This window comes from Megascapheus bottae, chromosome 1, assembly GCF_031878675.1.
Source record: "Megascapheus bottae isolate mThoBot1 chromosome 1, mThoBot2.hap1, whole genome shotgun sequence".
Lineage (NCBI taxonomy): Eukaryota > Metazoa > Chordata > Mammalia > Rodentia > Geomyidae > Megascapheus > Megascapheus bottae.
The window spans coordinates 10,892,364-10,964,452 of record NC_143509.1 but is presented as its reverse complement, the minus strand read 5'-3'; the positions used below and the strand labels follow the sequence as shown (position 1 = coordinate 10,964,452).

The 72,089-nt window shown below is 40.8% G+C and overlaps 2 protein-coding genes and 2 pseudogenes across 2 annotated transcripts; 2 read left to right on the top strand and 2 right to left on the bottom strand.

Moving 5' to 3' along the window:
- The first annotated feature begins 24,685 nt into the window (after nt 1-24,685).
- Nucleotides 24,686-25,627, top strand: LOC150068398 (olfactory receptor 7E24-like). Its single transcript, XM_090327972.1, has one exon. It carries the CDS (start codon nt 24,770-24,772, stop codon nt 25,625-25,627), a length of 858 nt encoding a protein of 285 aa, XP_090184098.1. The 5' UTR covers nt 24,686-24,769.
- A 12,044-nt stretch (nt 25,628-37,671) lies between these two features.
- LOC150068397 (calbindin pseudogene) lies at nt 37,672-47,486 on the top strand (annotated as a pseudogene).
- Nucleotides 47,487-47,497: 11 nt separating this feature from the next.
- Nucleotides 47,498-48,328, bottom strand: LOC150068396 (olfactory receptor 7E24-like). Its single transcript, XM_090327849.1, has one exon. The coding sequence runs from the start codon at nt 48,326-48,328 to the stop codon at nt 47,498-47,500; it is 831 nt and encodes a 276-aa protein (XP_090183975.1).
- A 22,343-nt stretch (nt 48,329-70,671) lies between these two features.
- Nucleotides 70,672-71,670, bottom strand: LOC150068395 (putative gustatory receptor PTE01 pseudogene; annotated as a pseudogene).
- Nucleotides 71,671-72,089: the final 419 nt, after the last annotated feature.

Here is a 72,089-nt window from a genome sequence, read left to right as displayed (position 1 = left end):
TATTTGGGTACCCAAAGTTTTGCACATTGTATACTTAATAAAAACGTAACTCCATAGTTATAAAATATATGATGGGATATATATCCTAGAAAAAATGTTGTATTATATAGATTGATATGGACCTATAACTTACAAACCCCCTGCTTAATTTTAATTATTTTTTTAAAATCTATGTGCCAGTGATTGTATATAGAGAATTCCTTTTTGAATATTTGTTCATAAAAATGACATTTGAAATATGATGTAAAAATCAATGTTAATAGAAACTTTAATTAAAGAAGAACAAAAACTAAGAAATTATGTCATGCTTCTTTCCTGTTCAATTGCAGTGTGATGGTGAAATAACCATTAGAATAGTATGCATCAAAAAATAGCAGCAGAGGACTTTTTTCTTCCCTCCTTCCACATCTGTTGTTTCTCCCAGAGAGAGACTCTTTAAAAAGCACAAGGTAGTCATAAGAATTTGGCAGGGTGGAAGTGTGCATGACTAGCATTCATGACGATACAGGTACTATTCTTTGGTTTCACATACTAAGAAAAAGCAGGAAGTGGTGCAGGGACTCAAAGTATACTGTTAGCCTGCAGAAGAACCTCAAGGAAAGTGGTAGGTGTTGAGTTTCAGCCTCCAGTGTCGCCAAAAAAGAAAAAAAAACAACCATCCACAGACCACCCTAAATTCTGGACAGAAATGATGGCTCAGAGATTCCTAAATACTTAACAAATCAGAAAGTGCCAACACATACCAGGTGATGAAGGACAGTGAGAATTACGTTCCATAAGCCCGCACTTCCTTTCAACTGAACAGAAGGTACAAAATGAAGACATAAAACACCCATAAACCCTGGAGATAGGAGGGAGGGCTAGGAGGTAGGTGTTTGTTGCCCACAACTGTGGGCAAAAATCACACGATTGTTTCAATAGATGCGGAAAAGGCATTTGACAAGATCCAACACCCCTTTATGTTCAAAGCTCTGGAGAAACTAGGAATCCATGGAACATTCCTCAATGTAATAAAGGCTGTGTATGAGAAACCTACTGCTAGTATTACACTTAATGGTGAAAATCTAAAGCCATTCCTTCTAAAATCAGGAACGAGACAAGGATGCCCACTCTCTCCACTCCTGTTTAACATAGTACTAGAATTCCTAGCCAGTGCAATAAGGCAAGAAGCAAGCATAAAGGGGATCCAAGTAGGGAAAGAGAAAATAAAACTATCCCTCTTTGCAGATGACATGATTCTGTATTTAAAGAATCCTATAGACTCTACTCCCAAGCTCCTTGAGGTGATCCAAAGCTGTGGAAGAGTAGCAGGCTATAAAATCAACCCTCAAAAATCAACTGCCTTCGTTTATGCCAACAGTGAGAGGAATGAGGCAATAATCAGGAAAGAAACTCCTTTCACAATAGCCTCAAAGAAAATAAAGTAACTAGGAATTAGCTTAACTAAGAATGTAAAGGACCTTTTTGACGAAAACTTTAAAACCCTAAAAAAGGAAATTAAAGCAGAACTAAGGAAATGGAAAAACCTCCCATGCTCCTGGATTGGAAGAATCAACATTGTGAAAATGACAATCTTGCCAAGAGCTATCTACAAATTCAATGCAATACCCATCAAAATCCCAATATCATTCTTTAAAGAAATAGAAGAGGCAATCCAAAAATTCATATGGAATAATAAAAGACCCCATATAGCAAAAACACTTCTTAGGAGAAAAAACAGCGCTGGAGGAATTTCAATTCCAAACTTTAGACTCCATTACAGAGCTATAATCCTCAGAACAGCTTGGTACTGGCACAGGAACAGGCCTGAAGACCAATGGAATAGAACTGAGGACCCAGATATTAAACCACAGACCTATGGCCACCTAATCTTTGACAAGGGAGCCAAAAAAATAGAATGGAAGAAAGACAGCCTCTTCAACAAGTTGTGCTGGCAGAACTGGTTAAGCACCTGCAGAAAACTAAAGCTGGATCCTTCTTTGTCACCTTGCACTAGAATTAACTCCAAATGGATCAAAGACCTCGAGGTAAAAGCTGACACACTGAAATAGGAATAGGAGATACACTATGCCTCCTTGGCACAGGTCGAAATTTTCTTAATAAGGACCAAGAATCACAACAAATCAGAGAAAGGCTGGATAAGTGGGACTGCATTAAACTGCAGAGCTTTTGTATGGCAAAGGACATAGCTAGTAAACTAATCAGGAAGCCTACAGAGTGGAAGAAGATCTTCACCAACCAAACAACGGACAAAGGCCTCATATCTAAAATATATCAACAACTCAAAAAATTGAATCACTCCAAAACTAACCTCCAAAGTAACAACCATCCCATTAAAAAATGGGCCAAAGACTTAAAGAGAGTCTTCTCTGAAGAAGAAACAAAAATGGCCTATAGACACATGAAGAAATGCTCAACATCTCTGGTCATAAAAGAAATGCAAATCAAAACAACTCTAAGATTCCACCTCACTCCAGATAGAATGGCCAGGATCAGGAAAACGAATGACAACAGATGCTGGAGGGGATATGGCCAGGAGGGATCACTACTACACTGTTGGTGGGAGTGCAAACTCGTCCAACCACTATGGAAAGCAGTGTGGCAGTGCCTCAAAAGGCTAAACATAGAACTGCCCTATGACCCAGCAATTCCACTACTTGGCATTTACCCAACCATCCAGAAACAAGGACATACTAAAACCACTAGCACAACAATGTTCATTACAGCACTATTCACCATAGCAAAGATATGGAACCAACCTAGATGTCCCTCAGTTGATGAGTGGATCAACAAGTTGTGGTATATGTACACAATGGAATTATATGCTGCTGTCAGAAGAATGGCATCGCCCCATTTGTTAGGAAATGGAAAGACTTAGAAAAAATCATATTAAGTGAAGTAAGCCCGACTCAAAGGAACTTAGGCTCAATGGTTTCCCTCATTCGTCATAATCAGTAGAAACCTTGGGCTCTACTAGCAGAGATTTGCAATAGAGCAAAATCTTGATACATAAGGACATATAATGTGAAGCTAATTGAAAGGACCTCCAGGATATTGAAACAAAAGCCATATAATGAATGATTCTTGTCCTTAATGTACTATGTTGTCTCTCATCTCCTTTGCTGTCCCTTGGTTATCTCATATTGGTACAGTATCTCACTTTGTTATCTGATATATTGAATTTATTTGTATTTGGATATTTGGAATTTGATAGGGAAGGGGGGAAAACCAAGACGGGTGGTGGGTGTTGGGGGGGAGGGAAACGGGTACCAAGACATGTGAAAGGGTAACAATGTATGTGAATTAATACACCTTCTATCTGGAAAATATCATGTAACCCTTTTACTAATTACAATAAAAAAAGAGAAAAAAAGGAAACAATCACTCATTATATGGCTTCTTTTCCTATATCCTGGAGGTACTTTCAATTAACGTCATAATATATGGCCTTATGTGTCTAGGTTTTGCTCTGTTGTAAATCTCTGCCAGGAGATCCCAAGGTTTCTACTGATTATTTCTCATCTCTTTTGCTATCCCTTGGTTATCTCACATTGTTACAGTATTTTACCTTGTTATCTAATATATTGTATGTATGGTTAGTTAGTTATTTGACATCAGATAGGGAATAGGGCAAAAAAGATGAGGGGTGGAAGTGGGGGGAGTGAAATGGGGACCCAGACATGAAATAGGGTATAAATGTTTGTGAAGTAATGCACCTTCTATCTGGTGAATATAATGTAAACCTTCTTTTATTTACAATGAAAATATATGAAAAAGTAAACAAAACTTTTTTCCAGTTACTCAACCTAAATGCCTCAAGTGGGAGAGCAGTGTCCTTGAGAATAAGAGGCTCAGGGACAGTGCAAAGGCCCCCAGTTTAAGCTGCACAGCTTTCTCTCTTCAGAATGGATTGTGCAGGGCTGAGAGCATGCTTAGGTGGTAGAGTGCTTTCCTAGCATGCACAAAGCTCTGGGTTTGATTCTTTGATACCACATTGAGAGAAAAAGGAAGAAGTAGCTATGTCTCAAGTGGTAGAGCACTAGCCTTGAGAAAGCCCAAGGACAGTGCCCCAACGCTCAGTTCAGGCTCCAGGATTGGTAAAGAAGAAAAGGCAAGAAAAGAAATGGGAAAAGAATCTCACAGAATGTATTCTGTATAGGTGGACATGGAGGATTTCCAGCTGCAGGATCATATGGTGTTGGAGATTTGATGAGATGCCAGAGTACAGGCTGATGACATGCTCTCCTACCATCATAGAACCTGATTTGCAGAACTCACAATTAGAAAAATTAATCTAAAGCTTACAAATCCAAATCAAGTCACTAACATCGATGAGAGGTAAAAAAAATGTCCCAAACAATAGATTTTATATTTGTCCTCTGGAAAGCAAAGCTTTCCAAGTTCAAGGCCTAGATGACAGCATCAAGAATATGGCTAATTGGGGCCAGGAATTTGCCCTGGTGATGGACTGTATGCCTAGCATACATGAAGATCTGGATTTGATTCCTAAGTAGAAAAAAAATTTGGAAGTGGTGCTGTGTCTCAAGTGGCCTTGAGCTCTAGCCTTGACAAAGCCCAAGGACAGTGTCCAGACCCTGTGTTTATGATCCAGGACTGGCAAAAAATGTGGCTAATTATAGCATATAGAGGAATGCAATTCCAAGGTGTAAGACTTTTGAGTAGTCCCCAGACAATTTAACAACAGAAATATTCTGAATATCACTGTCTTGAGTGGGGTTCCATTAGGAGGTATGAGAATGAATGGAAACAAGGAGTCATTGGAGAATGCAGTCATGATAATTCATGTTCATGTGTGTAAAAATGAAATTTGGATCTCAATGTGCACATTGGTGAAAGGGTAGGTGGAAGAGAAGCATGATGGAAGAGATGAATCTGATGAGGATACTTTGTACAAGTGTATGGACTTGCTAATGTGAAATGTGTTTCTACAAGGAAGTTAAGAGAGAAAGTGTTAAAGAGAAAAAGTAGCTTAGTCAAATTGTTAAATGATATAGTCTATCACTATCATCAGTAACTTCTTTGAAATACAAACTATAGTAAATCTGTTTCAGTTAAGTATGTGTGGAGAGGCAAGCACACAAATGATATCAGCACACATTCTTCTCCCGATAATTTAAAAATACATTTTACATTATTGATCTTATATCATATTATTTGTCTCAAACATATTCTCTAAATCAATAAACCTTCTGTAATGTAAAATAGCTTATGGACTCATTTTCCTACCCAGTCACAAATAATAATCATTTATTGGTTTCTATGATGAAAATCAGGTTTAGCTGTGTGCCTATTGTTCACACAGAATAGCCAAGAGACTCAGGAACAGAGACCTGAGAATTTCAGTTTCAAAGCCATCAAGGCTGGAAAGTCCATCAGAATTTGAGCTCCTATTAAAGATACATACACACAAACACACACACACAGACAAACACAGACACACACACACACACACACACACACACACACACACACACACAAACCCAGAAGTGCAGTTATACATCAAGTAGTAGAAGAATAGTCCTGAGCAAAAAAGCTCAGGAACAGTGTCCATACCCTGAGTTCCAGCACCAGCACTGCTTCAAACAAACTAACAAAAAAACAAGGAAACCTCAAAAATAACACCCATCTTACTTTTGTTAGTCAGGATCTAGAGGCTCACCCCTGAAATCTGGGGATCTGGCCCGTCCTGTTCTTTAACAAGCACTAGATCCTAGCCGGTGGGGTGGCTCAAGCCATTAACTGTATCTACTCGAGTGGATAAGATCTGTGGATTAAGGTCCAAAACCAGCCTGGGCACGAAAGGACTTGAGACTTTTATCTCAAAATTACCTCTAGAAAATGTCAAGTGGGGCTTTGGTCAAAGGTGGGCTTGGACTTGATCTAAAGAGCTCAGGGAACGCACTCACGCTGAGTTTATCCCCTTGAACCAAAAAAAAAATCCCTGGAACCTATGTATAAAATAACTAAAAACAACGTGTTGGTCGTAAATCATTTGCCAAGAAATGAGAAAGCCCCAAGTTCAAACACCAGTGCTACCAAAACCAAAATAATCTGTTTTTCTCCAATTTTAGTGAGGTAAAATATCAATGACAGAAATGTCATATATCAACCACTGTAAAATTCAGTTGGAATATCATCTCCAGGAATGTTTCATCTTTGCAAACTAAAATTTTATGCATTTAAAACAGTTGAATCCTTACTCATGAATATCCTTGACATAGCCAGGAATTTTCTCTAGTGCTCCTGTGTCATCAATTATACTGATGAAACCAGACAAATACAAAGAATGTTCAGAGACAGGTAGGGATACACAGGAATTTGGGTTAAATTTTCTTCCAATGCAAAACCATATTACAGATGGATTCCCTACCTCCTGGTGTCAGCTCCTCATTTGAACAGCCTGATCAGGACACTTTTGAGGTCCCTGTTACTCTGGCTGTACATGAAGGTATTCAGGAAAGGAGTGAACACTGTGTACATCACTGAGGACAGCACTGCCCCTGGAAGAATGTGACACAGCTGATTCAACATAAACACCCAATGCTGTCCCAAAGAATAAACACACCACTGACAGATGAGAGCCACAGTTGGAGAAGGCTTTGTTCTTCCCTCCTGATGATGGAATTCTCAGCACTGAAGAAATAATTTCATAGTAAGAGAGAAGGATTCCAAAGATTGGAGGAAATCCATCAATGAGAGCAACAACATATTTGAAGACATCATTTGAGAGTGTGTCTCTACAGGATAGATCCAGGATTTGAGAAGGGTCACAGAAGAAATTTGGGATTTCCAATTCCTTCAAATCGGTCATCCTCAATGCCATCCACACATGCAGCTGTCCTTCCAAGAAGCTGACAACAAGTGACTGCAGAACCAAGGAGACACAGAGATGAGGGTTCATGATGAGAGGGTAATTCAGGGGGTTACAGATGGCCACAAAGCGGTCATAGGCCATCACAGTAAGAAGCAGAACATCCATACAGCAAAAAAAGTAGAAGAGGCACATTTTGTGAGGCAGCCTACACAGGAGATGGCTCTGCTGTGACTCTGCAGGTTCACGAGCATCTTCGGCACGGTGGTGGAGATGAAGCAGATGTCATCTAAGGAGAGGATGGAGGGGAAGAAGTACATGGGGGTGTGGAGGTGGGGGTCAGAGCTGACAGCCAGGATGATAAGCAGATTTCCCATCACAGTGATCAGGTACATGGACAGGAAGAGCCAAAAGAGCATGGGTTGTAATTTTGGATCCTCTGAGATTCTCAAGAGAAGGAAATCTGTAATGTGGATTAGATTTTGTGCTTCTTTATCACCTGGACATCTGCTCACAAAAACAAAAATGTCTTGATACAAAGGAAAACAAATATCCAGGTATTTTCAGCTGTAAATATTTGAAACTCAAATATTTACAAGTTTGAACCATGTACCACCTATGAAGTACCGTATTGTAGGGTTTGTGAATTGTGGCAATGATTTACTTCTAGAATTTTCTCACTCTGTGATGGCTGTTCCTGTATTCTGGGTACATGTCTGCGCAGTGACACACAGCTGTGTTGGAAAGCCGAGAACGTAAAGGCTGGCTAGAGGAAGATCACCTGACAGTACAGCCCACCCTTTTCGTAGTGTGGGGGAGCAGGTTCCAGGGAAGCAGAAGGGATCTAAGAGTTTTACGTTTATGATACATGTCTCTGAGTAGGGGCCTATTTTTTGGAGCCAGAGCCCTGCCCTAGGTTTTTGGAAGGCCATCCACTGACAGGGTGGGAGAGTGGGATTTTATGTGTAGATTGAGATTCTGGGTTGTAAACTGGGCTGGAGGATTTCAGGAAGATTTCCCTGGGGGAAGGGCCAGCAGTAGTTCAAGCCACTAGAGCAATATTGAGTTAGGAGAACAAAGCAGTTTCCCATCCATTAGTGCAGTGAATATTTTTATCTCACTTAAAAGAAAATCTAATCCCATGGACAGTCACTCCTTATTCATCTATATTCTTTCATCAAGCAGGCAGGAATTTACTTCTGATTCCTCTGGACTTGCCTCTTTTGGCATTATGGCATTTGTAGGAAAATGGGCAGGCCTGGAAATGTGATATTGAGTGAAATAAGTCAGGCTTAGAGAAACAAAAGGTATTTGTCCTCTAAACCATAGAAATTAAATCTCAGTTTTCAGGATATATGAATACACATTGGTTCATGTACAGCAATGCACACACAAATTGAGTAAAGTGTGGCGGGAAAGGATTCTGATAGAACAACTCCTCTCTATAGTTTAACCACATGAATAGGAGGAAGCTGAAACAGCCTGCTCCTTAAAAATATACAGTGTTCCATGGGCAGGTAGCTTACACTTCTAATCCTAACTATTCCAGAGGCTGAGGTCTGAGATTTACAGGTGGAAGCCAGTCTGTGGCAGGGAATTCTAGGAATATCTTGCTTTCAATTAACTAGCAAAAAGCAGGAAGTTAGGAGGAGGCAAAATGAAAGGATCTCCAGGAACTTAGGAAAGTGGTTTGAACCATTTATATGCTGCTACATTTGGTGACCAACAAATGAGAATGAATAGCACAGTAGGTATAGAATTCTCCATTACATATATTGGTACCCCTAACTTTCAACCCCTACCTGCAAATTCACTGACATACACTTTCCAGACTCCTTGTGTGTAAGGTTTTACAAGTGCATCCTCACCACCTGTGATGCCCAAACCATCCTACCTATTTTCATGCTGCAGAGAAACATTCCTTCAGCACCCATCCTGCCCTACTCTATGGTTTAAGCTGCTTCCCTCTTCAGCTATGGCCCAGGTAGACAGATCTAAGCACCCCAGATCTGGTGCCCAGCATAAGTCCAGCCTCTGTCCTCAGGAAAGAGATGAAGACACAGAAGGAGCAGAGACGGTGTTGATGAGGAGACAGATATAGGACCAGTGTCCTGGAGACAGGAAAGTGATGGTTCATCCTTGGCTCATACATGGCCTTGAAGGGTTAATACCGACAGGTCACAATTAACCAAATTGTGTGTATTAATAGGCCAAGTCTCTGGACATTTCCAACACAGGGACGGCAGAATCATGAAAACAATACATGACATGTGGCCAGGAGTGTGACATAGAGTAGTGTCCTCACCTATTATGCACAGAGCCCTAAATACGATTCCCTTGAAAGTCATAAACTAAAAAAAAAACAGAAGTTGTGCTGTGACTCAAGTGGAAGAATAGTGTCACTGACAAAAATGTGTTCAAGGACAATGCCCAGGCCCTGAGCTCAAGCCCCTGGACTGGCAAAAAAAGAATAGGATTTTAAGTAGTTGTGCACTGGTTTCTTCATTACCATATTAATATTAATTTGTTGTACCAAGAGGTTACAGTTCAACATATCAGTTTGTGAGTATAATGTATTTTGGTTGTTGACATCCTTTCTGTCTCCCCAACTGTCCCAACTTCAACAATATCTTCAATATTCTATTTTTTACAAAAGATAAACATTTTAATTACATTAAAGTACTTGTCCAAGGAGTTTCCACTCAATAAAACAGTTGATGAACACAATGCATCTTGATCCTTATCAACACTTTCATTCTCATTCATTCTACCCAAACTCCCCTCCCTTAAATTGTCTTCATTTTGAAGGGTATGTATAAAATCTTTAATAACATTTCTCCCCTTCTGTCTTCATTCTTCCACAATCCTCTTTCTTACCCTCTAGATTTCCATTACCCCATTTTCTGATACTCAGAAACATCATGATACATTCTTCATTTTGTACAAATAAATAGGGGGTTTTCTTAAGACATATGTCACTGTCCTTCTACTATAATATGAATATGTGCTCTCAAGTTTGACCTTAATATGGGGGAGAAGTCAAAGCTTTGTGTTGTATGATTTCTCGTTGTGAAATGGAAAGAAGCAGATGGGTCATTAAAAAATTCGGAGCGAGGAGAGAGTGAAGGCACGAGTAGGGGAAGGTGACAGTTTTGGAGAAGTGACATTGATGAAGATATATAATATTCATAAACTGCTTTGGTAACTGTCAAATCCTTAGTACAACTACTCAAAATAATAATAATAATAATAATAATAATAATAATAATAATAGGGATAAAAGAACTTGTCAGTGGCGGAAGATGGCGGCGGTTCAGTGTGAGTCTTTCTGTGCTCTCTCCAAGATACCAGTTCTAGAATCATAGGGGAAAGTTTATACCCAAAGATCAACATTAAGTAAGCTTTAGCACCACAGCCATATCAGGCAGAGAGGAAAAAGGCAGCAAATTGAAGCAAGAAGACAGTGTGGAGCGCCGCCAGCGGCTCGGAGCCACCATGGAGACAAAGCCTTTCTCGTGAACCTGAGCGCACAGATCTTCTTGGCAGCACAGACCAGTGTCAGACAGAGCCAGACAGAGCCTACGCGAGCCCAGAGCTATCAACCAGCCGTGTCGCGCAAGTGCCAGCGTCACGGAACCAGAAAACCCATCAATTTTGAGAACCTCCATAGAAAAACATTGGGAAGGGATCCTCTTTTCCACCAGCCTAGAACAGCGCCATCGTGACTGCTGGCAAAGACCAAGCCAAAACAACTGTAGTCTGAGAAGTGGTGCTGACAGCGCCATCATTCAAAAGGGCAAATGTATTCCCAGAGGCAGCTTGGCTGGATGCCTGTTCCACAGAGGTTTTCACAATTTGATGGGTTTTCTGGTTTCATGAAGCTGACAGGTCCGTGACAGGCTGGGTGACCACTCTAGCCTTGGGCAGGCTTGGTCTGGCTCTTTGTGGAACCAGCAGGTCTGAGCCGCCGAGAAGCACTGTCTGCTCAGTTTCAGGAGAAAGGTTTTGTCTTCACAGTGGCTCCAAGCAGCTCGCTCTGCTCCATGCTGTCTTCTTATTCCAGTTTTCTGCCTTTTTCTCTCCTTCTTAGATCTCTGTGGTGCTAAAGGTAACTTAGGATCGATCTTGCGGTATGAACTTTCCCCTATGATGCCAGAACTGGTATCTTGGAGACAGCACAGAAAGACTCAACAGTGAACCGCCGCCATATTCTGCCAACGACAAGTTCTTTTATCCCTATTATTATTATTTTTAAGTAGTTGTACTAAGGATTTGACAGTTGCCAAAGCAGTTTTTGAATATAATACATCTTGATCAAAGTCACTCCTCCCATATTATCACCTTCCCCTACTCACCCCTTCACTCACTCTTCATGATTTTGTGGGATATACATTGGATGCGTGTCTGCATTCTCCCTATCTCCTTCTCCTCATCTATCCCTAGACTCCACCCAAACCCAGTCACTATCCACTGCCTGATGTTAATTTCTCTGAACCTAGATTTTGCCTTTCTATCGAAATACACCACCTAATGTATTTACGAAGGAGTTTGTGAGCTAAATGTACCTTCCACATACAAGGGAAAACATGGATCCTGTATCTCTCTGAGTCTAACTTACTTCCTTTAACATAATTTTTTTCCAGGATTTTCCAGTTCTTTCCCAGTGATAAAATACTATCCTCACCAATGGATGACTAGAAATTTACTATGTCTAGATACAACATTTCTTGGCTCCATTGACCCAATGAGTTTGCTCTAGGCTGATTCCATCCATGTCTGTTAAACTACCAACAGCAGAATCCTCACATCCTGCATATGGTTTGTTTTTTCTTTTCCATAGTGCTGTCCTCCCATATGGCTCCCCAGTTCCTCATTTTAATGGGGAATCTGTACCCCTAAGAATCCTCACATCTGTAAGGCCTCTGTGCATTTGTTGCTTTATGTTTGTGATCTTCAGGATCGTTCCACGGGGTGCAAGTTCAATGCATTCCCCATACATGTGCTATAGTGAATCCTGGGACTCTTCTACATCATATGGGACCATCCTAATCCATTGAAGAAATGTCGCATGGGGACCCAGCTGGGCTGGGGCTATTGCACTTCAGGGATGAAGGGCTGAACTTTGAATGTTAGGTAGAATTGGAGACACAAGCTCAGAGCTGGTGATTAGTTAGATTTTTGGTGTGTTTGGTCCAAGTCTCTGTGGACATACTGTTGTTAACAGATGAAGAAGAGAAAGGAGAACTCAAACCTGCTTCTTAGTGAAGAAAGAATATTTACAGAAGGGACTTGTCCTCCTCCTTTAGGAAGAATGAGCTTCCATCATTTGTGAAGAAATAAATTTCGAGGACAAAATTCAAATAAAGTCAAGCCAGACCCAGAGATGCTAAGGATGCATATTTTCTCTCATATGTGGTAGTTAGATCTAATTTATAATTATATAATGATATTCATGTGGGGTAATTTGCAAAGGTACCCTATTTGTACCCTAAAGTGTGCTATGTTCAGGGAGGGGGTTAAATGGTGTCATTCCTTAGAAAACTCACTCTCAGTCCACAAGAATGAATGCCAGGAAGCTGGAACGTCTTGAAGGCTTAGAGCAATGAAATTTATAAAACTAATGTGAGGAAAATAGAGAAATTAAGGTCTAGAGATGAAGATGTCAAACACATTTCATAGCTATGTTCCCAAGACAAGGGAAAACCAATGTATCAACTGAAATATGATATATATAGGATAGAGTTTAAATGGTGCAACTCATTAGAACTCCCAGAATACCGGCCAACAAAATGATAATCAGAAAATAGCATACTGGATATAGTATGATGCTAAATGAAAGGGCCTCTAGAATGTAGAAGCAAAAGCTATGACTGTTTGTCATAATCAGTAGAAAGCTTGGGCTCTCCTAGCAGAGATTTACATTAGAGTAAAACCTAGATTTATAAGGTCATATAGGATGACACTAAATGAAAGAATTTCCAGGATATAGGAAGAAAGCCATACAATGAGTGATTGTTGTCCTTAATGTACTATGTTATCTCTCAACTCTTTTGCTACCATTTGATTCTCACATAATGTTACAGTATTTTACCTTGTTATCTGATATATTGTATATATGTTATTTGGTTATTTGAAATGGGATAGGGAAGAAGGGAAAACAAGATGAGAGTCGGGGTGGGGGGAGGTAAATGGGGACCAAGACATGAGAAAAGGTATCAGTGTGTGTGAAGTAATACACCTTCTATCCTGTGAATATAATGTAACCCTTATTATTAATTATAATAAACATATATGAAAATAATGAACTCCTTCTTCATGGATCACCTGGATCTAGCCAGCAATTACCTTCGGTGCTCCTGTGCCATGAAATATTCTAATGAAACAAGGAAAGAAAAACTATGTCTGCAGCGAGGTAGGACTTAAAATTCTGAGTGCTAAATTTTCTTCCTTCTGGAAAACCATATTACAGATGGATTTCCTGCCTCCTGGGGTCAGCTCTTGGTTTGTACAATGCACTCAGGACACTCTTTATGTCCCTGTTCCTCAGGATGTACATGAAGGGGTTTAGGAGAGGAGTGACCACTGTGTACATCACTGAGGACACAGCGCTGCGCCTGGGGGAATGTGACATAGTTGATCCAAAATACATACCCAATGCTGTTCCAAAGAATAAACACACCGACAGGTGAGAGCCACAGGTGAAGAGAGCTTTGGACTTCCCTCCTGGTGATGGAATTCTCAGCACTGAAGAGATAATTTTTAGTAAGAGAAAAAAATGCCTGAGATTGGCAAGAGCCCAGATATAATACCAACAAAAAATTTAAATAAGTCATTTGTGAGTGAGTGCTTACAGGAAATATCCAGTGTTTGAAAAGGGTCACAGAAGAAATTTGAGATTTCCAATGCCTTGAAACCAGTTATCTGTAATGCCATCCACACGTGCACCTGTCCATCCAAGAGGCTGATGACAAGTGACAACAGAACCAAGGAGACACACAGACGAGGGTTCATGATGAGAGGGTAATTCAGGGGGTGACAGATGGCCACAAAGCGGTCATAGGCCATCACAGTAAGAAGCATAACGTGCATACAGCAAAAAATGATGAAGAGACACATCTGTGTGAGGCAGCCTGCATAGGAGATGGCTCTGCTGTGACTCTGCTGTTCATCAGCATCTTGGGGATGGTGGTGGACATGAAGCAGATGTCATCCAAGGAGAGGATGGAGAGGAAGAAGTACATGGGGGTGTGGAGGTGGGGGTCATTGGTGATGGCCAGGATGATGAGCAGATTTCCCATCCTAGTGATCAGGTACATGGACAGGAACAGTCCAAAGAGGATGGGTTGTAATCTCCCCATAATTAAAAATAATACATGATGAGCCACACATTTTACATTATTTATCTTACATCATTTGATTTGTTTCAATCATGTTCTCTAAATCAATAAACCTTCTGGAACATAAGATAGCTGAAGTATTCATCTTTCTACCCATTCACAAATAATGTTCATTTATTGATTTTCCTGATGAAAAACAATTTAGCTGTGTGCCTGTGGTTCACACCCAGAATCCAAGAAACTCGAGAGCAGAGACCTAAGAATTTCAGTTTCAAAGCCATCCAGGTCAGAAGGTCTATCAGAATTGTATCTCCAATTTCACACACACACACACACACACACACACACACACACACACACACACACACACACACACACAGAGCCAGATGTGCAGCTATGGCTCACAGAGTAGAAAAATATCCCTGAGCAAAAAAAGTTCAGGGACAGTGTCCAGAACCTGAGTTCATGAACCAGCACTGGTTCAAACAAACAAACAAACCACAAAAAAGCACCCACCTTACTTTCATTAGTCAGAAACTAGAGGCTCACCTCTGAGATCTGAGCATCTGGCCAGACTTGGTTTTTAACAAGCACTAGATCCTAGCCAGTGCTGTGGCTCCAGCCAGTAATCCTAACTTCTCAAGGGGCTGAGACCTGTGGATCAAGGTCCAAACCCAACCTGGGCACAAAAGGACTTGAGACTCTCATTTCCAATTTACATCTAGAAAATGGCATGTGGGTCTTTAGTCAATGGTAGGCAGTGGCCTTGATGTGAAGAGCTCAGGGACAGCGCCCAAGCTGTGTTCACTCGCCTTGACCCCAAATGAAGAAAAGCCCTGGAGCCTATCTATAAAATAACTAAAAACAAAAGAGCTGGCCTTACATCATTAGCCAAGAAATGAGAAAACCCTGAGTTCAAACACCAGTGCTACCAAAACCAAAATGATCTGTTTTTCTTCACTTTTATTGAGGTAAAATATCCATGATAGAAAATTCACATCCAACCATTTAAAATTCAGTTTGTGGGGTGATCATCTCCAAACATGCATGATCTTTAGAAACTAAAATGTTATACATTAAAAACAAATAAATCCTTCCGCATGAATATCCTTGACACAGTGCTCCTGTGTCATTAATTACACTAACTAAACCAGAAAAATACTAAGAATGTGTACAGCAAGTAGGATTTACAGGAATGAGGATTATTTTTTTCCTTTGCAAAACCATATTACAGATGGATTTTCTACCTCCTGATGTCAGCTCGTGGTTTCAACAACCTGCTCAGGGCCCTTTTGAGGTCCCTGTTCCTCAGGCTGTAGATGAAGGGGTTCAGGAAAGGAGTGACCACTGAGTACATCACTGAGGACACAGCACTGCCCCTGTGAGAATGTGACACAGCTGATCCAACATAAACACCGAATGCTGTCCCAAAGAATAAACACACCACTGACAGGTGAGAGCCACAGGTGGAGAAGGTTTTGTACTTCCCTCCTGATGATGGGATTCTCAGCACTGAGGAAATAATTTTATAGTAAGAAAAAAGGATTCCAAAGATTGGAGGAAATCCATATATGGTAGCAGCAACACATTTGAAAATAGCATTTGTGCGTGTGTCTTTACAGGAAAGATCCAGGATTTGAGAAGGGTCACAGAAGAAATTTGGGCTTTCCAATTTCTTGAAATCGGTCATCTGCAATGCCATCCACATGTGCAGGTGTCCATCCAAGAAGCTGATGAAAACTGACAGAAGAACCAAGGAGACACAGAGACGAGGGTTCATGAAGAGAGGGTAATTCAGGGTGTGACAGATGGCCACAAAGCGGTCATAGGCCATCACAGTAAGAAGCATAAAATCCATACAGCAAAAAAATGATGTAGAAGCACATCTGTGTGAGGCAGCCTGCACAGGAGATGGCTCTGCTGTGAGTCTGCAGGTTCACCAGCATCTTGGGCACAGTGGTGGAGATGAAACAGATGTCATCAAAGGAGAGGATGGAGAGGAAGAAGTACATGGGGGTGTGGAGTTGGGGGTCAGATGTGAAGGCCAGGATGATGAGCAGATTTCCCATCATAGTGATCAGGTACATGGACAAGAACAGTCCAAAGAGCATGGGTTGTAATTCTGGATCTTCTGAGATTCTCAGAAGAAGGAAATCTGTAACCTGGGTTAGATTTCGTGCCTCTATATCACTTGGGCAACTGCTCATAAACAAAAAACATCTTGTTAGGAAAATGAAACACATATCCAGAAATTGTCAACTGTATACATTTGAAATTCAAGTACATACAAGTTTGAATTTTGCACCACCCATGCAATATAATATACTCATGAATGTTGGTGAAGTGTGGCATTCCCTTACTTCTAGAATCTTCTCACTCTGGGACGCCTTGTTCCTCAGGCTTTTTCTACATGTGAAGTTTCTACATGTGACACAAAGCAGTGTTGAAAAGCAAAGAACAACTGGGATGGTAGAGCAATATCACCTGACAGTACAGCACACCCTTGTGTAGTGGGCGGAGCAGGTTTCAGGGCAGCAGGGGGGAATCTAAGCGTTTTACACATTTATGATGCATGTCTCTGTCTAGGAGCCTATTTTTGGAGCCAGTGCCCAGACCTAGGCTCTAGGAAGCCTATCCATTGAGAGGGTGGGAGAGTATGCTTTCATATAGAGATTAAGATTCTGGGTGGTAAACTGGGCTGGAGGATTTGTGGACCATCCACTGGGGGAAGGGCCAGCAATAGGTCAAGCTACTAGAGCAATATTGGGTTAGGAGAACAAAGCAGATTCCCAGCCATTAGTGCAGTGAATATTTTTTGTCCCAATGAAGAAACCCAATCTCATCCGATTCTTATTCATCTCTGACATCAAACAGCCACAACTCTACTTCTGGTTCCTCTGCACTTGCCTTTTCTGATATTATGGCATTTGTGGGGAAATGGGTAGGTCTGGAAATGTGATATTGAGTGAAATAAGTCAGACTCATAGAAACAAAGAACGCTGAACATTCTCTTAAACATGGAAATTAGATCTCAATTATCAAGGTGTGTGAATATATACAGGATCTTATGCATCAATTCACAAACCAATTGAGTAAAGTATGGTAGGAAAGGATTCTGATGGAATAACTCCTTTCATCAACTCATCTGCTGTTAGACCAAGTGAATAAGAGGAAGGTAAACAGCCTGCTCTTTAAAAACATACATTGTTTCAGAGGCAGATGGCTCATAATTCTCATCCTAACTATTCTACTGTCTGAGGCCTGAGATTCACAAGTGGAGGCCATTCTGGGGCAGGGTTGTCTGAGAAACACTTGTCTTCAATTAACTAGTAAAAAGCAGGAAGTGGAGTTGTAGCTTTGAGCAAAATCCTCAGGGACAGCACCCAGGCCCTGAGTTCAAGCCACTGAACTTACATATGTACTTGCACATAAACACACACACACACACACACACACACACACACACACACACACACACACACACCACAGAAGGTTAAGCATATGAAATGAGAAAGAATGGCCTAAGAACCAGATCTCTGAGAGGGACACAAGGCATATCTGCCAGTAGTTTCATTGATGTAACATCCTCTTGTCATTTTCATCATCATCACAATCCTCCTCCTCCTCCTCCTCCTCCTCCTCCTCCTCCTCCTCTTCCTCCTCCTCCTCTCCCTACTATTTCTACTCCTCCTCCTACTCCTTCTACTACTACTCCTCTTTTCAGTCAGCCTGTATGAAAACTTACGAAACTGGTTTATTCAATTTATATCCTCCTGCATTTGGTGAGCCACAAATGAGAATGAAAAGCACAGTAGGTAAAGAATTCTCCATTACATATACTGGTACCCCTAACCTTCAAACACTACCTGCAAGTTCACTGAGGACATACACTTTCCAGTCTCCTTGTATGCAGGGATTTTCAATGGCATCCCCACCCCCTGTGATTCCCAAACCATCCTACCTGTCCTCATGCTGCAGAGAAGACATTCCTGAAAGTCCTTTACTGCCCATCCTACCCCACTCAATTGCTTAAGCTGCTCAGCTAAAACTCAGGTGTACAGAACTGAGGACCCCAGATCTGGTGCTCAGCACAAGTGCAGCCTCTGTCCTCAGTAGAGAGATGAAGACACAGAAGGAGCAGAGATGGTGGTGATGAGGGGACAGATATAGGACCACTGTCCTGGAGACAGGGGAGGGAAGGCTCATCCTTGACTTCTATACGGCCTTGGAGGATTAATATCCACAGGTCACAATTAACCAACCTGTGTGTATTAACAGGCCAAGTTTTGGATATTTGACACACAGGGCTGACAGAATCATAAAAAAAAATCCATGCCAGGTTGAAAATTGCTTTGTCTAGCAAGAAGATTTATAGATTTAAAATTTGGTCGTTTATACTTATTTGATGAAGGGCAGAACCATTCCGTTTTCATTTTCATTGTCATAAAAATATGCTTTACCAAAGCCTTACATATTATGGACAAACTAGAGTAACATTTATAATATTTGTGTTGTTCTACAATTTATCCACACAAAACATCACCAAGAATATCATTGTTCTACCCTTCGAGTTTTATTTATTTTACAATTATTTTATTTATATGATCATTATTTATACAAACATATCCTTAACTTCCCAGGAGGAAATACCTGCAAACACCCGGCTGAGTCCCCATGCAACATTTCTTTGATGTTCCCATATGATGTAGCAGAGTCTCAGGATTCACTGTAGCACAAGTATGGGGAATGAATTGAATTTGAACCCCTTGGAATGATCCAGAGGATCAGAAACATAAAGCAATCAGTGCAGAGAGGCCCTACTGATGAGAGAAGGATTCTTAGTGGCACAGATTCCCCATTATGATGAGGAACCAGGCAGCCATATGGGAGGAGAGTGGCCTGGAAAAAAAAGAAAAAAACAATATGAAGGATGTGAGGATTCTGCTGTTGGTAGATTATCAGACATGGATGGTATCATCCCAGAACACCCTCAGTGGGCCAATGGAACCAGGAAATGTGGTATATATACATAGTCATCCATTAGTGAGGACAACATTGTATCATTTGGAAAGATCTGGAAAACAATTATATTAAAGAGAGTAAGTTAGGCTCAGAGAGACACAGGATCTATGTTTTCCCTTGTATATGCAAGGTTCTTTAGTTCACAAGCTCCTTAGTAAATACATTGGGCTGTATGATCTTGTATACAAATGTATTCACTGATATATGGTAGATTCCAGAAGATCTCAAATGGTGTAATTCCATAGAAAGGCAAAATCAATGTTTAGAGAAATAAACATCAGGAAGTGGGGACTGGACAGGATTGGAGTGGCATCAAGGGGTAGATGAAGAGGAGAAGATGGGGAGAATGCAAACAAGCATCCAATGTATATCCTACAAAATTATGAAGAGTGAGTGAAGGGGTGAGTAGGGGATGTTGACAGTATTGGAGGGGTGACATTGATCGAAATATATTCAAAAACCGCAGAGACTGCTTACTATTCCTTACAGGTGCTATGTTACTGAGTCTTACGGTAGGACAGTATGTTTACAAGGCAGGAACATTCATGGGTTTTGCCTATAATAAAGCTTTAACTTGAGCCAAAACAACAAAAGAAATGAAAACTAACGAGTATTACATTACCACATCAAATACCTGCCTCAAAGTTTCTGAAGGCTATAACCAATTGTCCCATACAGCAATGAGAAAAAGAAAACTTCAAACCCAAGACGAATTGCGCTCTGCATGAAGTGCCAAACTGACCCATTCTATGCTAATAATGATCAGTTCAGCAGAGACCCTACTAACCCCAGATTCTCTTTGCTGTGTCCTAGAGCCCTGGATAGTGGGTGCGTGGTGTGTGAGACATTCCCAGCTCCCCCCTACTTCATTCTGCAGAACATCCAACTGGACCAGGTTACCAAGCCAGATAGGTTGTGTAAACTAGCTCAGAATGAGCTCCCTCCCACCTATTCAGCTGGCTTTCTACCCCACCAGAAGCAACCAGGCCCAAGGACAGCACATCATGGGGCATGGGAATCTTGGTGCATGCCTTTGACACAGGGGGCCAAGACGAGGAGAAAGTGGTGCCTGGGGGTTATGGGGAAGGCATGGCTGGAAGGCCAGGAGAGGTGCATTTTTGGGAGACTCCTAGCTGGGACACCAGGGGGTGGCTGCCATGAGAGTGGGAGGAGCTTACAGATGGAGCTGTCGGAAGGGGAGGGACAGCCAGGACAGATTCTATAAGGATCTGAAAACCAAGGTTCCAGTCAAACTGGGCAAAAAGTACAGGGGCCTGTTATATCCACAGAACTTAGCTTCCCTCAGGGGCCCTACTGGTAGAGTACTTGCCTAGAATGCACAAACACCGTTTTGATTCATTGCAACCACATACATAGAAAAGCTAGAAATGGTCCTGTGACTTAAGTGGTAAAGCAAATAAACATAAGCCAAGAAAGACAGAAACAAATAGAGAGAGGGGGGGGGAGGAAGAGAGAGAGGAGAGAGAGAGAGAGAGAGAGAGAGAGAGAGAGAGAGAGAGAGAGAGAGAGAGAGAGAGAGAGAGAGAGAGAGAGAAATCAGAGGAGCATACACTAAAACAGAAATCTTTGCCTGAATACATGCAGTGTCTGAAAACTATTGTGGAGATTCTTTTTGTCTCCTCTTCAACAGTTTGTGGGTTTTTTGTTTTTAACTTAATATTTTACTAACTTTTTATTTTGATCATCATGGGACTTGAACTCAGGGTCTGCGTGCTGTCCCTGGGATTTATTTCTCAAGACTAAATCTCTCCCACTTTGAGACACGAGGCAACTTCAGATTTCATGGGAGTTCATTGAAAACAAGAGTCCCTCGATCCTTCCTGATGAGCTGGCTTTGAAGCATAATCCTCAGATCTCAGCCTCTTGAGTAGCTAGGATGACAGGCATAAGCCACCAGCACACAGCTTTATTCAGCTTTAGAATTTCCTGATGAATTAAACATTCTGAGCACATTTTATTTTGTTTATTCCAGTTTCAATAAATAATGAAAATTCCAACTTATAAAAAATAGAAAACAGTAATAGAACAGGCATCAATTCTTTTTAATATCATTGTATTGTAATTAATAGAAGGGTTACATCATATTTGCCAGACAGAAGGGGCACTACTTAACAAAGAACAGGCATCAATTCTGAAGATATTGAATCTGTTGTATAAAATATTTCTGTAGATTCCCCATGAAATATTTTATAGGCAGAACTGTGTCCATGAAGAAAACATAAACCAATTCAGCAGTGAAATTCACTAGGGAAAATGTTGAAAATGAACTGTACAATTTGAGGGGACTGGGTTCCAGGAGGGAAAAAACTGGGAGAAAATGAGGGAGATGATATTGCTCAAGAAGAAATGCACTCAATTCCTGAGTTACATAACCTTCACCTCTCTGTACATCACCTTTACAAGAAAAAAGAAAAGAACTATGGCCATGAATTTGTGTGTGCGTGCATGTGTGTGTATGTGTGTATTTGCGCGTGTGCGCGAGTGTGTGTGTGTGTGTGTGTGTGTGTGTGTGTGTGTGTGTGTGTGTGCAAGTTCTGGGACTTGAAGTTAGGCTATGAGCTTTGTTTGCTCAAGATTGGTATTCTGCTACTTGTGCCCCAGTTGCTCTTATGTTTTTTGTGCCTTTAGTTGGAGGAAAGAGTCTCACAGAATGTCCTGTGTGGCTGGCTTCAAATTCTGATCTTCATATCATAGTCTCCTAAGTAGATAGTAGTACAGCAACAAGCAGCTTTTTAGTCTCTATTTTCAAAGAGTAAATTGCATTGCAGTGTTGCCATGAACATGGTAATTTCTCTGCCTGTTTCTTTCTAGTCTTGTGTATCTTTAAAGTAGAAGGGCTTCAAGAGCTGAGCAACCAAAAGAAAATTCTAGAGATTCAGGAAATATCCCATGGAGAATGATTTCAGAAGCTTTGGTCTCAGGTGGTAAATACAGCTTACAAATACTCAAACTCAGTAGGCACATAGCCTTTGTTGTCTGTTTAATTTTTTCTCAAGAGTTTTTTTCAACAGTTGTCCAAGCAGCAGAGAAGCTGGCAGTCTCAAAACCTTCACACAATTCCATCTCCTGAGATTCTAAGATGACCCTGAACTACAGCCCTTCATGTTTAGGCTCTTCCTCTCCATGTACCTGATCATTGTGCTCAGAAAATCTGGCTGACATCTCTGATCCCCACCTCCACACTCCCATGTATTTCTTCCTCTCCATCCTCTCCTTGCATGACATCTGCTTCAACTCTACCACCAAGTTGCTGGCGGACCTCCAGAGTCACAGCAGAACCATCTCCTATGGAGGCTGCCTCACATCAAGGTCTCTGTTCATCCTTTTTATGTGTGGTGGTAATATGCTTCTGACTACCATGGCTTTTGTCAGGGTTGTGACCATTTGTCACACTCCACATTACCAAGTCACCTGGAACCCTCATCTCTGCGGCTCCTTAATTTGATGTATTTTTCCCTCAGTCTTATTGACTCCTGGCTGTTCTATCCCTTACTGTTTGCTCAAAGGCAACTGCACTCCTGGCTTTTCAGTGCCTCATTGGAGGTAAGAGTCTCATTGACTTTGCCATCCAGGCTGACGTCAAATCTCAATTCTCAGAAGTATTAGCTAAGATTACAGGGGTGAGCTACAACATCTGGCTGATAACTTTATTGTTTGATTAAATTTTTGCCTTTCACATTGTGTGTGTGTGTGTGTGTGTGTGTGTGTGTGTGTGTGTGTGTGTGTGTAGGCAGACATTTTATTGGTGACTAGTAGAGAAAGATATGCTGGATTTTGGACACCCATTTATTCATTTTCTTTCTTTTTTGCCTGTTGTATGGCTTGAACTCAGGGCCTGAGCCCTATCTTTGGACTTTTCTCAAGGTTAGAGCTCTACAACTTGAGCCACCTCAGCACTTTGGGTTTTTTTTTCTGTGTGGGTGCTACCAAGGAATCAAACCCGGGTCTTCATGCATCTTAGGCAGCACTTTTTTCACTAGGCCAAACTCCCAGCCCTGGACATCCATTTTTCTATTACTCGTCTTCTAATACTGGAAAATCCACAGAGACTGAGATAGCACAGACTGATTTGTGTAATTATGTGCATTTTGCCTTGATCCACTGAGGAGAAAAAAAACAGTTACTAATTAGCCTGTCTTTTTATTCTGTGATTTTTGTAGTCCAGTCTATATTTGTTCTTCTCCTCCTTGACTGGATCTCTGCATTCAGAAGCTTCTTAGTGAATTTGTTTTTAATTGTTTTAGGTACAGCAGGCATGGGAGATCATTCAGAGCTAGATGTGTTGGCCCAGACCCTACAAAGCAACTTTGAAACTCTGTAAGTTCTGAGCCATAGGGGATTTAGGAAGGAAAGTGGAAAGAAAATCTTAAAATTGTCTTTATCATCATTCAGGTGGTAGCACTGCAATATCTCAAGAAGACAATCATGAATACATAATATACAGAGGTATAGATACATACATTACTATATGTGTGTATATGCACATAGATATACATGCATATTTCTTTTGTGTGTGCTTGGGACCTGGGTGCTGTCCTGGCACGTTTTCTCTCAGGCTGGTGCTATACCACTTGAGCTACACCTCCAAAACTGATTTTGTGCAGGTTCATTAGAGATAAGAGTCTCATGGTTGGCTTCCCATTGCAATCCTCAGATCTCAACCTCCTGAGTAGCTAGGATTATCGTCGTGAGTCACTGGTGCCCAGCTCTAGTTCAGAGATCTTCACTTCAAATGTCTTGACTGACACTGTATAGGCCACGGTGGAGCAGAGGCAATGGCTTCTTCCGTTAGAGCCTCAGTTCTGCTCCTCACAGTGGAGATGTTTATGGAAAACCCTTTGCCATGTGTGTGTGTGTGTGTGTGTGTGTGTGTGTGTGTGTGTGTGTGTGTGCTTCTTTTGACAAAACCTTACCATGTAGCCCAGACTGGCCTTAGACTTGTGTTCCTCCTGCTTCTGCTCCAAAGTGTTGGGATGATAAACTGTAGGTACTTCACATCATACCCAGTAAACCACATCTACTTTTGTAGGTAGGCGTTACAGGAAAACTATGAAGTGGTCCCATTACCAGGGCGTGCGCGCACACACACACACACAGACACACACGAAGTAAGAGGCACAGAACACTGTTTTCATTCTAAACTGTCCATTTAATCTCAGTATTAGATAATGCCGGTCCAGTTCAACTATTGTAATATTGAAAGAATATTGCATTCCCTTTTTAAAGTGACTTAAGATCTGTTTTATACTTAAATTGGCTTCATATATCTGATGTATGATTACAAGAAGGAGAGCAGGAAAATCATTAATGACTTTCATTGGCTTTGCCCCAATTAAGAAAAAGATCGGAGTACTATGTGTAAATTATTTGCATGTCACTATTCCCATTCAAAGCATGAAGGGCCAGGGGTATTTTATTTCTTTTTGTATTTCAGTGTATTTTATTGGTTTGGAGACATACTCACACAAAAAATGTAACCACTGCCACAGAATTCTTCCTCCTGAGGCTCTCAGAGGATCCTGAACTCCAGCCTGTCCTCTTTAGGCTCTTCCTGTCCATGTACCTGCTCACCGTGCTTGGAAATCTGCTCATCATCCTGGCCGTCACCTCTGACCCCCACCTCCACATCCCCATGTACTTCTTCCTCTCCAATCTGTCCTTGATTGACATTGGCTTCACCCCGAACACCGTCCCTAAGTTGCTGATGAACCTCCAGAGTCAGAACAGAGCCATCTCCTATGGGGGCTGCCTCACCCAGATGTCTCTTTTCATCACTTTTGCATGTGCAGATTCTATGATTCTGATTGCTATGGCCTATGACCGCTTTGTGGCCATCTGTCACCCCCTGCATTATTCATGCATCATGAACCCTCATCTCTGTGTCTCCTTACTTTGGGTGTCTTTCACACTTGGTCTTTTGGAATCCCTGCTACACAATCTGATTGTCTTACAACTTACCTGCTTCAGGACTGTGGACATTGCCAATTTCTTCTGCCACCCTTCCCAGCTACTTCACCTGGCCTGTACCGACAGCTTCAGCAATGAGATAGTCATGTTTCTTACTGGCATCCTGCTTGGAGTTCTCCCTGCCTCAGGCATTCTCTTCTCCTACTGTCAAATTCTGTCCTCCATTTTGAAAATCCCATCCACAGCAGGGAAGTACAAAGCCTTCTCCACCTGTGGCCCTCACCTGTCTGTCGTGAGCTTGTTTTATGGCACAGGACTGGGGGAGTACTTTGGTTCAGCTCTGTCAACATCCCCCAGAAACCATGTGGTGGCCTCAGTGATGTATGCTGTTGTCACTCCCCTGTTGAAACCCTTCATCTACAGCCTGAGGAACAGGGACATTAGCAGAGCCCTGGAGAGATTCCACACCCGGGCATTCTCCGTGTTTGCTCCTGCAGCTTCCAGGTAGGAAATTAATTGGAAAAGTTAGAAAACCAACACCTATTTTTCTAATGATGCTCACTTTGCATCCCTGAATTTTCACTTTCAGCTTTGGCTCTTTCCTCATCCTTATTTAGAGAAGGATCTTGGTTTGCAGTGTTGGAGAGGGAGAATTGAACAATTTTCTAACAGGTATAAAGTTTTAGGCTGAGAGTGGTGGACAACTTGACCATTACCAAAGGGAAAAAAGAATCAATATGAATAGTGACGCCAAATTGTGTGTGTACATGACAAATATTTTCTCATGTCTATTTTGTTTCTTTTGCCACAATGAATAGAAAGCAAAAGCTGATCAAATGTGAAGAAAAGGAGGGATTGGAAAAAATATATTTTATCCTTAAACTTCCTCTGGAGTGGAAAAGCTCAATGGATGCTGATGAAGGAGGTTTTTGCTATTCCTTTGTGTCACATGGGCTAATTTGGGTAATTAGACTGTCAATGCATTTGGAGTCCAAGCCATTAAGAAAAAAATTACCTTTTGGGCAGGGACTTTGGCTTAGTGTTAGAGCGCATGCCCGGCATGCACGAAGACCTGGGTTTTTTTCCTCAATACCACATACATTAAAATAAGAAAAAGCCAGAAGTAGTGCTGTGGCATTAATGGCAGAGCTCTAACCTGGAGGAAGTCTAAGGACAGAGCTCAGGCCTTGAATTCAAGCTACAGAACTGGCACACAAAAATAGAAAAGGAAAAAAATCGCCTTTTCTTTCCCATTCTTTCTTATTTTTTGTTTGTTGTTTTTAGCAGTCCTTAAAATCTGGCTCTGGGTGCTGTCCCTGAGCTTTTACTCAAGATGAGATCACTCAGGCTTGAGCCACAGCCTCCCTTCTGGATTTTTCTGAGTAGCTTCTTGAAAATAAAAGTCTCACATGACTTTCCTGCCTCGGCTGGATTCAAGCCACAATCCTCAGATTTCAGTTTTCTGAGTAGCTAGTGCTCCAGGATGGAACCGCAGATGCCTTTCTCCCTCCAGCCCTTTAGTCTGATTCTTCCAGTATAGTCTGATTCTTCCAGTCTGTATGAACCATACTGTGTTCTCTTTCTGTCATGGATGTGTGAATTAGGAAGCTCCTATATGACATTGCTTTCTCCATTGCCAGAATCCATATTAAGCCTCAATGGAGCCAAAGGCTATTGATTTATGTTGAGTGGAGAAAAGAATAGGAGCTGAATGCACTAATTGTGATCCAGTAGAGACAAAGCATAATCCTTAAGAACAGGGGGGAGGGCTGGTTATTGGCAAAAGTGGTTCTTCATGAGGAAAACCAGTTTAATAGTTTCTGTGGTAAGCTGGAAGAATACCAGCATGCAACACTTAAGCTGTGATAATCGTGATTACGCTGGACACAGGTGGCTGCAACCTGGGCAGGACACTCCAAAGTCTAATCTCCAACCAACCCCACAAAGTCTGAAATGAAGCTGTAGATTCTACTGATAGAGTGCCAGCCTTGAGCAATGTATCTCATGCACAGCCAGGCCCTAAACTCAAGCTCCACGACTGGTAGAACAACAACAAAAACCATGATTTGTTGTCCATGGTCACCACAGAGTGTCATTCTGTACTCTCCTTGTCTTTCGTACTCTTTTGTGAAATCATAGACAATGGCATCTATCGTGGCCTAAATTGGTTACATACATTGCTTCCTATGAACTCCAGTGGGAAGAGGGTTGGGTTCGTAAGGATGCATATGGGGAAGAAACTCACTACATTAATTGATTTGCATATGTTGAACCAGCTTTGCCTCCCTGTGATGAATCCAGTTTGATCATAGTGTATAATTTTTTTGATGAGTTGTTGTAGACGGTTGGCCAGTATTTTGTTGAGAAGTTTTGCATCGATGTTCATCAAAGATATAGGTCTATAGTTCTCTTTCTTTGATGAATCTCTGTCTGGTTTGGGGAGGAGGGTTATACTGGCTTCATAGAATGAGTTTGGTAAGGAACCTTCATTTTCAATTTCGTTGAAGAGCTTGAGGAGTATTGGTGTAAGCTCTGCTTTCAAGACCTTATAGAATTCAGCTGTGAATCCATCTGGCCCTGGGATTTTCTTAGGTGGAAGTTCTCTAATTGCCATTTCTATTTCAGAGCTTGAAATAGGCCTGTTGAGTTGGGTTAGTTCTTCTTGGTTCAGTGTGGGTATGTTAATATTGGCTAGGAATTCATCCATTTCATCTAGATTCTCAAATTTGTTGACATAAAGGTTTGAGAAGTATTCCTTCATGATATTCTGGATCTTGGTAATTTCTGTTGTGATATTGCCATTTTTGTCAGTGATTTTGTTCATTTCCGTATGCTCTCTTCCTTTTTAAAATTTTTTTTTATTGTAATTAGTAAAAGGGTTACATGATATTTGCCAGATAAAAGGTACATTGATTCACATACATTGATACCCTTTCACATGTCTTGGTACCCATTTCCCTCCCCCCCACACCCCCCACCTGTCTTGGTTTCCCCCCTTCCTTATCAAATTTCAAATATCCAAATACAAATAAATTCAATATATCAGATAACAAAGTGAGATACTGTACCAATATGAGATAACCAAGGGACAGCAAAGGAGATGAGAGACAACATAGTACATTAAGGACAACAATCATTCATTATATGGCTTTTGTTTCAATATCCTGGAGGTCCTTTCAATTAGCTTCACATTATATGTCCTTATGTATCAAGATTTTGCTTTATTGCAAATCTCTGCTAGTAGAGCCCAAGGTTTCTACTGATTATGACGAATGAGGGAAACCATTGAGCCTAAGTTCCTTTGAGTCTGGCTTACTTCCCTTAATATGATTTTTTCTAAGTCTTTCCATTTCCTAACAAATGGGGCGATGTCATTCTTTCTGAAGATCCATACAGCCAAAAATGACAAAAACAGACATCTGGGTGAGGCAGCCTGCAAAGGAGATGGCTCTGCTGTGAGTCTGGATGTCCACCAGCATCTTGGGGATGGTGGTGTAGGTGAAGCAGATGTAACACCAAGACAGAATGGAGAGGAAGAAGTACATGGGAGTGGAGGTGGGGGTCAGTGGTGACAGCCAGGATGATGAGCAGATTTCCGAGCACAGTGATCAGATACATGGACAGGAACAGCCCAAAAAGTGTGGGTTGTAGCTCAGGGTCATCTGAGCGTCCCAAGAGATAAAATTCTGAGATGCGGGTTTCATTCTTCAGCCTAATGTTTATTAGACAACTTGATGTATAATGAAAGCATCAATTAATGAAGAACTCAGAATTCTTCAATCATTTTGAATTTAAGTATTCATTGTTCATGACTATATCCCATCAACCGTATTGTTAGTTGTCACAACCCCAATCATCCTTGATTTCTTCTCTTTCATTTACTCCATTTTATGTATTCAAACAAAACTATGGTAGAATATTACAATATTCTTTTTCTTTACCAGTGCTGGTCCTTGAACTCAGAGCGTGAGCACTGTCCTTGGGCTTTCTCAAGGCTAGTGCTCTACCACTTGAGCAACAGCACCACTTCTATCATTTCCTAAGTATGTGGTACTGAGGACTCCAATCCTGATCTTCATGCATGCTATGCAGTCACTCTACCACTAGACCAAACTCCTGGCCCTTTACTGACTCTTCTTTTTAAAAAAATCCATAAGCTGATCGTGGTGGCTCATGCTTGCAATCCTCGCTACTCAGGAGGCTGAGATCTGAGGATCAAGGTTCAAAGAAAGCCCTGGCACTAAAGAATGTGAGACTCTTATCTCCAATTAACCACTAGAAAGTGGGAAGTGGCACTGTGGCTCCAGGGGAAAGACAATAGCCTTGAACTGAAGAGCTCAGGGACAGCACCCAGGCCCAGGGGTATGGTGGTAGTCTTGAGCTGAAGAGCCCAGAAACAGTGCCCAGACCCAGAGTTCAAGCTCCATGACAAAAAAAGGTAATCCAGAGCAATTACCTTTTGAGGAAATTTCTTTTTATCCAACCTATAAAGTCATACATGCTGAATTTTATCATAAGGAAATAGTAAAGTAGTGAGTAGTGAATGAGAAAAAATTCTAGACATATGGTATTTACAAAGGCTTTGTAAAATATAGAGGCCTGACTGTTCTAAATCTAATTTGACATAGTTCAATATTAGAAAATAAAATCTCCCTGGAGATTTATCATTGCTGGACTTACTAATTTCTATTTTGGTTTTCTTTCTGGTGTGTATATGTGTGTGTGTGTGTGCATGTGTGCATGCATACGTGCATACATGCATGCCAGTTCTAGGAACTGAAATCTAGACCTGGGCAATATCGCTGAGTTTTTCATGCCCAAGGGTAACATTCCCCCACTTGAGTCCCAAATTCACTTTTTGTGAGATCAGAGTCTCACAGATTTTGCTGCTCAGGCTGGCTTTGAATCTCTAGCCTCAGAAAGCAGTCTTCTGTGTAGCTAAAATAACAGGTGTGAAAGACCAGCACTGGGAGTAAAATATAGATTTTTTTGTACTTTTTTATTGTTGCTATAACGTATAGAGGGGTTACAGTTACATTTGTCAGGTAGTAGGTGTATTACTTCTCACACATTGAGTCCCCTGCTCATGGTTTTGTCCCCGATTCCCTCCCCTACGCCTTCCCAATTATTTTGTTTTCTCCCCTTCCCTTTAGTATTTCAAATAAACAAATAAACATATATATATATATATATATATATATAATATACTAGGTAACAAAGTCAGAAAGAGTAACAATATGAGATTACCCATAAAGGCAGAAAAAAGGTAAGAGAAATAACGCAGTACATTAAGAACAACAATCACACCAGATAATCCTCTTGTTTCCACTTTTTAACTTTTTGCACTTGTCTAATAAATCAAGACCTGATAGGTGCCTCTCTGTGTGTTAATTCCAGGATTTTAGAAATATGTATCTTAGCAAGTCTTTCCAGGGACGTGGACAATGGTACTCTATATCTAGTGGCTGTATTCCTTCTGTTCTGCCATCTATCTGGCCTATTGCCTTCTCTACAGTAAATTCAAAGTGATGGTCCTTTCTTCCAAGAAAACAAATCAATATCTTCTTCCTAGATATTAGAAACATTCAGGCTTCCATTGACTGCTTTCTAAGATCTTTACAAAGGCATCCTTTCCAAAATTGCATATTCTGTGTCAAAAAATGAGAGGAAGAGAGATTCAGGAGTCCCTTTTGTGTTTTTTTTCACCATTTTTACACAACCTACCTAAGAACGGTGTGTTCAGCCCTATTCTATAGCATAACTTTGCAGACTACACGACAACCAAAACACCGAAATAGATCTTAACTCAGATCCTAACTCTTAATTCTGTAACCTTCCCCCAAAGAAGACATAACCTTCACATTTCCCATTACTTATCAGCAAAATGGTGAAATACTTACAATTGTCCCACTCTCTAGTTAAGGATACAAGGCTGTGTTTACCCTAAAGAAAGGGCACCTCTCAGTCACCAGAAAAGTTAGAGAAAGCATCTGGCATGGTCAGTGCGGTGGTGCTCTCTACTCACTGGGTAGAGCTGCTTTTCTGTTGGGTCATGACTATCAAGTACAGATCAAAAGGTCCCCCCAAGCCTGCAGTCTAATGTGATCTGCCTACTCCTCATAATCCATTATAAATATGGAGACACAGGAGAAATTCCAGAGGCAGGACACGGGCTTGGACATATTTATGGAGATGTCTGATAATGGTCTCTCCTATGGTCTTGGACTCTCAATTCACAGAGCTCACACAATTACACAAATTGGTCCAAAGCATCCAAATCTCAGTGGACTCAGCAACATCAACGAAGGGGAGAAGTGTGCAAAAGACTAGTTTTAGGCTCTTCCTGAGCAAAGCTTGTCCATTCTGTGCATAGGTGACAGGACCACATGAAAGGCCAATGGAAGAACATGCAGCAATGCAATTCCATGTTGTAAAACCTCTGAACACTTCCGGGATAATTTAGCCAAAGAAATGTCTTGAATATCGTTACCTTGAATGGGGAGCTAGCAGGAAGGGATGGAACAAAAGAAAAAAAAGGGGAGCAGCGAGTGAGTATAGTAATAATACTCAATATTTACGCATGAAAACATGAGGTGTGGATATTAAGGTGTCTATTATAAATGAGTAGGTGGTATATAAGAAGTGATTGTTTTCCTTGATGTACTATGTCCCTTGGTTATTTCATATTGTTACAGTATTTCACCTTGTTATCTGATATATTGTATATATGCTTATTTGGCTATTTGAAATAGAATAGGGAAGGAGGGAAAACAAGATGAGGGGCAGGGGTAGAGGGAGGGAAATAGGGACCAAGACATGAGAAAGGGTATCAATGTTTGTGAAGTAATTCACTGTTGCTCCTCTCCGGGGCAGCAACAGGGGAACGGGGAGGGACACACAGGGCCAGCCTGTAGTCCCCCGGGAGCTGAGCGAGATGGTAAGTGTCAAAGACCCAGCCCTCCCCCAATCACCTGGGAAGAAAAAAACCATGCTGAGTCAGAAGCAGTGTTAACCATGAAAGTGCATCAGATCTCTCTGCTGATCTCTTGTTCTCTCTGATGCTCTCAGATGCTCTCATCACTTTATTGCGTCAGACAATTAGTTATATACTGTTAGGGTAGGAGAAGGTGGGCACTGGGAAGCTAGCCAATAGGAAGAGGGCCTCTGTGCTACCACTAAGGGTGTGGGTGGGGCTTTCAGGTACTGGGCAGGACAGGTGCAGGAAAGCGTGTGAGACTTGAGCTGCTTCGAGACCCGCGAAACTGCGGGGGATTCAATGGAGTCACGTACACAGAGATGCCTTAAGAGAGGTATGCGAAAGACCGAATGCCTGGACAAAGCCCTTTAATTGCAGCTGAGCCAGAATCAGGCCTCAGAGATGGAGGCTAGGCCCCAACAATTCCCCCTTTTTTGTTTATTAGAACATGGGGGACAAGCGCACAAAGCCCTTGTCTTAGGTTGTCCCCTTCAGGGGATCTTACCCGTCTTTGAGTGCTCTGCGGCCTTCTGTCCCACAGTACAGATCACCCCCGGGCCTGTCTTAGGTTGTCCCCGCTCCAGAGATCTTACCCGTCATTGGCTCTCGGGGAGACATCTAAGGGGAGTCGAGGGATCCCTCCTTGTCATTGGGCTCTCCTTGGTCATAGCGGTCATTGGCATCAGTAGCAAGCCTCTGGTAATGCACCTGTACGTTCATCAACTGAATGGATTCGTTCGTCAACTGAAGGGATTCTATCCTGCTTTGAATGAATTGTAACCTTATTGATAACACAGGGCCCAAAAGTTAAGAGTAAGAACAAGAGGAGTATAGGACCAAGGAAGGACATAGGGTAGCCATCTGTGCAGTCCGGTCCAGAGGAAGTTGATGATGGGTATCTTGACTCCAAGAAGAAACAGGATCAGCACTGTAAGGTCCATTATTTATTCTGATAAAGAAGAAAGAGAGATATATCCTCAGGAGGCAGAGAGCCTTCTGGGTCTTCATCAATATTATTGGGGTCCCTCCATATTTGGGGACAATATTTAAGATTCCTTGCAGGGACCCAAATTGGCTTTGTTTCATCAGTGGGGAAAACACAACCTAATCCTCTTCCAGCTGTAATGAGGGGGTCAGGGCCCCTCCACTCCCCATTAAGGGGGTCCTTCCACAGGACATAGACAGTTCGATTGGGAATAGAGGTTGTCCAATGTTTCTGAAAGGGTGAGAGATGTTCTCCTTTGGCAAAATTTAAAATATTGAGAGTAAACAAAGCCATCTTTAGCTGATCATGGGGGGGGAGTGTATTCCCCCTTTTTTGTTTTATTAATTGAGATTTAAGACATGGTTATATCTTTCTACTATTGCCTGTCCTCTGGGATTATGAGGGATGCCAGTAGTATGGGTAATTTGCCATTGGTTAAAGAAGTCCTCAAGAGACTTGCTTACAAAACACAGACCATTATCGGTTTTTATTTGGTCTGGCAATCCGAGAGTAGCAAAACATTGAAGAAAATGACTGATAGCATGTTTAGCTCTCTCCCCGGAATGGGCTGTAGCCCAACAGGCATGGGAAAAGGTGTCTATTGTTTAAAAAATGTATTTAAGTTTTCCAAAAAAGGGAAAATGTGTAACATCCGTTTGCCACAGATTATTAGGCCTAAAGCCTCGAGGGTTAACACCACTCATTTGGAGCGGTGGAACCTGTAAGAAAGGGTGGCATGACTTGCATGTCCTAATAATCTTTTTTAGGTCTTTAGTAGCGAATTGGGGAAATCGGTGGTGTAGTCCCCTCCAGTTGGCATGCGTGAGCCGATGGAAAGAGATAGCCTCCTGTAAAGTGTAACATTCAGGATTAGAGGCTAATTGGTCAGCGAGGGCATTGCCTTTGGTCAAAATACTTGGAAGGCTTTGAAGTCCCCTCAGATGTTGAATAAACATAGGAGCAATCCTTTGTTTAAGCAAATTTCTAGCTTGAATCATCAAAGGAGTGATAGGGTTACTATGAAGTTTAATGTGAGCTTCTATGAGGTTAGGTAACAAATTGACCACATACAGGCTATCTGAGAATAAGTTAAGAGGACCAGTAACCTCATATAGAGCTAAGACCACCGCATAAAGTTCCTTAAATTGTGCTAAGCCCTGTATTTCATGAGACAGGGTCACTGCAGGAGAAGAATTGCCTTTACCTGGGGAGAAAATAACAACAGAAGCCCCGTTCTTGCCTCCATCCGTGAATACGGTGGGGAAGGAGGGATCAGCTTCACCTAGAAAAAGTTTTGGAGGTCGCCACTCCAGCTGGCTAAAGGAGCGCATCCATGTATGGGGACCATAATGACAATCCACTTTACCTGGAAATCCTTCCATGGCTATTGCTAGTTTAGCATTATTTCTTTGTAGCCAAGAGAAATCATTAATCCTAAAAGGGACAATAAGACAATGGGGTTCACTCCCAAAAAGACGAGTGGACAAATCTCGTCCTTTAACAATCCAATCTGCCATCTGGTCAGTCATGGAGTAAACTCTAGGTGTTCCTCCGACTGACAGGTGAATCCAGTGAAGAGGTTCCCCTTCCTGGCCTAAAAGGGCAGTAAAGAGAGTCTGTCCTGATAGGACATAGAGCGTTAGGGGCATAGCAGGATCATACCTCTTTAAGGCTGCTTCATTGATAGCTAATTGAATTTTATTTAGAACCTCTTTATGATCAGCTGACAATGTTACTGTGGAGGTCAGATCAAGACCCTTTAAGAGATCAAAAAGAGGTGTGAGAGTTGCAGTGGTTATGGAGATCCATGGTCTCATCCAATTAATTTCACCAAGAAGTTTTTGAAGTTGGGGCAGGGTGTAAGTGTCTTGGATAGATAATTGGGGTTTTAGAGGAGACACAACATCCAGTGTTAGGACAGATCCCAGGATTTTAAAGGGGGGTATCTTTTGGATTTTTTCTGGGGCAATTTGGAAGCCATTATCTTTTAACAGTTGGAGACATTTATTAAAAAGACAATCTAAATGCTGAGTGTCTGGGCTTTCTATAATGATATCATCCATATATACATAGAAAAGTGAGCCTGTCTCCTCGTTAAGAGGGGATAAGACTGTAGACATATAGTCCTGATATATAGGAGGACTATTGGCCATACCTTGAGGTAGAAATGTCCATTCAAAACGCAAATCAGGGCCCTTATAATTTAATGAAGGAAGGGAGAAGGCAAACTTCTCAGTATCTTCCGGGTGGAGAATAGAGAAGAAACAATCTTTGATGTCTATGACCATGAGATATTGGTCATTAGGAATGGCAGGTATCCAGGGCATCCCCCTTTGGGGGGTCCCAAAAAGTTCCATCTTCTCATTTATTTTTCTCAAATCTTGGAGTAGTCTCCACTTGCCATTAGGCTTTTTAATCACAAATACTGGGGAGTTCCAAGGGCTCAGAGACTTTCCTTTTATACTCCCCTCAACTCTATCAACAAAAGTGGACAGGTCCTCTCCTGGTCTTTGGTTAATTCATGCTATTGGAGACTCAGAGGGACCCTCCTCCAGTTTTCTCCAGGCTGCTAGGCCCAAAGCTCTAATCTGATCCTGATAGGGAGGGGGGATGGTGGCCTGCTGGATCCCCGTTGAGAACTGATCAGAGGTCCCTGCAAGCATCCCCAAAGTAATGGGGACTACAGGTTGCGCGTGTTGGTTCCTCTCTGCCTGTTGGTGGCATTCTTCTTTATACAGGGCACACCACTTAATGAAAAGCGGGCCTGGAAGAACTCTTTGGCCAGAGTCATCCAATCGGCTGCAGTACATGGTTGATGAGCAAGGCCTTGGAGGAGGGTTTCCGTCCAAGGAGCATTAGGGCCAACTTCTAAGACAGCTTTTTTGAGTTCCTTCAGGTCTCCAGGCTCCCAGGGATACTCGGTTGCAGGGCGGTTACCGCCCGGGTCAATATTAACCAGGAATGGCTGCTAGGACTCCAGGCCAGGTTCAAATGGTGCCTCACTAGTGACACTGTCTGTTGGGGTCACGCTCTCCGGCCTTTCTGACACACTTCCAGACAAAGACTGCAATATCTTGTGGACCTCAGAAGCACCATGCAGAAGCCTGTCTGATGAATGGAGCCCTGGCAGGCCCAGACCCTCCTGTGAGACTACTGAGGGTGGATGGAGCCCTGGTGCTGTGGGGGTTGGGAAACTACCTGGGCAGCCCAGGCCCAGGCCCTCCTGTGAGACTACAGAGGCCTCATGGCCTGGGTTTGATGGGGGTGGGGCAAAGGGTGGCTCCTTCACATCTCCTTGAGGGGAACTTGGCCTTTCAGTAGACAATGAGAGATTAGCATCTCTGCAGGGAGTAAGGGAGGCACCTGGCCTCTCTTTGTTAACTGTGTCCCCAGGGGCCTCAGCCCTCTGGTTGGAAAGTTGAGGAGAAAAACTAGACTTTAGAGCATACAAGACTGAATAAACTCCTCCTGGAGGGATCTCCCCTTGATTTATCTGGGCTTTTCTGATTAGATGCTCAATTTTGTCCCAAGTATTCCAGTCTACCAAGTTGCTAGTTGGCAGCCAAGGGGCGATTTTAACTAAAGTATCCCAAACTTTACATGACTGTGTAGCTAAAATCTCTAACCCTCGACTTTTAAGGAAGAGCTTAAGAGAGTCGAGGGAAGGGTCATTCTTAGAAAGATTCTTTCCCATATTTGATTAGAGTACACTTACCCGCGGTCCGATTAGCTCGTCGGCGGTGAGTTTCTCGAGCACATGAAGCCCTCACATGGGCAGCAAAGTTTCCTCACATGGGGCACCAGCTGTTGCTCCTCTCCAGGGCAGCAACAGGGGAATGGGGAGGGACACACAGGGCCAGACTGTAGTCCCCCCGGAGCTGAGTGAGATGGTAAGTGTCAAAGACCCAGCCCTCCCCCAATCACCTGGGAAGAAAAAACCACGCTGAGTCAGAAGCAGTGTTAACCATGAAAGTGCATCAGATCTCTCTGCTGATCTCTTGTTCTCTCTGATGCTCTCAGATGCTCTCATCACTTTATTGCGTCAGACAATTAGTTATATACTGTTAGGGTAGGAGAAAGTGGGCACTGGGAAGCTAGCCAATAGGAAGAGGGCCTCTGTGCTACCACTAAGGGTGTGGGTGGGGCTTTCAGGTACTGGGCAGGACAGGTGCAGGAAAGCGCGCGAGACTTGAGCTGCTTCGAGACCCGCGAAACTGCGGGGGATTCAATGGAGTCACGTACACAGAGATGCCTTAAGAGAGGTATGCAAAAGACCGAATGCCTGGACAAAGCCCTTTAATTGCAGCTGAGCCAGAATCAGGCCTCAGAGATGGAGGCTAGGCCCCAACAATTCACCTTCTACCTGGTGAATATAATGTAACGTTTCTATTAATTACAATAAAATATATGAAAAAAATGAGTAGGTGAGATCAGTGGAAGGAGTAACTTGGATTAAAATTTATTGCACATCTACACAGATGTGTTAAGTTGAGACCTTCACCATGTCCTTCTCACATGGAAACAATTATACACACACACACACACACACACACACACACACACACACAAACACACACACTACTGTTGTGCAATGGCAAAACCTCCCTTGCCATAACCCCTCATTACAACCTCACAGTTTTTCAACATCTGACTCCACTTTGATGCAGATAGAAGTGTTTTCCTGGACAGAAAACAACTACACAACTTGATCCAGGAGCTCTTGCGGGCACTGAAGAAGGCTGGATTGGAATTATCACCTGAGGAGAAAACTTTTCTGAATGGCTATGGAGGTGAAAACTTGTTTGGATCAATATGATAAAACACGAATTGTGGAGTGGGTTCATGTGTTACCCACAGAAGAGAATTTCCTGTTGCTCTTCCAGTGCCAGCAGCTGAAGTCCTATGAGAAATTAATGAAGACTTGGATTCTTCATAAAAACTGAGGAGATGAAGAGCTTTCCAAAGAACCTGCTACAAAAAGCAAACAGTTGCTGACAAAGAACTAGCTGAGTACACAGAGCTAATGCTAGAACTGGTTCAAATGATGATGGGAAGTTAGAACTGACTGACATGGCCAGGTTTCTACCATTATAAGAGGATTTTCTTAAATTTCAGGGAGTCAAAATATGTGTGAGACAGCTCAACAAGGCTTTTGGCTTCTATAACTAATTCTCTAAGGATCACAATGGATACACAGATGAAAATGAACTGGAGGCTTTACTGAAAGATCTCTGTGGTAAGCATAAACAGAATCTGTATATTAATAATATTTCAACATTCAAGAAGGTCATAATGGGTCAGGAGTTTGGCCTAGTGGTAGAGTGCTTGCCTGGCATGCATGAAGACCTAGATTCGATTCCACGGTACCCCATACATTGAAAAATCTGGAAGTGGTGCTGTGGTTCAAGTGGTAGAGCTCTAGCCTTGAGAAAGTTCAAGGACAGTGCTCAGGCCCTGAGTTCAATCCTGGGATTGGCAAAAAAATGGCTTTGTCAAGAAGCTGTATCAAACTGATTAACTCTTGCTCTCTTCTGAAAACAGCTAGGGCTGATGACAACAACTACAAGCTAGGAATACATTGTACATAAAAAAATAATGTTCACTGTAGAGGAGTATGGTGTATTTTCTTCTATATCTGTAAATTTCACTGCATATAGATAATTATCCAAGATGTGTGGTATAATTTTTTCTCCTTGTTTCAATGTTGGGGTTTTTTGAGTCATGCGGCTTGAGCTCAGGGCCTAAGCACAGTCCTTGGACTTTTCTCAAGGCTAGAGCTCTACCACTTGAGCCACGGCACCGCTTCCAAAATTTTTCTATGTGTATGGTACTGAGGAATCAAACCAGGGTCTTCGTGCATGCTAGGCAAGCACTCTACCACTAGGCGAAACTCCCGGCCATTTCTATGCTGTTTTTACTGTACAGCTTTTGTAACTATATAATTGGAAAGGGGAGATTTTATGTTAAAATCAAGCGGTACCTTCATTTTCAATTTCGTTGAAGAGCTTGAGGAGTATTGGTGTGAGCTCTGCTTTGAAGACCTTATACAATTCAGCTGTGAATCCATCTGTCCCTGGGCTTTTCTTAGGTGGAAGTTCTCTAATTGCCATTTCTATTTCAGTGCTTGAAATAGGCCTGTTGAGTTGGGTTAGTTCTTCTTGGTTCAGTGTGGGTATGTTAATATTGGCTAGGAATTCATCCATTTCATCTAGATTCTCAAATTTGTTGGCATAAAGGTTTGAGAAGTATTCCCTCATGATATTCTGGATCTTGGTAATTTCTGTCGTGATATTACCATTTTCATCTGTGATTTTGTTTATTTCGATATGCTCTCTTCTTTTTTTGGTAAGATTTGCTAAGGGCTTGTCAATTTTGTTAATTCTTTCAAAGAACCAACTCCTTGTTTTGTTGATTCTTTCTATAGTTTTTTTGGATTCCAAATCATTTAATTCTGCTTTGATTTTAGTTATTTGCTTTCTTCTACTGGGATTAGGGTTGATTTGTTGCTCTTTTTCCAGGAGCTTAAGGTGGGACATTAACTTGTTGGTTTGGAATTTTTCCAACTGGTTGTTGTAGGCACTCAGCGCTATAAATTTTCCTCTGAGTACTGCCTTTGCTGTGTCCCAAAGGAGTTAGTATTTTGTGTGCTCCTTACTGTTAAATTTCATAAACGTTTGGATTTTTGTTCTGATCTCTTCGATGACCCATTGGTGATTCAACAATGTGTTGTTCAGTCTCCATGAGTTACAGGGTTTTCTTTGGTGGAGATGTGTGTTCAGTTCCAATTTGATGCCTTTGTGGTCTGAAGTGTCCATTGAATAATTTCAGTGTTTCTGAATCTTTCCAGGTTTGTTTTATGGCCTATGATGTGATCTATTTTGGAAAATGTTCCATGTGCTGCTGAGAAAAACATATATTGTGTTGTTGCTGGTGGAATATTCTGCAGATGTCTGTTAGATCTACTTGGTCTATATAGCTGTTCAGGTCTAAGGATTCTCTGTTGAGTTTTTGCCTTGTTGATCTGTCCATAGCTGAGAGTGGTATGTTAAAGTCATCGACAATCACTGTATTTCGACCTATGCATGGTTTCAGTGTAAGTGTAGTTTGCTTGATGAAGTTCGGAGCTCCGGGATTGGGTGTGTAAATATTTAGGATCGTTATGTCTTCCTGGAGGAAAGATCCCTTTAGTAGTATGTAGTAACCTTCTTTGTCTTTTCTTACTAATTTTAGTTTGAAGTCTATTTTATCTGATATGAGGATGGCAACTCCGGCCTGTTATGGGGGCCGTTAGCTTGATAGAGTTTATTCCAACCTCTCACTTTCAAAAGATGATTGTTTTTTTGGGAAAGATGTGTCTCTTGAAGACAGCAGAACGATGGCTCTTGCTTTTTGATCCAACTAGACAGCCTATGCCGTTTAAATGGAGAGTTAAGTCCATTGATATTGAGAGTTAAGATTGAGAGATATTTATTAGTTCCTACCATTTTTCAAAGCTTTTATTAGGGCCTGTGTCTTGACAGTTCTTGTGGTCTTTAGATGTTATACTGTTCAGGTGCCATTTCTTTCCCTGTATTGCATTTATTTTGGTTTTCTATGTATAGAACATCTTTGAGAATTTTCTGTAGTGTTGGTTTTGTTGCTACATATTGTTGCAGCTTTTCCCTGGAATGGAATGTTTTTATTGTTCACTCATTTATGAATGAGAGCTTAGCTGGGTACAGTATTCTTGGTTGGTAGTTATTTGACTTAAGGGCATGACATATATGCTTCCAGTCACTTGTTGCTTGCATGATCTGTGCTGAGAAATCTCAGGTTATTCTTATTGGTGTGCCTTTATAGGTTATTGATCCCTTTACCTGGCAGCATTTCAGATCCTTTCTTTGGTTTCTATTGATCCAGTTCAGATTACGATGTGGTCGTGGGATGTTCTTTTCTGGTCAGGTCTGTTTGGGGTTCTAAAAGCTTCTTGTATCTGGATGGGCCTGTCCTTCTGGATATTTGGGAAATTCTCTGAGATGATTCCCTGAAATATGTTTCCAATACCATTGACCTCTTTCTCCAGACCCTCCTCAATACCAATTAGCCTTAAAATAGGCTTCCTAATTGTGTCTTGGATCTTCTGAAGCGCTCTCTCATATTTCCTAGATTGGGATTGACTCATTTTCTGTTCTTTCTCTATAGTAAGTAAATTATCTTCAGCCCCGGAAATTCTCTCCTCTGCATTGTCTAACCTGCTATCAAAGCTATCTACTTTATTTTTCATCTCCCTTGCTTCTAATTGCTCATTTTTGATGCCTTGCATCCCTTCTTTTAGATCATGTAAGGATTTCTTTAGCTCCTTGATTTCCATTTGAGTGGTTAGTTCCGTAGCTTTATTTTCTTTGGACATTTGCTGGAGTTCGGTCACCTTTTTATTTGTTCATTCTGTGAATTAGTCCATCTTTCTTTGAAAAACCTTTTTTATGGCCTCCTTTATGGCTTCTTCTTTTTCACTTATCACCTTGTGTATGATTTCCTCTTGTTTAGCTATGGCTTCCTCCCTTATCTCTTTCTTTATATTTTCACAATTTTTTCATTAATGATGTTTATCAATTGCATTTGTATAGCACGTGGAAGACTCTCCTCTTGGTTTGCCAATGACTGTTCCATTGTCTGTTTACATTGGATGGGGGATATTGTTTCTTGATTTGACATTTTTCTTGAGCTTCTTGTTCTGCCCATTTGAAAATTGGAGCAAGATTAGTACTAAACACGACTATTGTTTTTCAGATATAGCCAACCTAGACCTCTGTAGCTGGCAGACACTAGATGTTCACAACCATCCCATTAAAAAAAGGGCCAAAGACTTAAAGAGAGCCTTCTCTGAAGAAGAAACAAAAATGGCCTATAGACACATGAAGAAATGCTCAACATCTCTGGTCATAAAAGAAATGCAAATCAAAACAACTCTAAGATTCCACCTCACTCCAGCTAGAATGGCCAGGATCAGGAAAACGAATGACAACAGATGCTGGAGGGGATGTGGCCAGGAGGGATCACTATTACACTGTTGATGGGAGTGCAAACTCGTTCGACCAATATTGAAACAGTGTGGCAGTGCCTCAAAAGGCTAAACATAGAACTCCCCTATGACCCAGCAATTCCACTACTTGGCATTTACCCAACCACCCAGAAACAAGGGCATACTAAACGCACTAGCACAACAATGTTCATTGCAGCACTATTCACCATAGCAAAGATATGGAACCAACCTAGATGTCCCTCAGTTGATGAGTGGATCAACAAGTTGTGGTATTTGTACACAATGGAATTCTATGCTGCTGTCAGAAAGAATGACATCGACCCATTTGTTAGGAAATGGAAAGACTTAGAAAAAATCATATTAAGTGAAGTAAGCCCGACTCAAAGCAACTTAGGCTCAATGGTTTCCCTCATTCGTCATAATCAGTGGAAACCTTGGGCTCTACTAGCAGAGATTTGCAATAGAGCAAAATCTTGATACACAAGGACATATAATGTGAAGCTAATTGAAAGGACCTCCAGGATAGTGAAACAAAAGCCATATAATGAATGATTGTTGTCCTTAATGTACTATGTTGTCTCTCATCTCCTTTGCTGTCCCTTTGTTATCTCATATTGTTGTAGTATCTCACTTTGTTATCTGATATATTGAATTTATTTGTATTTGAGTATTTGAAATTTGATAGGGAAGGGGGGAAAACCAAGACGCGTGGGGGGTGTGGGAGGGAGGGAAACGGGTACCAAGACATGTGAAAGGGTATCAATGTATGTGAATTAATGCACCTTCTATCTGGCAAATTCATGTAACCCTTTTACTAATTACAATTAAAAAAAGGTAAAAATAAATAAATAAATAAAATCAAACGGTATTCCATATTTGTGTGTATGTGTGTGTTTATAGTTACTTACATATACTTGTTTTCATATGTATATATATGTATATACAAATATACTTATTTCCATGTATACAGTTGGAAATTAATATTTTTCCAAGTAATTCATCAGAATTAATCTCTAAAAGTCTAGCTTCTGGTGTGTAAATGCACATTTGTCACTGAATGAGACACTAATCATGACAAATCCATCATTCTTAGGCAATCCTCTGACTATTCCACAAACTATTTCTAAGCTACTTTCCCAGCTATTAAGAGAAATGACCTTTTATATCTAAAATATCGCAGTATCAATACATCAATAAAGAATCATTTGTAACTTTTTCAGGAATTAGCTTTTTTTCAGGCATTAGCAGGATCCCTAGATAGTTTACTAATCGTTTGACTTGATAGCAAATGGTTGCCTCAAGTCGATTTGGTATCAAGGGATGGCAACAGCAATGGAGCCAAAAAAATCTGTCTGACTTGTCACTGATATTTCTGACATATCTACTGTCAGGAAGCATGATGTTTTTTTCATTTTCTAAACCATTGCATAAGTGTCAAATTATAATAATTCTTGTAAACTGCTGTCTTATGTCATGTCTTGTATGTCATCTCCAATTTAATTTGTGATGGAAAAGATCCTAGTGTCTGGTTTTCACAGTTTCTGGATTTTCTTTCTGTGTAGAACTGTTCATTTCCACCATGGTTGTCTGCAACCTCTGAAAACATTTCTTTCTAGTTCATAGCAACTATACTTTTTGCCAGTCCTAAGACTTGAACTGAGGGCATGGGCACAGTCTCTGAGCTGCTTTTGCTCAAGGCTAGCACTCTACCAAGTGAGCCACAGCAACACTTCTGGCTTTTTCTGAATAGTTTGTTGGAGGTAACAGTTTCATGGACCTTCCTGCCTGGGCTGGCTTTGAAACATCATCCTGAGGTCTCAGCTTCCTGAGTAGCTAGATTTACAGCTATCAGCACCTGTCTAACAATCCTATTTTTTACTATATAACGAAATTTGAATGCAAGATTCAGAGCATCCTGTTGACTGAATGTTCTATCACCAATATTTTAGTGGATTCTCTATTTCACACTGAGATCGGCGTGCAAGATAGCTCTATTTCTATCTTATCTAACCAAAGATTCCTAAACCTCCCTTGGCCCACATGTAAGTGACAGTTCTTCTAGCTCCAAATGGAGCTAAAATATCCTATCCTAGCTGTAGTTGACTTGTAATGGTTGATTGCTGTAAGTCCTTTGATTGAGAAGCAGGGAACAATGACAGAAATGTCTGAACAGTACCATTACTGCCAAAGAGTTAAAGATGAATATTCCATTGTTATTATTATAAAAAATAAGAAAAATGTGAGAATTTTCACGAGAGACCTCTGAAGTCTCTAGAGACCCTACAGACAGGAAGGGAGGGAGTCCTGGAGTCCCCGGTCCTTGTCAGTATGCCTCCATCACAAACCACAGCTGGTTACCTTTTCCTGAAGGCTTCGGAATGGTGAATGGAGTTGGTTAAATGGCAGAGGTCCTCCAGCTTGGAGATCAAAGGACCACGGGCACAGGAGTTGGAGAGAGATTAGTTAGAAGGAGACTGCCTTGTCCTGGTCTACCATATCTCAGAACTCATCAGCCACAATTCCAATAGGGCAAGATTTAGCTTTGTTTTGTTTAATTCTATTTTATTGTCAGGGTGATGTATAGAAGGGTTGTAGCTACATGCACAAGGTAGTGGGTACATTACTTCTCAAATGTTATTACTCTTCCCATGTTGTTCTCCCACTTTTACTCCCCCCACACCCTCCCACGTTGTAAAGTTCATTTCCAGAATATTGTCATTACACTAGTTCACAAAGGATGACTATCCTTTGTCTCATCATGTTTTTCCCCTTCCCTTCCCTGACTCAAACAAACAAATAAACGTATATACAATATACCACGTAATAAAATTGGATACAGAAACAGCAGGCAAGAAACCATAAGGAGGGGGGGAAAGAAAGAAAGTAAATAACTTCATATAGTATATTAAAAACAACCACAAAGATAAACCTCATGTTTCCTTACCGTAAAGTTCACTTAGTCTCATCCCATACGGCCATATGAACACAGTTTTTGAGCTACTGTGATCCCCTGCTAGGAAAATCCCCAAGATGTGTACTAATTATTACAAATTAAGGAAGCCATGGATTCTGTTTCTGTGGGTCTGGCTTACTTTACTTACTATGATTTTTTTCCCAGGTCTTTCTATTTCCTTACAAATGGGGTGCTGTCATTCTTTCTGATGGCAGCAAAAAAATTCCATTGTGTATAAATACCATTCATCTACTGAGGGACATCTGGGTTGGTTCCATATCTTTGCTATGGTAAATAGTGCTGCAATGAACATTTTGTTCTGGTAGTTTGGTATGCCTTGCTTATGGACATTTGTGTCAATGCCCAGGAGTTAGATTCCTGGGTCATAGGGGAGATCTATGTTTAGTCTTTTGAGGAACTGCCATATTGCTTTCCATAGTGGTTAAACGAGTTTGCACTCCCACCAACAGTGTAATAGTGATCCCTCTTGGCCACATCCTCGCCAGAATGTGTTGTTAGTAGACTTCTTGATCATGGCCATTCTAACTGGAGTGAGGTGGAATGTTAGAGTTGTTTTCATTTGCATTTCTTTTATGACCAGAGATTTTGAGCATTTCTTCATGTGTCTATAAGCCATTTTTATTTCTTCTTCAGAGAAGACTCTCTTTAAGTCTTTAGACCACCTTTTAATGGAATGGTTGTTTCTTTGACAGTTTCAATTTTTTGAGTTGTTGATATATTTTAGATATGAGTTCCTTCTCTGTTGTATGGCTAGTGAAGATCTTCTCCCATTCTGTGAGCTTTCTATTTAACTTATTAGCCATCTCGTTGGCCATACAGAAACTCTGAAGTTTGTCCAAACTTTCCTTAAGTTGTTGTGTTTCTGAGTCTTTATGAAGAAAGTTTCTACCTGTACTAAGGAGCCCTAGAGTTTCTCCTATCCTTCTTGTAAAATTTTCAGGGTATCTGCTTATACTGCAAGGGCTTTCATCTATGTGGAATTAATTCTGGTGTAGGGTTACATATAAGGATCTAACTTTAGTTTCCTACAAGCGTCTAACCAATTCTGCCAGCACAACTTGTTGAAGAGGCTGTCTTTTTTCCATTCTATTGTTTTTCCTATTCCGTTATTGAAGAGCTGGTGTCCATAAGTCTGTGGGTTAATTTCTGGGTAGTTCTATTCCACTGGTCCTCAGGCTTGTTCTTGTGCCTGGTTTTTATTACTATAGCTCTGTGATAAAGTCTGATATTCGCCCAATGCTATTCTTTCTCCTAAGGATTATTTTTGCTAATCTAGATCTTTTAATATTCCATATGAATTTGTGATTGCTTCCTCTCCTTCATTAAAGAATGACATTGGGATACCGGTGGCATTGCATTTAATTTGTAGATAGCCTTTGGCAGGGTTGTCATAGCCTTTTTTCATCATGTGACCTTTACCTGGCATCCTCTGGTGCCATCCATTTATATCATCCTTAGTGGCATTTGCACAGATCTTTGTCAACAGAAAATGACTCCATCCCTGGGGTTTTATATTTTACTGTTTTGTTGGTGGTGGTGGTCATGAGTCTTAAACTCTGGGCCTGGGCACTGTCCCTGAGCTCTTCAGCTCAAGATTAGTGCTCTACCACTTAAGCCACAGCACCACTTCCATGGCATTTTATAATCTAGAGTCCTAGATGAAATCACAGCCCTGAAGGCAGTGAGAAGAAGATCCTACAAATGTTTTCCAACTTGTGTTATTTATTTTGATGCCAGACTGCAGATGCAGAGCTAGAGGGCAGAACAGGCTCTCTGAAGGACAGGGGAGGAGGCTGGTGATACATCCCGGTGCCATCCAGGTAACAACAAGCAACAGAAACTGAAGATCCATATATACACCTGCCTGACACTGCGGGCTCAGTCTCCAGCTAGAGTCACAGCTCTGTGAATGCTGCAGAAATATCTCCAGTGGCTCTGATGCTGCTTCTCCTCCAGCTTCTGCTCTGTATCAGTTCCTCTGAAGATGACAGATAGTTTGATCCAGACAAATGTTGGCACAAACCAAGGGAGATGGGGAGATTGCTGGCTCTCCCCATCCCCAAGCCCACCCCTTTATACTTTGGAATTCGAATGAGACAAGAATGACTCTTCCCTGCATCAACAAGGCCCTCCTGTAAGTGATTTCATGGTTTCTTTTTATCATTTTCTGTTTGGTTATCAATAAGGACAGGAGAGTTTGGATGTTCTCTGGATCTTCTTACACTGCTTTTACCACAAGAGCTCTCCTTTTATTTCAGGGTTTTCTGATGACATGTTTTCCTCCCAAGAGGCAGACAGCTTTCTGTCTTGTCCTCCATTCCACTCTCCTTCCCAAGACTGTCCCAGCATTCGAGGTGTATTATATATAGCCTTCTGTATTGACTGCAGGGATATTTTCCCACCTGCATAGGAATTACTTTTCTAGAGTCTTCCACTGTAGAGTTTCCTTATGGTGGCTTTAATATCTTTGTTCCTCAGGCTGTAGATGAAGGGGTTCAACATTGGGGTGACCACAGTGTACATCACAGCGGCCACTTTGCCCTCTTTGAAAGAATGGAATACAACTGACTCCAGATACACACCAACAGCTGTTCCATAAAATAGGCAGACTACCAACAGGTGAGCCCCACCTGTAGAGAAAGTTTTGGACTTCCCCCCAGATGATGTGATTTGCAAAATAGAGGATATTATCTTACAGTAAGAAAGTAGGATTCCTGAAATGGGTAAAAAGCCCAATAGGGCAGCAACCAAATATGTAAGTAGGCTTTTGGCAAAAGTGTCAGAACAGTCCAGATGAAGGATCTGCGCAGGCTCACAACAGAAGCCTGAAATTTCTACTTGTTTGATGTAAGTAAACCGGAACACAATGAAGTTATGCAACTGGGAGTCCAAGAGACTAACACAAAATGAGGCCAGAACCAGAAAGATACAGAACCGAGGGTTCAAGAGGACAGAGTAATATAAGGGGTGACAGATGGCCACGTACCTGTTGTAGGCCATCAATGTCAGAAGTATGTCATCCATGCAGCCAAAAATGATAACAAGACACATCCGTGTCAGGCACCCACTGTAGGAGATGGCTCTGCTGTGAGTCTGGATGTCTGCCAGCATCTTGAGGACAGTAGTAGAGGTGAAGTAGATGACATCCAAGGAGAGGATGGAGAGGAAGAAGTACGTGGGGGTGTGGAGGTGGGGGTCAGAGGTGATGGCCAGGATGATGAGCAGATTTCCAGGCACAGTGATCAGGTACATGGACAAGAAGAGCCCAAAGAGAATGAGCTGCAAAGCCGGATCCTCTGAGAGGCCCAGGAGATGGAATTCGGTGACATGTGTCAGGTTGAGTATGGCTACATGGCTTGAACACCTTTAGACTACGAAATCAGGGATGAAATCATAAATAATTAGCAACACAGTACTGCATATATGTTTCCAATTCAAGTACTCACAATTTTAATCATATTCAGGAGTGTTGTCAGTATTTCCCAGTGCCAGTTTCCTACAAATTTTGAATTATCAATTCCTATATCATTAATTTATATCTCTATATGCCAACATTTGTATTTATAGAAGAACGAGAAAGATCATTGATCACAAATTCATGTTCACAGGAAAATGCAATATACTCCCTGTGTGTGTATTCCAGTTTTGAGCCTTTAAGTCAAGCCCTGGGTTCTGTCCCTGAACATTTCATGATCAAGGATTGTGTTCTATGATGTGAACAGGCAGCTCCACTTCTGGCTTTTTGGTGGTTCATTGGAGATAAGTATATCATGGACTGTCTTGCCTAGACTGGCTTCAAATCAGTGTCCTCAGATCTCAGCCCCCTGAGTAGGTAGGATGAGTCATGAGCCAGCTGTGCTTTATACACATTTAAATAAGGGGTAGCCTTCCCTTTCTAAGGAAAAAATAACATCATTTTCATCAATATTGTGCCATCAAATATGCCTCATCTTATTAGAATACATTTGTACAAAATCCCTTAACAGAGACCACATATAAACACTCTGCAAAAACCAAACTGTACTATCTGAACACTACACTAAACTATTAAGTCCTGAAGTTCTGTGTTTGATCTTTTAAGGAATGTCCATGCTGCTTTCTGGAATGGTTGAACAAGAACACAAACACAAGGCCACACTAAAGCCGCCAGTTCAATCATCTTTATTGCAGCATTGTTTACCATAGCCAAAATATGGAACCAACCCAAAGGACACTCAGTGAAGGAAGGGATCAAGAAAATGTGGAATATACATATGAACATGGTGGAATTTTACTCATTCATCAGAAAGAAGTAGGCTGCACCATTGTAAGAAAATGAAAAGACTTGGAGGAAAAAATTACTTTAAGCAAAGGAAGCCAGGCCAAAGTACCATAAGTTGCATGGTTTCTCTCATCGGTGGCAATTACAATGTGCCTGTAACCTCACAAGGGAACACAATGAATGGTAAAAGAAAAAAATACATTTTCACTGGAGTGAGGTGGAATCTTAGAGTTGTTTTGATGCTGGAGGGGATGTGGCCAGGATGGATCACTACTACACTGTTCGTGGGAGTGCAAACTCATTCAACCACTATGGAAAGCAGTGTGGCAGTGCCTAAAAGGCTAAAAATAGAACTCCCCTATGACTCAGCAATTCCGCCTAGTTGACATTTACCCAACCATCCAGAATCTTGGGCATACTAAATCCACTAGCACAACAATGTTCATTGCAGCATTATTCACCATAACAAAGATATGGAACCCACCTAGATGTCCCTGAGTTGATGAGTGGATCAACAAGTTGTGGTATTTGTACACAATGGAATTCTATGCTGCTGTCAGAAAGAATGACATCGCCCCATTTGTTAGGAAATGGAAAGTCTTAGAAAAAATCTTATTAAGTGAAGTAAGCCAGACTAAAAGGAACTTAGGCTCAATGGTTTCCCTCTTTTGTCATAATCAGTAGAAACCTTGGGCTCTACTAGTAGAGATCTGCAATAGAGCAAAACCTTGATACATAAGGCCATATAGTATGAAGCTAATTGAAAGGACCTCTAGGATATGGAAACAAAAGCCATATAAAGAATGATTGTTGTCCTTAATGTACTATGTTATCCCTCATCTCATTTGCTGTCCCTTGGGTATCTCATATTGTTACAGTATCTCACTTTGTTATCTGATATATTGAATTTATTTGTATTTGGTTATCTGAAACTTGATAGGGAATGGGGAAAAACCAATACGGGGAGTGGGTGGTGGGTGGGGGGAGGGTAATGGGTACCAAGACATGTGAAAGGGTATCAATGTATGTGAATTAATGCACTTTCTATCTGGCAAATATCATGTAACACTTTTATTAATTACAATAAAAATATAAAAAAAGAAAGAAAAAAATACACTGAGACATGATAAATTATACAGGTCTCTTGGCATTTACACAGTGAGACCAAAGTAGGAGAGCATCACAAAGGTGCAATAGTTATGTACGTCTGGTCAAATAAAATAATATTTATCGAAATGAATGCCAGGAAATAGAAATGAGAGGGTTTGCTTCTTCTTTGTTGCTATTTTTATTTTTGATTCCTTTTGTCTTGGTTTGTTCATTTATCTGACTTTATGATGGTAAAAGGGAGGCACAGATATGGAGAGACCAAGAGTGAACAAATGCACTAGTAATATTCATTACACATTATATTGAAAATGAATTTGTGAATGAGGACAGGAGGGTAAATCTGGCAGAGACTGCGGGAAGGGGTGAGATGGTTCAAAAAGAAATGTACTCTATTTCTGACCTATGTAACAGTGACACCTCTGTACATCATCTTTACTTCTATTGTAATAGAAATAGTTTTTAGGAGTTAAATCCGAGCATTTTTGACTCAAGCCTATAATCCCAGCAATGTATATATACATATTTCTCTAACCCTCACCACCCTCAAGAACACATTCTTCACAACCTCAAACTTGGTAACGTCCATTTGTCTACCCAAACTATCACATTTGTTGCTCACCATGAGAAAATGATATTTCTCATTGTGTCTTCCACACCCTCAACCTACCTTAGTACTTACTGAGTGGAGCTGCTTCTCTGCAGGGTCATAATGAAGAGCTCTGAAGAAACTCCTACGTTTGTGGGTCCAGTGAACACGCCAGTCGTGTCCCCAGGATTATTAATATAAACAGATAGTTGTCCCTTAGAACATTCCAGAGGTAAACAAGTATGGATGGGATAAACATGAAGACGTGAGGACTGAAGACACTGAAATGAACAAGAGACTGAACAGGATGGTTATGGACTCTTATGTGCCATCGGGGGCTCCATGCTCACAGCTGGCAATTAGCAAGATTGATCCAAGTTATACCAGTCTAAGGAATCCATCACATAAGTAGAGGAATAAGAAGGGGAAAATTATCCAAGCCTGCACACTGACAGGGCATTCACTTTTTTAAGATTTTCTTTATTCCAGTTTAATAAAGTATGTTGTCAGTCTATTCCCTCATCTAATACGTCATCATTGGCTGAATGTCACCGGCGTTTTGGTAACGTGAATATCTAATTTTCATATCTAATTTTCTTTATTTATCATTTAATTTTTTTTTGTAATTATTAAAAGGGTTACATGATATTTGCCAGATAGAAGGTGCATTAATTCACATACACTGATAACCTTTCATATGTCTTGGTACCCATCACCCTCCCCCCCACCCACCACCCACCCACCATCTTGGTTTTCCCCCCTTACCTATCAAATTTCAAATAACCAAATACAAATAAATTCAATATATCAGATAACAAGACTTTTTTCTAAGTCTTTCCATTTCCTAACAAATGGGTCGATGTCATTCTTTCTGACAGCAGCATACAATTCCATTGTGTACAAATACCACAACTTGTTGATCCACTCATCAACTCAGGGACATCTAAGTGGGTTCCATATCTTTGCTATGGTGGATAATGCTGCAATGAACATTGTTGTGCTAGTGGATTTAGTATGCCCTAGATTCTGGATGGTTGGGTAAATGCCAACTAGTGGAATTGCTGGGTCATAGGGGAGTTCTATGTTTAGCCTTTTGAGGCACTGCTACACTGCTATCCATAGTGGTTGAATGAGTTTGCACTCCCACCAACAGTGTAGTAATGATCCCTCCAGGCCACATCCCCTCCAGCATCTGTTATTATTCGTTTTCCTGATCCTGGCCATTCTAACTGGAGTGAGGTGGAATTTTAGACTTGTTTTGATTTGCATTTCTTTTTGACCAGAGAGGTTGAGCATTTCTTCATGTGTCTATTCTTTAAATCTTTGGCCCATTTTTTAATGGGATGGTTGTTACTTTTAGTTTTGGAGTAATTCAATTTTTTGAGTTGTTGATATATTTTAGATATGAGGCCTTTGTCCGTTGTTTCCTTGGTGAAGATCTTCTCCCACTCTGTAGGCTTCCTATTTAATTTACTACCTATGTCCTTTGCCATACAAAAGCTCTGCAGTTTAATGCAGTCCCACTTATCCAGCCTTTCTCTGATTTGTTGTGATTCTTGGTCCTTATTAAGAAATTTCAACCTGTGCCAAGGAGGCCTAGTGAATCTCCTATTCCTTCCTGTAAAGTTTTCAGTGTGTCAGATTTTATCTCCAGGTCTTTGATCCATTTGGAGTTAATTCTAGTACAGGGTGACAAAGAAGGATCCAACTTTAGTTTTCTGCACTTGCTTAACCAGTTCTGCCAGCACAACTTGTTGAAGAGACTGTCTTTCTTCCATTCTATTTTTTGACTCCCTTGTCAAAGATTAGGGGGGCCATAGGTCTGTGGTTTCATATCTGGGTCCTCAGTTCTATTCCATTGGTCTTCAGGCCTGTTCTTGTGCAGTACCAAGCTGTTTTGATAATTATAGCTCTGTAATAGAGTGTAAAGTTTGGAATTGAAATTCCTCCAGCGCTGTTCTTTCTGCTAAGAAGTGTTTTTGCTATACGGGGTCTTTTATTATTCCATATGAAATTTTGAATTGCCTCTTTTATTTCTTTAAAGAATGCTATTGGTATATTGATGGGTATTGCGTTGAATTTGTAAATAGCCCTTGGTAAGATTGTCATTTTCACGAGGTTGATTCTTCCAATCCAGGAGCATGGGAGGTTTTTCCATTTCCTTAGTTCTGCTTTAATTTCCTTTTTTTTAGGGTTTTAAAGTTTTCATCAAAAAGGTCCTTTACATTCTTACTTAAGCTAATTCCTAGGAACTTTATTTTCTTTGAGGCTATTGTGAAAGGAGTTTCTTTCCTGATTATCGCCTCGTTCCTCTCACCGTTGGCATAAAGGAAGGCAGTTGATTTGAGGGTTAATTTTATAGCCTGCTACTCTTCCAAAATTTTGAATCAGCTCAAGGAGCTTGGCGGTAGCATCTGTAGGATTCTTTAAATACAGAATCATGTCATCTGAAAAGAGGGATAGTTTTACTTCCTCTTTCCCTACTTGGACCCCCTTTATACTTCCTTCTTGCATTATTGCACTGGCTAGGAATTCTAGTACTATGTTAAAGAGTAATGGAGAGAGTGGTCATCCTTGTCTCATTCCTGATTTTAGAGGGAATGGCTTTAGATTTTCACCATTAAGTGTAATACTAGCAGTGGGTTTCTCATCCATGTTCCATGGATTCCTAGTTTCTCCAGAGCGTTTAACATAAAGGGGTGTTGGATCTTGTCAAATGCCTTTTCCGCATCTATTGAGACAATCATGTGATTTTTGTCCTTGCTCCTGTTGATGTGTTGAATTATATTCATTGATTTGCGTATGTTGAACCAGCTTTGCCTCCCTGTGATGAATCCAGTTTGATCATAGTGTATAATTTTTTGATGAGTTGTTGTAGATGGTTGGCCAGAATTTGTTGAGAAGTTTTGCATCAATGTTCATCAAAGAAATAGGTCTATAGTTCTCTTTCTTTGATGAATCTCTGTCTGGTTTGGGGATGAGGGTTATACTGGCTTCATAGAATGAGTCTGGTAAAGAACCTTCATTTTCAATTTCATTGGAGAGCTTGAGGAGTATTGGTGAGTTCTGCTTTGAAGACCTTATAGAATTCAGCTGTGAATCCATCTGGCATTGGGCTTTTCTTAGGTGGAAGTTCTCTAATTGCCATTTCTATTTCAGAGCTTGAAATAGGCCTGTTGAGTTGGCTTAGTTCTTCTTTTTTCAGTGTGGATATGTTAATATTGGCTAGGAATTCGTCCATTTCTTCTAGATTCTCAAATTTGTTGGCATAAAAGTTTGAGAACTATTCCCTCATGATATTCTGGATCTTGGTAATTTCTGTCGTGATATTACGATTTTCATCTGCGATTTTGTTTATTTCGATATGCTCTCTTCTTTTTTTGGTAAGATTTGCTAAGGGCTTGTCAATTTTGTTAATTCTTTCAAAGAACCAACTCCTTGTTTTGTTGATTCTTTCTATAGGTTTTTTTGTATTCTAAATCATTTAATTGTGCTTTGATTTTAATAATTTGCTTTCTTCTACTGGGATTAGGGTTGGTTTGTTGCTCTTTTTCCAGGAGCTTATGGTGAGACATTAACTTGTTGGTTTGCGATTTTCCCAACTTGTTGTTGTAGGCACTCGGCGCTATAAATTTTCCTCTGAGTACTTCCTTTGCTGTGTCCCAAAGGAGTTGGTATTTTGTGTATTCCTTACTGTTAAATTTCATAAACTGTTGGATTTCTGTTCTGATCTCTTCGATGACCCATTGGTGAATCAACAATGTTGTTGTTCAGTCTCCATGAGTTACAGGGTGTTCGTTGGTGGAGATGTGTGTTCAGTTCCAGTTTGATGCCTTTGTGGTCTGAGATCCCAGGACTGGCAAAAAAAATATGATAGTCTCTCAACCCTTGAGGTTAAGCTCTACTAGGGTTCAGGTAGCTAAATGAAATGCCTTACTAAATAGTTCAACAGTTGATGATAATGGTGGTGATAACTATATTTTTATTTACTAAATTCTTACACAATGTGGATATTGTTCGTTCTGTTATTTTCCCTCAGCTGAGTATGCTAAAAACTGAGCATCATTAGAAATCCAGTCTGCTCAGTTTATAACTCTGAGCTGATGCTGAAAAATAGCTTTGAACTACAAGGCTATATATTGAGTTATCCATGAATTATATACATATATATATATGAATATGTATATATGTATATAAATATATATATAGTGCCTTGTCCTAGAGCTTGAACTCAGGGCATGGACACTGTCTCTGAGTTTCTTTTATTCAACTCTAGTACTTTAACATTTGAGCCACAGCTCTGCTTCTAACTACTTTGGTAATACATTGGAGATAAGAATCTCATGGACTCCTCAGTTGATGAGTGGATCAACAGGATGTGGTATTTATACACAATTGAATTCTATGCTGCTGTCAGAAAAAACTACATCGCCCCATTTGTAAGGAAATGGAAAGACTTAGAAAAAATCATATTAAGTGAAGTAATCCAGACTCAAAGGAACATAGGCTCAATGGTTTCCCTCATTTGTCATAATCAGTAGAAAACATGGACTCTCCTACCAGAGATCTACAATAGAACAGAACCTAGATATGTAAGGCCATGACGCTAAATGAAAGACCTCCAGAATATAGAAACAAAAGGGGCCGGGAGTTTGGCCTAGTGGTTAAAGTGCTTGCATAGCATGCATGAAGACCCGGGTTCAATTCCTCGGTACCACATACATAGAAAAAAGCCGGAAGTGGTGCTCAGGCTCAAGTGGTAGAGCTCTAGCCTTGAGAAAGTCCTAGGACAGTGCTCAGGCCCTGAGCTCAAGCCCAGGACTGGCAAAAAAATATAGAAACAAAAGCCATATAATGAGTGATTGTTGTCGTTAATGTACTGTTATCTCTCATCTCTTTTGCTGTCCCTTGACTATCTCATATTGTTACAGTAGTTCACCTGGTTGTCTGATATATTGTATATATTTGAAGTGGAATAGGGAAGGGTGGAAAACAAGATGAGGGCGGGGTGTGGGAAGGGAAATGGGGACCAAGACATGAGAAAGGTATCAATGTATATGAAGTAATGCACCTTCTATCTGGTGAATATAACGTAAGCCTTCTATTAATTACAATAAAAAATACCAAAAAAGAATCTCAAAAACTTTCCTGCCTGAACTTTGAATGTTGATTGTCACATCTCAGCCTCCTGAGTAGCTATGACTACTGACAAGGGTACCTGGCTCCTAGTTATCATTTTTTGATAATGACAGTTTTCCCTACTATATGTTACTATGGAGTAAATTCTGATTTAGAACATTCGACTCTGGGTGGTACAGGATTTCAATCAAATGCTCTGGGTACCACAACACTCCTGAGAAGCAATCTAAATACAACACATTTGCTGGCATACTGAAGATCACACAAGCTTTAATTCGTGAATTCTAGGAACACATTTTTTTTTGCTAGTAGTGGGGCTTGAACTCAGGGCCTGGGCACTGTCCTTGGACTATTCTCAAAGCTAGAGCAACACCATTTGAGCCACAACACCACTTTCAGCTTTTTTTCTATGTATGTGTTACCGAGGAATCGAACCAAGGTCTTCATGCATGCTAGGCAAGCTCTCTACCACTAAGCCAAACTCCCATCCAAGGAACACCTTTTATATATTCCTGTACTAGAGCTTAAATTTAGAGCCTCCTGCTCTCACTTGTCTTTCTTGATCAAAGCAAGGACTTTATCACTTCAGCCACAACTCCACTTCTGGTTTTTTGCTCATTAATTAGAGATAAAAGTCTCATGGATTTTTCTGCCCAAGCTGACCTTAAATCAAGATACTCAAATCTCAGCCTCCTGAGTAGCTAGGATTACAGGTGTAAACCACCAGCACCTGGAATGAATGCACGTGGAAAAGCAAGTTATTGCCATTCACTGGTGGCTCACATCTATAATTCTAGTTATTCAGAAGGGTGAGATTGGAGGACTGCAGTTCAAACCCAGCCTGGACAGGAAATTCCATGATATTCTTATCTCCAAATAACCACTGAGAAGCTTGCAGTGGAGCTGTGGCACAAGTGGTAGAATGCCCACTTGGACAAAGCCCAGCCCCTGAGTGCTGGCACAAATAAAAAAAGAAGCTAGTTGTCTACAGCAATAGGATGGACAATTGAGAGTGAACTATCACTGGAATTGTTCATGATACAATTTTATATAATCATTGAATGACATTGGAGTTATAAATATATTGCAGTCAGTTTGGCCTTGAGATATCTGAAGCTCACAGAGGAACTGAGTGGCTCAAATTCTCAAACTTTAGAACCAATCTAAGCTGAGTGCCAGGAGCTCATGCTGTAATCCTAGCTTCTTCAGAGGCTGAGATCTAAGGACTGAAATTCAAACCTAGCCAAAACAAGAAAATATTTGAGACTCTTTTCTCCAATTAACCACCAAAGCTCTGAAAATAGAGCTGTGTCTCAAGTGGTATGTCTCTAGGCTTGAGTAAAACAACAAAAGGAGCGCATCCAGGTCCTGAAAGCAAGCCTTAGGTCCAGCAAAAAAAGAAAAAAAGATATATATGAGTAAAATTCTGTTCATTCATTCTATCACCTATATAACCTATCATAAGGACAGAGTTCACTCCACTTTTTGTTTAGATGGAAACAGTACCATTTTCCTATTTAACATGACATTTCCCTACATATTAAGTAGAAAATAGTAAAGTAAAAAGAAGCAAAACTTTAGTTAATGCACACTGAAATTGTTGATAATTAGCTCCAGATAGCACTCATTTAGATACCTGAATGCAGGTGTAAAACTAAAACAAGCTTCATTTTTCTTATGCCAGTCCTGGAGCTTGAACTTGGGTTCTGGGTGCTATCCCTGAGCTTTTTCACTCAAGGCTACCAATTGAGCCACACCTCCACTTCCTTCTTTTGGTAGTTCATTGGCGATAAGAATCTTACAAACTTTTTTCCCCAGCTGCCTTCAAAACAAGATCCACAGATTTCCTGAGTAGCCTCCTGACAAAAGGAATAGCAAGAAGCTGAAACATGTTTTGTCAGGGTAGGGGAGGTCAAGGTTAGGCAAATAAATGGAAAGAGGGAGGATAAATGGAAGCAGTCATAATTGCCAAGGTACAAATGTGAAAATGGAACGAGGTAACCTCAGAGGATTCCACAGAGTTGGCAGAGATGGAAGAAAAAACTGGAAGGGCTGGCATGGGAAGAGATGCTTTGTTCTCATACACTGACTTGTTGAAGTCAAGACTTTTGGACATCCTCTTAAGGCTAAAAATACTACTACTACTAATAATAATATACAATGCATGATATGCAATGCTACATAATAAGAGAGGACTGTATACATTTGTTATTGATTAATCTATATCTTATATCTATATCTAATATAATTGATTACATTTCTTTTGATGAAAGCAGGGTATCTGTATTTTTTTAAAATTCTCTCTATATACGCTTTTCTGCTGTCTTCCTCTTTTGTGATTCCCACTGGTTTTCCTCTCTTTCTTTCTCCACAGAATAGTCTTTTCTGTTTTCCTTTTTGGTTTGTTTGTTTATTTATTTTTCTTTTTGAGCTGGCCCTGGGCTTAAACTCAGAGCCTGGATTCTTGTCCCTGAGCTTTTCTGCTCAAGGCTAGTGTTTACCACTTGAACCACAGCTCCATTTTCTTTTCTTTCTTTCTTTTTTTTTAAGTGGGAAAAAGTTGTACATTTATAATTAGCCAGCTGGATGCAGTTTAGATGATTTCAATTTTGTTGGCAACATCTAAAGCATCATAATCAGGAACCAGTCGCACATATGCCTTCTTCTCTCTGTCAGATCTGATCAGGGTATTGACCTTAGCCACATCAATGTCACAGAGCTTCTCGCAGCCTGCTTGATTTGATGCTTGTTGGCCTTGACATCCATAGTGAACACAAATGTGTTATTGTTTTCTGTCGTCTTCACGGATGGTCAAGGTCACCTGATAGTTGCATACAAATATTTTCCTCAGTGCACTCTTCCAGGGATATTTGTGCTGTCTCCCCAGCAGCCTGAAAGTGGGTGAAGTGTGTATCTTCTGTTTTTGTGGCTTGGACACCTTTCAGCACTGCCTTCTTGCCTTCAATGCCTTTTCCTTGGCTTCAGCTTTAGAAGGCGCAGGAGCTCCCTTCTTCATGTTCAGTGCCATCTTGGTGAAAAGGAGCTCCATTTTCTTCCCTGTGTTTACTGATTCTTCTCATTCATAGAGACAAAAGTGTTGGTGCTTCTAATCTGCCATCTTGTCTGACTCTTCCTTGAAAAAAAAACATGCTAAGCACCAATGGCTCACATTTATATTCATACCCGGTAAATAACATATAAAACATCATGCATGATTTATAGAATATAATGTATAATGTATATAATATATGCAGTATAACACATAGTGTATATTATATGATCTATGGTATGTATTACACAGGATTTTATAGTCTATAGATATAATGTATAATGTTATATATCATATCTATATAAAAAGTAATGAAATTATTTTAATACAAAATGTTAATAAAATTGCATTTATCACATACAAATGATTCTGTTATACAATTTATGTTTATGATATAAATATAATAAAGTATATGATCTAATTATAACGTGCACTATATATTCCATATATAACATAGTGCTTTAAATGCTAAAATAAATATAAAGATAATAAAGCTGAGTAGACTGGTAAGACCATCTTATATTGGGGGTTTGGGGTGGTTGTATTATTTTGTTCTGTTTTGTTTTTTATGAGTCCTGGGTCTTGAATTCAGGGCACGGGTATTCTCCTTGAGCTTTCTCAAGGCTAACACTGTACCACTTGAGCCACAGCACCACTTCCAGTTTTTTTCTGTGTATGTGAACCAAGGAATCGAACCCAGGGTTTGTGCATGCTAGGCAAGCACTCTACCACTTGGCCATACTCCTAGCCCCATCTTATATTGTAAAAGAAAATATAAGAAAAAAAATCATGAGCCCAGGAAGAAAAGTCCATGAGGCTTATCTCCAATTAACCACCAGAAAACTGGAAGCAATGCTGTGACTCAAAGTGGTAGAGTGCTAGCCTTGCACACAAAAGCTCAGGAACAGTACCCAGGCTGTGAGTTCAAGCCCCACATCTGACCAATTTCTCCCAGGAATTTATATGTGCATCACTCTTAAGATATAAATATACATTAACAAACAAAAAATAAATAAATATGCATTAAGTATTCAGGTAAATATATCTACTTCAGTACAATAGAAATCAAAATTTACATCTAATTTTTTTGCCAGTCCTCAGCTTGAACTCAGTGCCTGAACCCTGTCCTTGGACTTTCTCAATGCTAGAGCTCTACCAACTGAGCCTCAGCACCACTTCTGACTTTTTTCTATGGATGTGGTACTGAAGAATCAAACCTGGGTCTTCGTGAATGCTTGGCAAGCATTCTACCACTAGGCCAAACTCCCAGCTATTGTCTGTAAGTTTTAATGCCACCTGCAATTGTCAATGTGCATGAGAAGGGAGAATCATGCATGCAGACACTCAAATGGGAAAGATCAAGATGCCCCTTTAGAATGATAAATAATTGGGGCCAGAGAACAGACTAATGGTAGAGTGCTCACCTAGTATACATGGAGACTTGGGTTCAATTCCTCAGTACCACATACACAGAAAAAGCTGGAAATAGCGCTGTGGCTGAAGTGGCAGAGCATTAGTCTTGAATGTCCAAAGACAGTGCCAAGGCCCTGAATTCAAGTCCCAGGATTGGCAAATATATATCTATGACATACAAACCCTCAGCCTAATTTTAATTATGTTCTAAAATGTATGTGCCAGTGATTAATAGACATGCACTTCTTGGATATTTATTTGTTAAATACGTCATTTAAAATATGATATAAAAATCAATGTTAATAAACTGTTTAATAAAAATAGATGAGATAAATAATTTGATTTTCATATGAGGAATAACATTCCACTGAACATAGAAACATTAAGAAATGGCAGTTATAAAAAATGCAGTGTTAATTGAATACTATGCTGCTGTCAGAAAGAATGACATATCCCCATTTGTAAGGAAATGGAAAGACTTAGAAAAAATCATATTAAATAAAGTAAGCCAGACTCAAAGGACCATAGGCCCAAAAGTCTCCCTCATTTGTCATAATCACTAGCCTAGGGCTCTCCTAGCAGGGATTTACAATAGAACAAAATCTAGAGATATTAGGCCAAATAGTACAACACTAAATGTAAGGACCTCCATGATAAGAGAAAAAAAGCAATATAATGAGTGATTGTTGTCCTTGATGTACTATGTTATCTCTCATCTCTTTTACTGTCCCTTGGTTATCTCATAATTTTACAATACTTCACCTTGTTATCTGATATATCTTATATATGCTTAATTGGTTATTTGAAATAGGAGAGGGAAAGGGGGAAATCAAGTTGTGAGGGGGAGAGGGGAGGGAAATGGGAAACAGGACATGAGAAAGGTTATCAATATTTGTGAAGTAATGCACCTTCTATTTGATGAAGATAATGTAACCCTTCTATTAATTACAATAAAAATATATGGAAAAAGTGCAGTGTTCCCAAAAGAAAAAAATGCAGACAATTTTTAATGAATTGCAAAATGAACACATCATTCTTTCTTCAGATGTACACATGAGCATTTGGAAGGAGGTAGAGAGCCCTGAAATCTGAAAAGGGAAGTCCTCTGTGGGTCTCTCATTGTTCATTAAAGTTATTCATGCTAACAAACCCCTTAGAGCCACATGTTTCCAAACTTCAACCATGCAGAAATGACTTTAAGAGCTCATTAAAAATCTGAGTCTGACTCCAGGAGTTTCCGACTTAAAAGATCTGGGAAAGGAGCCAGAATTCTCGTGTTTAATAAGCACCCAGGGAGGCTGGTCCTGCTAATTTGGAGAAGATACTTTAGAAATTTTGGACCTTTATTGGGTCCCTATTGCTTCCATTTAATTTTCATTTACTTCTAAATAAGCTCTTGCAATTATAAGACACATCACTTTCAGACTGCATCATAGAACCCTGTCTGACACGTCTCCTTTCCTCCTGGTAACTTTTTCCAACAAACAAAACAAGAAAGCTCAAGGAGATATCCCCCTTAGGTAATCCCTAATCGATAAGATTCCCCATATTTTCTTTGGGGATATTTCCAAGACCTTGAGAAAAGAGTTTTCAGAGCAAATCCTTCATTTAATTGTTCTTTACTTTAAACGGGAGACAGAATAAATGTCTTGCCAGTCACCTATCTCTAAAGACAGATACATTTGTTTTCTCTATTTTTTTCTTTATCTACTATGTTTGATCATTTTTAGTTAATATGATCAGTGCCCTGGAGATTTTTAATCGCCTTTCTCATTCTAAACAAGAAGTTTCCCATGACTGTTTATCAAACTTCACTAATTGCTGTCTCCCATTAAAAGATTTAAATTTCAGGCTGAGTGCCAGTGGCTCACGCCTGTCATCCTAGCTACTGAGGAAGCTAAGATCTGAGGATGGCAGTTCAAAGCCAGCCCAGGAAGGAAATCCCATGAGACTCTTTTCTCCAATTTAGCCACCAAAAAACAAACAAACAAAACAAAAACTGGAAATGAAGATCTAGCACAAATGGCAGAGCAGTAGCCTTGAGCAAAATAGCTCAAGGTGCCCAATTCCTGAGTTCAAGCCTCAGGACTGGCACACAAAAATTTTTTTTACGATTTTAAATTCAGGGGCCAGGTGTTTGGCCTAGTGGTTGAAGTGCTTGCCTAGCATGCACCCGAGTTCGATTCCTCAGTACCACATATAAAAAAAAGCCGGAAGTGGTGCTGAGGCTCAAGAGGTAGAGCTCTAGCCTTGAGAAAGTCCAAGGACAGTGCTCAGGCCCTGAGCTCATCCCAGTACTGGCAAAAAAAGATTTTAATTTCAAAATAGAAGTTTCTCCCTGAGTGACATATTAGTGTTACAGGAAGTCTCAACAGCCTTGACTTTCAGGATCCCATTTGAACCAAAATGAACTGTATGAGAAATAACCTATCATCACCATCTTACAATGAGCAACCACAGTACCTGTTGCTCTGCTACTGAGCCATCAAGCATACTGAAGACTAGAAATATCTTTAATGATTTTGGCATTGCAGCCCACACAGGTGCTAGCATCCTGGAAGTAGGAAGACAAAATGTGAATGAATTTGAGGAGAGAAGAATCCATGCAGAAAGTAGAATAATAGAATATAAAGTAAAAGCAAGTCCCCCCCCCACCAAAAATGAGGCAATACCCCCAAAGAAACCATACAGCAATGCATGTGTTTCATGCTATGCACATTATGGGGTGCAGTGTGTGTGTGTGTGTGTGTGTGTGTGTGTGTGTGTGTGTGTGTGTGTGTTCCAATCCTGAGGCTTGAACTCAGGACCTGTGTGCTGTCCTTGAACACTTTTGCTCAAGGCTAGTGCTGTACAACTTGAGACATGTCTCTCTTTCTTTTGCTGGCTAACTGGAGATGAGAGTCTCATGGACTCTCTTCTCCTGGGCTGGCTTCCATCTGTGAAGCTCGGATCTCAGCATTTCTTAGTTGCAAGTTATAGACATAAACCACCACTAGTGCTTAGATAAAGGAACACTTTTTATTGTTTTTTTTTGTACTTTTTACCAGCCCTGGCGCTTGAACTCAGAACTTATCTTGAGCTTTCAAAAGGCTGAAGCTCTACCACTTGACTGCACCACTTCTGGCTTTTTCTATGTATGTTCTACAGAGAATCAAACCTGGGTCTTTGTGCATGCTAGGTAAGCACTCTACCACTAGGCCAAACTCCAGGCCCCTTTTTTTTTGTCTATGGACACAATTTATCAACATATGATTCATCTATCAAGTAATTCACCTCTTTGAATAATAGCCTATTGTATAAGTATTTCTTGTTTTGTCTATCTAGTCATCAGTTAATGGACATTTTTGATTATTTCCAATTTGAGGCTATTATACTTCTGCTATCAGTCAATCCTTGAGGGCTAAACATTCTCTAAAGTCTTGGCTTCTTTTTGAATGGATGAATAATGAATGTAAAGATCAAGTTCTTAAATTTCTCTCTCTCTCTCTCTCTCTCTCTCTCTCTCTCTCTCTCTCTTTTTGTGTGGGACATGGAGCCTAGGCTCTGTCCCTGCGCCCTTTTTACTCAAGGATAACACTCTTCCACTTGAGCCACAGTGCCACTTCCAGTTTTCTGGTGGTTAATTGGGCATAAGAGGCTCACAGACTTTCCTGCTTGGGCTGGCTTTGAACCATTATCCTCAGATCTCAGCCTCCTGAGTAGGATTGCAGTCATGAGCCACTGGTGCAAAGTAATATTTCTTGACCTGGTTCAAAATTATTACAGAGGCCGTTGCCAACAGCAAGCACAACTGTTTACTGAGCCTTGGACAGAAGATCCATACAGAGTGGGTAGGCAAGGTCGCTTTGAGTTCCCACTTCAGACCCAAGTGGGAATGCATTTAATAGCATCAAAATAGCTTAGTCAGACACCAGTATTCACACCTGTAATGCTAGCTATCCAGGAAGCTGAGATCTGAAGATCATGGTTTAATGTCAGCCCAGGCAGAAAATTTTGTGAGATTCTTATCTCCAATTAACTACCATAAGTCTGAAAGTAGGGCTATGGTTCAAGTGACAGAGTGCTAACGTTGAGAAAAAAAACCCTCAGGAATAGTGCCCATTCTCTGAGTCTAAGCCCCAAGACGTAACAAAATACAAAATCCTACAATTACATTTGACCACATTATAGGCAAATATAGATGATAAGGAACAAATAAACAATTGATAAAGATCCATGAATGTCAAGAAGGGTGAGCTAAACACTAAGTAGGAAAACAGATTTTAGCAAAAATAAGTTTAATGGAAAGGTTGCTAGTTGGGGCGAGGGCAGGTGGATGAATCGAAAAAGAAGAAAGGGGCTGGGAGTTTGTTTTAGTGGTAGAGTGCTAGCATGCATGAAGACCATGGTTTGATTCCTCGACACCACATACATAGAAAAGCCAGAAATGGTGCTGTGGCTCAAGTGGTAAAGCTGTAGCATTGAGGAAAAAGTCCAAGGACAGTGCTCAGACCCTGAGTTCAAGCCCCAATGCTGACAAAAAAAGAACAACAGACAATTTATGTCTGTGATAACAGAAGTGGGAAGCCTCAGATTAATTTTTTTGTTGGGGGAATAGTCAAGATGGGAAGAATGATGGTAGAGGTAGCTGTGATGAAGAACTGGGCAGGTCAAATTTAACACTAAGTAGAAATGAGTACCAGTGGTTTAACACCTGTAATCTCAGCTACTCAGAAGGCTCAGATATGAAGATCAAGGTTCAAAGCTAGCCTGGGCAAGAAGAGACTCTTATTTTCAAATAGCCAGCCAAAAGCCAGAAGTGGTGCTGTGGTACAAGAGGTTTGTGACTTCAGAAGAGCTCTGAATCTCTGATGAGTGAACAAACCCCAATCTCACCATGTTTGATGGTTCACACCTGTAATCCTAGCTACTCAGGAGTCTGAGATCTCAGGATGCAGGCCTGGAGAAGCACAGGTCTGGCATAGGATGATGAGCATAAGAAAACAAAAATAAATACCTTGGACAGTGCAACAAAGGTAGTGAATGTCATTGGACTAGTTTGCCCCCCAGCTTAAATAAAGAACACTTGATGTCCCTGTTCCTCAGGCTGTAGATGAAGGGGTTCAAATAGGGGTGACCACAGCATACAGCACCAAATCTTTAGGAGACTTTGATACTGTTGACCCACACCAATGGCGCTTCCGTAAAATAAGCACACCACAGAGAGATGAGAGCCACAGGTGAAGAAGGCTTTGTATTTCCCACGTGAGGAAAAGCCTCATGATGGAAGAAATAATTCTGTAATAGGAAAAGAAGATTCCTGACATAGGGCAGAAATCACAGGGAACAACTAGAAAATCCTTGACAAGGTGACTAAAGAAAAGTGTCAACACAGCTGAGATGAAGAATTCAAGAAGGGTCACAGGAGAAATTTGAAATTTCCACCCGCTTAAAGTTCTTAGATTGCATCACAAACATATTGTGTAAAAAGCTGGGATTACAGGTGTGAACCACCAGGGCCCTGCAAGACAGATAATTTCTTGTTATCTGATTAAAAAAAACATACAGCAAGCTAATTAGAATTCCTACCTTTCAGGACAGCGCTTATGGGCTTACATAAGTGCTTTTGGTTACACTCGAAGGGTATATTTGTAATAACTTCTCTTTCTTGCTCCATTTGTGAATGGAAGCTACTGAATATAGGATTCACAGAAGTGGAGCTGTGGCTCAAGTGGTAGAGCATCAGCCTTGAGTGAGAAGGTACCCAGAAAAGAGACAGTGCCCAGGCCCTGAATTCAATCCTCCACAGATATGGCATATACATGCATACACACAAAAATGCTTTACTTTTGCTACTTAAAGGTAACTCAGATTCATTATTTGGTTTCCTTTCACTATAGTTTAACTGAGAAGTGGTAAAAGAAAAAAATGCATGAATACTTGAAAACACATATGGGCAACTTCTTTTTTTTTCTTTTTTTTGCCAGTCCTGGGCTTGAGCTCAGGGCCTGAGCAGTGTCCTTGGACTTTCTCAAGGCTAGAGCTCTACCACTTGACCCTGAGCACCACTTCCGGCTTTTTTCTATGTATGTGGTACCGAGGAATCGAACCCGGGTCTTCATGCATGCTAGGCAAGCACTTTAACCTCTAGGCCAAACTCCCGGCCATGGGCAACTTCTTATTGGGAAAATGAGGGTAAAAATTATCTAGCACAGGAGCATTGCAGTAAGTATTTTTAAAGTTATTAAATAGCTTAACTAGCGATTCTAAATCTCATGTATGCATATATTCACTTGTCTAAATTTTCAACTACTCACTGGACACTGATAGCTTATAACTGTAACCTAGAGATTCAAGAGCCTGAAATCTAAAGAACATCATTCAAAGTCAGCCCAGGTAGAAAAATGCATGCGGCTCTTTATCTCCAATTAGAAAAAAAAGTCCAGAAGTCCAGCTGCAACTCAAGTAGTAGATTACTAGACTTAAGCCAAAGAAACTCAGCCCTAGGATCTGAGTTAAAGCCCTAGAACTAACACTAAACAAACAAAAGCAAAGAAACAAGTATATATGTCTGACTTTATTAAATACCCCAATATAAACAAAGAACACAACCATGCAAAAGAGTAAGAAACACAGATGCCATCATTTACCATAGCAAAGATAGGTGCCCCTTAGTACATGATTGGATTAAGAAGATGTGGTATTTATACACAATGGAATTCTACGCTGCCATCAGAAAGAATGGCATCAACCCATTCATAAGGAAATGAAAAATTTAGAAAAATATTAAATAAAGTAAGCCAGACCTAAAGGATCATACCTCCCTGGTTTCCCTCATTTGCAAGAACTAGTACACATTCAGGATTCTCCTAGCAGAGGATCACAATAGCTCAAAAGCTATGTGCATATGGCCATACAGGATGAGGATACACAAAATGAATTCCAGGATATGGAAACACGAGGTGTATCTTTTGTGTTTGTTGTTCTTAACCTACTTGTGAATGTATTTCTCTTCTCCTTCTCTCTCCCTCCCTCCCTCCCTCCCTCCCTCCCTCCCTCCTTATGTTTTATCTCATGTTGTTATTGTATCTGACTTCGATATCTGGTATATTGTATATATGTTTATTTGTTTATTTAAAATGGGAAGGGAAAGGGGGAAATTCAAGATAACTGGGAGGGGGTGGAGGGGGGAAGCTGGGAAAAATGGGAAGGGGTATCAATGTTCAAGAAGTAATATACCTGCTATCTGTAACTCCTCTGTACATCACCCTAATGATAAAATACAATTTAAAAAAAGAAATAAACACGGATGCCAGTAGCTCACGCCTGTAATCCTAGCTTCTCAGTAGGCTGAGATCTGAAAAAAAAACATAGTTTGAAGCCAGCCTGGGCAGGAAAGTCTGAGAGACTCAGATCACCAATTAACCACCAAAAGACTGGAAGTAGAGCGGTAGAGTGCTAATCTTGAACAAAAGAAACTCAGGGATAGCATTCAGACCATGAGTTCAAGCCCCAGGACTGGCACAAAAAATTACCCAAATAAGCTGGGTGTGGTGGCTCACACCTGTAATCCTAGCTACTCGGGAGGCTGAAATCTGAGCATCAAGGTTCAAATCCAGCCCAGGCACAAAAGAACCAGAGACTCTTATCTCGAATTAACCTCTAGAAAACGGAAAGTGGGGCTTGGCTCAAGGGTAGAGAGGTAGCTTGAGCTGAAGAACTCAGGGTTACAACACCCAGGATGGGTTGAAGCCCCATTACCCACCAAAAAAGAACAATCTTGCAAAATGAAAGGGTGGGGGCAAACGCGAACCAAGCCAAGAAATACATTAAATTGTTGAGAAAATATTTATGTTTCTCACACCTATTTTAATAAAAAGCATCCATCAGTTATACAAGAAGGTTCCATTTAACATGTCCACATGTGAAGATGATGTAGCATGATCAAAATCAGCCCCACAAGAACTCTCTCATCTGTTCCTCTTCTGAAATCAATCTCAACAATCTTCATTGTCCCATTTTCACACATGTACATAAAAATGTATCAAGTCTTCCTTAAAGAAATAGAAATCTCTAATTTATCTGACGGCAAGTTCAAAATAACCATCTGAAAACTTCTAAGGTGAGATCAGGAGTTTAGCCCAGTGGTAGCATGCTTGTCTACCAAGCACAAAGACCCGGGTTAGATTCCTTGGTACCACATACATAGAAAAATGCCAGAAGTGGTGCTGAGTCTCAAGTGGTAGAGCTCTAGCCTTGAGGAAGAAGCCCAAGGACAGTGCTCAGGCCCTGAGTTCAAACCCCACGACTGGAAGAAAAAGACTGCCAAGGGGCTGAATACAGTTGCACACAAACATCAAGAAAATGATGCTTAAAAAAATAAGAGTAAAAATTTAGTTAAGCGCCTGTGCCTCACACCCTTAATTTTAGCCACTTGGGGGGCTGAGATCTCAAGATCATTATCTGAATCCAGCCTAGGCATCTCTCAGTGTAAATCAAGATACCATGAAAATATTACAGGAAGAGGTAAGGAAAGCACTAGGGTTCCTAGGCATAGGTAAAAACTTGTTAAGAAAAAATCCAGTATGACAAGAAACCAAAGATCGCATCAAACTGAAGAGTTTCTGCATCGCCAACATGGCTAACAAGATATATAGAAAGCTCACAGAATAGGAGATTTTTACCAGCTATGCTTCAGACAAGAAGGGTCTTATATCTAACATTTACCTAGTGCTCAAAAAATTAAACCCTCAAAAAATCTTCAAATAAACAACTACCCATTTAATAAGGAGGTAAAAGAATTAAAAAGAGGCCAGGAATTTGACCTAGTGGTAAAGTGCTTGCCTAACATGCACAAAGATGCAGATTTGATTCCTCAGTGCCACATACATGGAAAAAGACAGAAGTGGTGATGTGGCTCAAGTGGTAGAGCTCTAGCTTTGAGAAAGCCCAAAGACAGTGCTCAGGCCGTGAGGGTAAAGGCCAGGACTGGCAAAAAATAAAGAATTAAAGAGAAACTTCTCACAAGAAGTAAGAATGGCCAATAGGCACAAGAAGAAATGTTCAAGATCTCTTGCCATAAAAGAAATGCAAATAAAGACAACATTGAGATTCCACCTCACCCTAGTTATATGGTTATTATCAAGAAATAACAATAACAGATTCTGGTGGGAATGTAGCCAAAAGGAAACTCTGCTACACAGTTGGTGGGAATGTAAACTTGTTCAACCACTCTAGACAACAGTATGGAAGTTCCTCAAAATAATATGACCTAACAGTCCTACTCCTGATCATCTATCCAACTGACCACATACAAATCTACCGTAAGGCTACCAGTGCAACCATATTGGTTCCAACATTGTTTTCCATAGCCAAGATATGGAATCAACCCAGATGCCCTTCAGTGGAGAAATGGATCAAGAAAATATGGTGTTTATATATACGCAGTGGCATTCTATGCTTCCATCAGAAAGAAGACACATTTGAACATGGTAAATTTACAGGACTATAGACATTCACACAGTGAGACCAAAGAAGGATATTCTTAGGAGAGGATCTCAAAGGCTCAATAGCTCTGTGCATACGGTCATATAAAATGATATTTATAGACATGAACTCCAAGAAATGGAGATGAAAGGGGTTTTTTGTCTTTGTTTTCTATCTGTTGCTATTTTTGTTTTCTGTGCCTTTTGTCTTGCTTATAAGTTTACCTGTTTGCAAAGGGTAAACCGGAAGCACAAAAATAGTAGGACAAAAGATGAACTAATTCAGCAGTGATACTCACTACACACTATGCTGAAAATGAACTCTACAATGTGTGGAGGGTGGGGAGGAAAAGGCTGGTAGAAAGCAAGGGAAGGGGTTACGTTGTCCAAAAAGAAAGGTGCTCATTACCTGACTTACCTAACTGTAACCTGTCCATACATGACCTTTACAATAACAAATTTTTAAACATGAATGCCATGGTCAGTGATGGGAGATTTTTGTTGTTGTTGTTTTCTGAGTCTCAACGTGGGCTTGTTGCTTTCTCCAGAAGGAAGACTCTGATCCCACTAAGATTAGACTTTCCTCAGCAGTCTCCCTGTGGCCCGTTTGATGTCCCTGTTCCTGAGGCTGTAAATGAAGGAGTTCAGCATGGGCGTGACCACTGTGTATGCCACAGAAGTCACTGCCCCCATCCTGGGAGACACTGACACCACAGAACTGAGGTACACCCCAAGTCCTGTGCCATAAAACAAGCACACCACACACAGGTGAGACCCACATTTGGAGAAAGCCTTCCACCTCCTGCCTGGCAATGACACACCGAGTATGGAAGAAACTATTCTGGAGTAGGAAAAATGGATTCTCAAAATAGGGAGGAAACCAGACATGGCACCCACAAAATACATGACAAGGTCATCGGTGAAGAGGTCAAAGCAGGCAAGGCTGAGGAGCTGGGAAGGATCACAGAAGAAATGAGAAATGGCCACACTCCTGAAGAAAGTGAGCTGTAAGACCATAGAGTTATGTAACTGGGACACCAACAGGCTGATGACAACAGACAACACAACCAGTGAGCCACAACGTCGAGGGTCCATCATGACCTTGTAATGCAGGGGGTGACAGATGGCCACAAAGTGGTCATAAGCCATGACGGTCAGAAGAAGACTGTCCAGACAACCAAAAAACATAAAAAAGGACATCTGAGTTAGGCACCAACTAGGGGAGATGGCTCTGCTGTGACTCCGTATGTCCGCCAGCATGTTGGGGACCATGGTGGAGGTGAAGCCAATTTCAGCCAAGGAGAGGATGGAGAGGAAGAAGTACATGGGGGTGTGGAGGTGGGGGTCAGAGGTGACAGCCAGGATAATGAGCAGATTTCCGTGCACGGTGATCAGGTACATGGACAGGAAGAGCTGAAAGAGGACAGATTGTAGTTCAGGGCCATCTGAGAGGCCCAGGAGATGGAAGACAGTGACTGGAGTTATGTTGTGGGCATCTATATTGCCTGGGCACCTTTTGAAGATGAAAAAAGGTGTCAAAAGAAAGAAATGTGGAAGGTCTCTTATTGCCATTTCTATTTCAGTGCTTCAAATAGGCCTGTTTAGTTGGGTCAGTTCTTCTTGGTTCAGTGTGGGTATGTTAATATTGGCTAGGAATTCATCCATTCCTTCTAGATTCTCAAATTTGTTGGCGTAAAGGTTTGAGAAGTATTCCCTCATGATACTCTGGATATTGGTAATTTCCGTCGTAATATTACCATTTTCGTCTGCGATTTTGTTGCTCTTTTTTTTTTGGCAGTCCTGGGCTTGAGCTCAGGGACTGAGCACTGTCCTTGAACTTTCTCAAGGCTAGAGCTCTACCACTTGAGCCTCAGCGCCATTTCTGGCTTTTTTCTATGTATGTGGTTCTGAGGAATCGAACCCGGGTCTTCATCCATGCTAGGCAAGCACTTTAACCACTAGGCCAAACTCCCAGATTGTCTGCGATTTTG

Bases quoted from the DNA above. Each gene is read 5' to 3' on its own strand.
- LOC150068398 (XM_090327972.1), top strand. From the start codon at position 24,770: ATGTACCTGCTCACCGTGCTTGGAAATCTGCTCATCATCCTGGCCGTC.
- LOC150068396 (XM_090327849.1), bottom strand. From the start codon at position 48,328: ATGTACCTGATCACTGTGCCTGGAAATCTGCTCATCATCCTGGCCATC.